Source organism: Homalodisca vitripennis, chromosome X, assembly GCF_021130785.1.
Source record: "Homalodisca vitripennis isolate AUS2020 chromosome X, UT_GWSS_2.1, whole genome shotgun sequence".
Lineage (NCBI taxonomy): Eukaryota > Metazoa > Arthropoda > Insecta > Hemiptera > Cicadellidae > Homalodisca > Homalodisca vitripennis.
This window is the reverse complement of record NC_060215.1, coordinates 96575596-96647684: the sequence shown is the minus strand read 5'-3', so window position 1 is coordinate 96647684 and position 72089 is coordinate 96575596. Positions and strand designations below refer to the sequence as shown.

The 72089-nt window shown below is 32.4% G+C and overlaps 1 protein-coding gene across 1 annotated transcript; it reads right to left on the bottom strand.

The window, feature by feature from the left end:
* Positions 1 to 35080: 35080 nt before the first annotated feature.
* Positions 35081 to 67341, bottom strand: LOC124369730. Its single transcript, XM_046827793.1, has 4 exons — positions 66010 to 67341; positions 63204 to 63432; positions 40954 to 40981; positions 35081 to 35375 (listed from the first exon to the last, which is right to left on the bottom strand). The coding sequence occupies exons 1-4, from the start codon at positions 66902 to 66904 to the stop codon at positions 35355 to 35357; spliced, it is 1173 nt and encodes a 390-aa protein (XP_046683749.1). The 5' UTR covers positions 66905 to 67341; the 3' UTR covers positions 35081 to 35354.
* Positions 67342 to 72089: the final 4748 nt, after the last annotated feature.

Here is a 72089-nt window from a genome sequence, read left to right as displayed (position 1 = left end):
TTACAACAGTAATGACTCAATAGATGAATGTAGAAATTAAACAAAATATCTTTAATACACTTTATATGGTAGTAAATATTATTTATTTTTCATTAATAGAATCTAGATTGCAATATGGTGTGATTTGTTGGGGAAGGACCCACAAGTACATAATTGAAAGATTAAGAGTAATACAAAACCACTTTGTAAGATTAATTCTAAGCAAACAAAAAAGGGAAAGGTCTTTTCCTCTATTTATTGATATGAAGGTTTTACCTATCCAGCATCTTTATGTTTTTAAAGCTTTGAGATTATTTTATTTGCGTAGCGGAAACACTGGGACAACAGATCTTTTATATTTGACCAGAAGCATTGATCGTAGAATGTTCAGAACGTTGAAAGTATCCAAGTCTTTATTTAAACATTCTTTTCAGTATATCGGTCCAAAATTATTCGATTTGTTACCGGAGGAAATAAAGAAAGTGCAAAACATAAATAATTTTTGCGTTCAAATTAAAAAACTCGTTGTTTTCTCAACCAGATGTTTCTCATTTTAAGGATTAATAATTGTAACAGGGAAGCTGTATAGCTGAAATATTTCATTTGTTACAACATATTTAAGTTTCTTCTATTAATATGGGGCGAGTTGTTTATTTTTCTGTTTAATTATCACTTTTAATTAAAAATTTTTCTTTTAAACATTGCGAGTATTACTTTTTTGTTCATTATAAGCATACAGTAAAATATTGTTGGATGAAGTACTACAGCTTTTCAAGTATATTTTGTCTTTAGTCTAAATGATTATGTTTTGTAGTTTTGTTAATTATAATTAGCAAGGTAAAAGTCAGCTGTGTCTGACAGACGCCACAAAGTGCGGCTCAACTGGTAGCAACGAAATACTTATGGACTCAAGAATTTTATTAGTTTTTATTTAGTACTATCACTGACCACAATACTTGTAAGAGTGGTCAGTGTTTTCCAGGGAAATTTTCATTTAGTTTGTTTTTGTGTATTTTAAATGCTGGAATAAATCATTATTCTCTCAAATAGGTGCAGACCAACACATCTAAACGCGTGTATGTGTCATTTGGCGGCAGTCTGCGACTGAATGAGATCTCAATTCAGCTCCACATCTCTCCGTGTGTAACAAGAGACAGCAATCATCTTGTAACTGCCTCATTTGGCACTCTTACTTTCTCTGCTTTTAGGAATCCAATTCTGAGATACTGAAGAATACTTTATCATTGACATATGAAGTAATAGTACATAAATGTTTTACACTGGCCTATAGCTAAATCATTCGTAGATTTTACTGATTATAAACTGACAAACCAGATTAGCCACCACACTCCCATTTAGGTTTATACTGTAAACTAGCGATTCACTGGATCTCTAATTCAAATTACATACTATAGATTTCTACAATAAAAACATGTAACTCAGCATATCAGAATTGGGGTAATATTTGTAGATTGTATAAACATATCTTACTGTAAAATATATTGAACTGATATTTTAACAAAATATGCCATATAACAAATAAAGCAAGACTCTGCGGAATGGCACAAAATTTTCACAATCTTGGTTCAATGCATGCATGAATTATAAATATAAGTATATATCAATATTTTCAAGTGTGATTTTCCTATTTATTGCTTTACCTTATCGACCTTGAAATATATACGAAATTTAATTTAAATACGAAGTATTTCTTATTCTAGTAATGATACTCTATCGTAATGTCCTACGCGCAACTTAAACAACCAAAAACAAAAGCTCAACGTCATTAAAAAACACTTAATCTATAAACTGTGATCTGCATATGGAACATCTTGTGTAAATGAATGTTTTCAAATATTATTGGATGTTTCCAATAGTCAACTGACTTAATAACAGTTAGTAAATATTTTTTATTAAATGTTAAATTTGTCAAATCCTCGCACAACATTTCATTTACGGTGTTTATGCCTTAAAACATACAATATTCCAACCTCTAATGTCAAGAAAGTTTGTAAATGTTAATAAAACAACTTGTACGTAAGTAAAAACCCAAGCACACACCTGAGGATCCATAGTGATGAGAGCAAGTACAAACCATGTCACCACTCCGGACACATCCACAGCCAACTAGTACGGTGATGTACTTTTTGTTATATTTAACATTATAGCTTACAGTTTTTTTGAAACCTGAAGAAGTGGATTGATTATAATCTTCGAAATGAAATCTTACATTTATATAATACTGCAGAGGGCAAATATAGTAAACCTTTTATTCTATTAAATCGTCCATTAAACCGTCCATCGTGATTTTAAAAAATACACTAAATTACAATACCACAAAATTTCTTTCTAAATGCTTTATAACTAAACTTACACGATAATATATACTTTCTCTGTATGGAATAATATATATATTAGCACAATACATGTTACAGGCAAAACGTGAAGTGTTTTACTTAAAAAACTGTATATTCAATTGTAGTGCATTGAAAAGTAATGCATATAGATACAAAAATAAACATGTTTTAAAATATACAAATTTTAGAAAACTAAATCTTGTTATACATGAGCACAGCTTCAAGATTTTCTATAAAATAAACATGTTAATCTAATTTTTTTACAGATTAGATTTTGAGAACGACAAATATAGACAGCAAATAAGCTTGGTGACTCTGTATATAAGCGGAATAAAAACCTGCAATGTCCATTGTAAATGGAATAATCAAAAGTTATTTAAATTTCAAACGCAATTACAAAAATGATAACGTAATTTACATTTATTTAAAAATTGTGTTTTATGTTCAAATGACCAACATTTAGAGCATGCGTTTTGAAACTTATAGTGTGAGTAAAATAGAATACGGTATTTCACTGTGTTTATTTTCATATTTACGAAACAGAATAAGCCCTTCGTTCTACAGTAAAATCATTTACACTAGTTTTTAAAATCACTTGCAGGTTAACAGGTTATTGCACTAAGCGGGTAAAAGAATCTAGTGTAGTGCTGCCTACTGAGTATTTTACTTTGTTCTAATTACAAAATATTCAGATTTTCTTTTAAATAACGCCCAAGTCTTAATAAATGCAATCAATTTCACTTATTTATAATATTGAGTTACAATGTGATTTTATGAAATGTTGTATCCTTCACTTCAGTTTTATTATAATGTATTATAAAGTGTGTGTCTTCTGTTTATTCTAATAAAATGTTATTTTTAGTTGTTAAGACATAGTACAAAACATATCATTGCAAGCCAGGCTGTTTGGCTGTAATACTTAATTATAGTGTAAATAATTATCAGTATGTTAGCCAAAAAACATACAGTGTAAGTCTCTCATGTCTAATGTCAGCTATCTACATAGGGAAATAGTAAATTCGTATATCCCTGTAGACCTATCTAAAAAATGGGACTATATCTAGTAATTAGGCCAAAAAGGCATGATGAGCTCCTTTATAAATATATTAAAAAGGTTAATAAGACCAGCCAAACATTACTGTGTTATATAAGTGAACAGGACTTGATAACTCTCATATAAAAAGAGGCATTAAGTCTTCTGATAGAAAAGTTTGATTTTTTTTAAACAAACCAATTTGTTTAACCTATTTATAACATTTATGTATAGCTAGTAATAACATAGCTTTTAATGACTTACGGATAATTTAAATTGGACATATGTTAACAACATGCATCCACCACATGTACAGATTGAAATATGTACTCTACAAAAGTTATGTTTCAGTTGCAATAGGCCTAGTCACTTGGCTAAACATTGTTTTAGGAAGTCAAAAAACTAGTTGGTAGGGAAGATATATTACGCACAAAATACAAAAACATATCTACAAGAACTATCTACTAAATACAAGAACATGTCGTTACAATTCCTACAAAGATTTATTGAAAATTCCCATACAAAAAAATCTAAAATTAATAAGTTTGTAAATGGTCATGCAGTAAGAGAAGTAAAACCCTTAAATTATATATATGAGATTGTAACAATACGCCTTTAGTTGAAACAAAAGTGGGCAAAATTTAATATCAAAATGCGTATTAGACACAGGTGTAATATAATAATAATAATATTAGATCTTAGTCCAGACTCCTGTCGTTTTAAATTCAATTGTAGTGAAAAATACCTATTGTTAGACAATAGATCCTAAACAAGAATTAAATAACATAGGTGTAAAAATAGGGTGCACTCGAGCTGAGGCTGAGATAAAAAACTAATAAGTGATTTTACAAATGTTTTTACTCCAAAACTAGGAGAGGCTCTGGATTTAGAAGTAAGGTTAACATTAAATGACCTCATATCTGTAAATATTAGGCCTTATTTTATGAGCCCTCCCACAGTAAAATAAGGCCAAGGGGAGGGCCCTCACCTTGGAGGCCAAGGGACGGGACCTCCACGTCCAATCCAACGATCTCCATACACTTCATTCAAATGTTGTCTAGCAATCAGGGAAAAGTGGGCCGGTGCTCCATCGTGTTGGAACTGTATTCTTTGTCTAGTTTCAATAGGAACATGTTCCAACAGCTCAGGTAAGATTTCCCTAAAAAAAAACTTCATAAGTAGGTCCGTTCAGTCTGTTTGGTATAATGTGTGGCCCAATCAAATATCCGTCTACTATTCCAGCCCAGATATTGACAGAAAATTTGTGCTGAAACTTACGTTGCATAATTTCATGAGGGTTCTCTTCAGCCCATAAATGGCTGTTTCGGCTATTAAATATGCCATCTCGAGTAAATGACGCTTCGTCAGCAAAGAGAACATACCTTAAAAAATCGGGTTTATCAACTAATTTGTGAAGGAACCAACGAGAGTAGTGTACCCTGAGAGGAAAATCTGCAGGTTCTAAGGCTTGCACTTTCTGATGTCTGTAACGGCACAAACGTTCTTCATTTAACACTTTCCACACGGAACTTTTGCATACATCCAAATTATGAGCAATAGCGCGAACGCTGGTGGAGGGGTTTTCTTCTACGAATAATAAAACCTCTTCTTCAAAATCAACAGTCCGTACGGATTTTACCCGTTCTACAACATTATTTTTCAAATGTCCAGTTTCCCTAAGACGAATATGAACGGCACTGAAGACGCTATAAACTGGGTGCAGCCTATCTGGAAAGCGCTCTCTGTACAATCTGCTAGCTAATCTGGCATTGCCTCCAGCAAGTCCGTACACAAAGTGAATATCAGCATACTCTTCAAAAGTAAAACGGTTCATATCGTACAAGAAACAAAGTAATAAAAGAAATTTAAATTAACAGGAAAAACTAACAGGAATTACAAAGAAGAACAGAACATTCAAACAGTGACAATCACGTTCAAAACATAGACTTGCTCAACAATGTCTTGATAGTTTGTTTATTATTTTTTCTTCATTTAAAACACCTGATTTGGTTGCTGATTGTTGGTCAGCTGTTTTCATGTAATATTATGCTATTGTTTTTTTAAGAGCATTGTGAATAGTTTGTTTCTTTTTTATTTGTGTGTGTGTAACACATTGATTACTGTAAATGGAACAAAAATTATAGTAATATTTTTTTTAGGTTATAATAATTGTTCAGTATTCTAATAAAGAACCTTAAAAAGTTTATTCGTAAAAATCCACTACATTGTTGTATGTACTTGCAATGCATGGATTTAACCTGTTTTTACGTTTGGTGCTGTAAGTCAGTTATTTTTTATTCAATCTTTATTCAAAAATTGTTGAATTGGTAATAAAATATGCTAAAAAAAGTTATACTGGTGAATTTGTTGTCAAAGTAGCCGTTTCAAAGCTAATACAATTTGAAAATTTTGAACGGCCGCCATTTTGAAATGCAATGAGATATTTGTTTTATTTTTTTTCACTGAAAAGGACCAACACTAGGTTAACATAACTATTAAGTTTGAATTCTTTATCTTAAATGGTTTTTGAGTAGTAATTTTTTTCCCAAAAAACACATACAGACAGACAGACGCTAAACGAAGTGAAATAGGGCACCTGTTATATTGCATTATTTGTTAGTTTTGGCCTGCTGAACAATGTGGCAAAGTTTGTTCGAATGGTTGCTGGACACCCTGTATATCGTGAGGCAGATCTCAAACCAAAAAACCGTAAACAAATTTATAATCGGTTAATCTATCGGTCTGCGGCATAAACGAAATATCCGTTAAATGTATGTAAATACTTAACGGAGGTTCATTGGAGGTTTACGGAATTCATCTTTAAATGACTGAAAAGATATGATACATAGCATTCTTGTTTTAATGTTTATTATTGACTGTAAATAATTTGAATACATAACAGGACTTAGAGCCATTTGGGTTTGTTACTGTAACAAACATAGAGCACTACATTTAGAAGATTGGAATCCTTTAAGTAAAGGGAAAAAAATGAAGGCACAAGGTTAATGATGCACAAAAACCTGGTGTTTAGGGATAATTAATTATATAATTTAATCCATAAGAGATTCACTGTATATTTAGAATCGACTTGGAACAGTAGTGGACGAGGGTTCCAGTCAGTGCAGAGTGTGGAAACTCTGGTGATAACATCCTGCTTTGCTACTGATTTTGTAATACTCTAAGTAGTTTCACACACAATGTATTTAAGATAGGAATCAAATATATCTTGCTGGGAACTAGGTGACGTAGTGCTATGGATGTATAAAGTATGTTTTACTCATAAAACATAATGTTTGTGATTCTAATGTATACACAGACCCAACTAGTATTGACCCCCACCTGGTGGGGCCAGGTCGAGACATGTCGGCTCACGCTCTCTTAAACTCGCTGTGCCCTTTGACCTATGACGTAGTGACCTGTTGTATTCAAGAATGTGCGTGTAAGTCCTATGTAGTCTCTCTTAACGTCATTTTTTTGGCTTAGCATTAACAAATCCTATCACTCGAGAAGTAAATAAATTTAATATATGTCTGCGTTAAGCGTTTTCAAAATGAAGATAACGACGTCATTCTTGCCGTAACTTTTTTAAAACTTTATTGCAATAATTATTTTAAAATACTCTTCTTTTGCTAAATTTCCTGTTCTACTCTTTCAATACGTTTATTGGAATATGTCGCCATGTACATACGATTGGAACACTTTTTTAGTAAATATAGTAAATATTTTATAAATATATATATATATATATATATATATATATATATATGCATATATATGCATTTGACTCGGAAATTACTGCTACTATATTAAATATCTCTGTTTCCCTAACCACTTGCACATTTTCGAAATTCTTGAATCTTGATATTCAGGAAAATCGATTAGAGGCTATTAAGAAAACACGTATTTATTGACGCAACTAAAATAATACTAAAAACTCCGTTTCCACTAAAAAAAATATAATTTGACTTATCTATAAGCTAATTTAAAATTACGTTTCGATAATTAAATACGCCTCATCAGCAAGTCAAACGTTTACAGAAGATGTAAAAAAATTGATTGACCCAAGAGAGCTAAAACCTCAAGTATTAAAATTTTGAAAGGCTAAGACATGTTTGAAGAATTTATGGAAAATCACTGGAAGGACCAAATTCTAAATTCCCCCCTCCGCCACAGATTGAAAATCAAGCACAGCTTCCAACATACGTTATACATTTTAAACATATGGTATCATCCTAAGTATTCTTTTAAAAGTTTTCAAAGTTGTCATAGTTTACAGAATTTGTGTATACAAATAGGTGAGCTTAGGATGAGAACTTCTACTATTATCTATAATGTTAGAAATGTTTCCATACCTCCGTGTCGATATCGCTTTCATAGCTCCAGGTCTGAGCAGCTTATGAGGGATTACTGCTGTAAAAGCTGCTCCAAATTTTGCCACTCATTGAGAACGACGTATGTGTAGCTAGACTATTTTAGTCAAAGAACTTTCCGTCATAAAATACAAGTAAAATAATCTATTTCAGTTTATTATAAATGGATCAATTTAAATGAATGTTCCAAAGAACGCTGTCTAAGTTATAGACAAAGCAGTGTACACGTAATTTTCATACCACATTTAACGAGTACAAGCAAATTATGAAAAATGTAAAGCAAAAGATGCACACAAGAATAATACAAGTATTTTGGGCATTTCCAATAGCTAAGAAGTTTATATAGCCAAAGCACTAAAAACGTGTCGTAATGTTGTATAATTCAAACGTTTGAAGCTAAAAGAAACCCATTAATGATAATAATAATAGATATTGTCAATTTGCACAGTAATATTTGACTAGTAGTTATGAGACACGTTATCTCTAGTGTGCTCTATACCTGATACTACTATATTGAAATCCACGTAAGAAATGCACAATTGGTCTCACGCAATTTCTCAGCAAAGAAAGAGTATAATCAACAACAAAACTATCCAAATAGTATGATACAACTCCTTTCACAGAACAATACAAAAACAGGGTTTTACTAATTATTTGATGAAAACTATGATAAAAAAACAACATGTATGGTTTTTTTTTTTTTTTTTTTTTTTTTTTTATAAAAATCTACTTTCTTTTGGTTAAATAAAAATGGGTCATTGCGTTAAAAGATTTACTCCAACCACACACCTCCTACTTGCTTGCACATTAGTGAGTTCACTGTGCGCACATTGCAGACACCTACCACTTTTGTCGTCTATTCTTTTAAGATACTAAAGGATCGATATCAAAAATGGCAGAAAAAGACACAGAATATTTTAAAATCCACAGTTGAAATATACGTTAAGATATTATTTGAACTAGAAGACCAACCAATGCTACTAATGAGAACATGCCGTTACAATTCCTACAAAGATTTATTGAAAATTCCCGTTCAACACGGAGGAATCCGAGGGATGTCACATAAATCTGTCAGTAATATTTAAGTTAATGGACAATTTAAGTCAAAAAGCAACTTTAAGTGTCACAATCCCTCTAAAAGTAAAGGTAATTTTACTTCAAATTCCCTTCAAAAATATTAACATTTTTATTTTTATTTTCGTGTGCATCTAACAGAAAATGAAAACATATTACGTTTTAACTTTATACTTGAGAATATAAGTAAACAAATTTAAAAGTGTACATTTAGTCCTTCATTCATATATCCGGGTCCGTATCCGTGGACCCTGAACCACAAAAGGTGGTGTGGTTGAACTGCTGACATTAAAGTAATTTATAGTATAGAACAAAATCAACATTTTTACATACATCTAAGATAATGGATAATGTTATATTATATCCATATATAAGAGGAAAAGATATTTAGAATGAAAAAGCAAGGGTAGGATGCAGAAGAATGTATGTTAGTTACTCAAGACAGTAGATTAGTGAATGTGTATTTCACAAGCAGGTATTCCTTCCATCGCAGAAACCTTCCTTGTAAAATAAAATATAATTTCAAGCACGTTACCATTTTTCAATCAATCTCGTGTGGAAATCATTCAATTATTAGTATCATAAATTATTTAAGGCCTATTGTACCAAATTTAAACAATATTAATTAGTAATAGTAGTAATTATTTTGGCATGTATATAATTATATACTTATGATGATGATTATAAAGTCTCTAAATATATTTCTTAAATATTATAACTGGATAAGTTTTTTGCAAAGCCACAACGGTAAAAATTAAGGATATTGGTGGACAAATTGAAGTGCACAGGTAATGTTGCTGATGAGAAACGTTCAGGGAGACCGTCCATAACCGAAGAAACTATGAGGCATATAGAGGATGCGCTCACACATAGCCCGTTGCATCTGCCAGGAGCCTGAGCAGGGACCTGGGCGTTCCACAACCAGTTTAGAAAACCCTAAAATACATAGCTTGAAGCTGAGGATTGTGGAGCCCGAGAGGCTATGTGTTTTGATCTGCTGCAGGCTTTGGAAAATGAGAATCTCATATAACACGTGTTATTCACGGTTGAAGTGATATTTCACATCTTTGGGCATGTGAATAGACCCTATTGTGAAATTTAGTCAAATGATCAAACCAAATGTCCCGCAAGAGAGGCAACAATACACTTCTAAAGTGAATGTGATTTTAGGAATCACTGGAAACACAAACCTCGATATATTGGATTGAAAATGTTTCTAGAGCCACGGTAAAGATGGACTCGCTCTCCAGACCTGACTCCCTTAGATTTCTTTGCTTGGCAGTTTGTCAAGCCTAAGTGTTCCAGGTGATATTCACCATATTGGCAATTTAGAACAATTAAAACAACTAATTATAGGATTTCGGTCTATGGAAGAGAGCTGGTAGATACATATAGTTTGCTAATAGTTATGTTACAAAAATTCGAGTTCAAATGACTTTTCTTATATAAATATGTAAAAGCCCTTTTAACCATGTACAATAATAATACAGTAGTTAGAATTATTTAGATCATGTGTTTATAATTACATAGTTCGATAGTTTCTTATAGTTTAGTTACGAATTAACTTATATATGTTAATACACTATTCGAATCTAGTCAAACATAACATAAGCATACTGTTACGTTTTGTATATTAATTTCAATAAAGCTCAAAACATTATCCCGAATGAAAGATGTACTCCCAGCACCTTTTATTTAAGATAACGTATCTTTTATACAGGATGATTGAAAAGTAAGTGCACCTCCTCTTTAACGTTTTTGTTATTTGAGATTATATAAAATATGTTTGCGGCAATCTTACTAGCTACAAAGGCCAACACTAATAATGATAGATTTCAAATTTTTGACCCTCACTGGACAGGGGGTGGGGGGCAACTACTAAAACTTTTCAAATAGCACTTATAGTCTTGTAACATATAATTTTAAAGGTCTCGGTTACTCAATAAAAATGGGCTTAAAGAATTGAAATCGGACCACTCTACATGAAATGGCAGCCCCAAACGAATAATGTTGGAAAATAATTTGCATCAATGGCATATCTTGCTGCAATCTTTCAGACGAAAGGCTATAAGTCACGAACAATAATTGCTTAACCACAGAGGGAACCCTCTTGAAGAAGATACTTTTTAACTCGTTTATTTTGTTTATACCTTTTACATTTAAAAGTTCATTAAAATTAAAATAAAACTATTAAAAGTTAAATTTTTAATCAAATGAATTATGAGTACTGGGTACTAAATATTTTTAGTAAATATTAAAGTAATTGAGAGAGGATGACTTCCATACCTCAAATTAAGTGTTTAAATTTCTCCACGTGGACCTCCATCCATAATACAGTCTTTGTTCAAACATGTTCCTGATATTTAGAAATGTCATTTCTAATTCTTCTGCATTCAGTCTCTGTTCGCTTTCTTAATAAATTGTTCAATATATTCTGGCTTTGATTTCAAATGGCCCCACAAAAAAGTATAGTGGGTTTAGGTCAGGTGACCGGGTCACTCAATATTTCCTGCTTCAGCTGTATTGGGTCAACTGGCTCTGGGTTCATCAGCAACACTTCCAGTTTGCTGAAACTTCAGAATTAATTTAGTGACTGCTGTCCAGCTAATAGTATGGCCAGGGTGTATTTCATTAAAAGTTTCTTTAGCACCGTTGTAAGTTCCTATTTGTCCATGGAGTAGGGCGAGTTCCACAGTTCTTCTATTGAAAAACCCATGTTTTAATTACCCTATAAACTCAATTACTTCAAGTGTTCACACTATTTACCATCGTTATAAACCAAGATTTCAATAAACCAGAATATCAATTAGTAACATTTGCTGAATAAAACCTCGAAAAACAACAAAACATTAAAAAAGATTGCTGTCAAACGAAGCGCAAACTTACGCTCAGCTGTCCAACAATGATCATCTATTTATAATATATTATCTCGATTCTGCCAACATACGCTCAGCTGTCCAACAATGATCATCTATTTATAATATCTTATCTCGATTCTGCCAACATACGCTCAGCTGTCCAACAATGATCATCTATTTATAATATCTTATCTCGATTCGTTCTAGAACGGGGTTACTGAATTACACATTAACACATTAAGTTTGGGGTGTTATCTTAATAATAACGTCATACTCTGAATTTAAAACTACAACTAAACTGAATAGGAACTCAGTATATGATAACTGAGTAAGTCAGACCTTTCAAGCGAAATGTTAGAAATTTGGGAAACCGATTGGATAAAATCATTGCATAAGTTAAGAATCAGATTAACAAGAGGGTATTAGTTGTACCCTCATTATTAGTGTAAACCTTTGCAGCTAGTAAGAGTGCCGCAAACAGATTTCACACATCTAACGTAATAAAAAAATTAAGGGGGGGGGACTACTTTTCAACAATTAATCTTTGGAGCAGCCTTTTCTTGTAGAGTGATCCGATTTCAATTCTTAAAGTTTATTTTTTATTGATTGAACATGTTACAAGACTATAATTACTATTTGAAAATGGTTAGTTGCCACCCACCCCCCTGTCCACTGAGGGTCAAAAATTTGAAATCTATCATTATTAGTGTAGCCCTTTGTAGCTAGAAAGAGTACCCCAAACAGATTGTATATATCTAAAATAACAAAAAAGTTAAGACGGGGTGCAACTTACTTTTCAATCGCCCTGTATATTGAAGTGACCTTGACGTAGAAAACTGTTTCAGTTCCTGTAAAAGGCCAATACTTATAATACAGCACTTTCTAAGATGATTTTCATTCTTATTATAAGATCTACGATTAAAAAAAGGACTAATCAAGTAGACATTTTTCATACTGGACATAAATGTAAACTTATAAAGTGTAAAAATCCAATGTGTGGAAATTTTCTACCCTCGTGTCTGAAACTGTAAACTGCTTCATCACATTGTGTATTTATAACACAAACTAGAGCTACTCAACACGATAGCTGTATGTAATAACTGGTGTCGCTACGTTACATAAACTGTTACCCCTGTTACATTAACAATCGTTATGTAACGAAAAGCTGTATTGCTATGGAGAACGAAACCCAATTAGAAATGGCATATTTTGAAACATAGCCTCAAGCTATTCATTGTTGTCACCACTGCTATAACCATTGATACGCAATTAAAATTGTTATTTGATAAGGAAGAAACTCTTCACCAAGAGGTCTAAATTTAAATAAATTATGTAATGCTGATTCGATGGCTCGACGATTAACTATAACAAGTCATGGAAAATTCGAGAATTTAGTTGCCACATCAGTAGTTAAATTTGGTATCTTAATCAAGTGTATCAATGTATTGACCACATTGCAGTTTTCCATAGACAACTTTGAAACTTCACATGTGTATTTCGGAGAAAGTTACCTAACTTAATTTTCAGATATACTGTCAATATCAACTGTGTTTCTGTAAATTTGAATAGGCAGTTGAATAAGGCCCATACAGATAAGTTAAAGCGTTGAAATGGCAATGTGAAGAACAAAAGTGCATACAATAGGACATGATTTAAAATTGCTGGATGAAGAGACCACTCTTCACTAACGGGTCTTAAAATGAACAATTATTATGCTAACGGTTTACTTGTGAATCTTTTGTAACCTTTTAGATAATGCATAGAAGTTAAACAACCAAACAATACGAAACAATTTGAGTTTTTAATGAACACTTAATAACCAACTTCACCATGATATTTTCGTTACTCTTCATTACTAAACGTAGTTATTGTAAATTGAACTGAAATCACTAATTATTGTAAACATAATGTCGACGTATTAATAATATACCTATACTCATGACATCTGAATTATCAGGCGATACAAACAAATAACTAAATAGACGATCTGTTTTACATTCAACATAAACTAGAACCGCTTTCCATATTTATTGAACTATTGCTACCCTAAGACAAGAGCATAAAGAGAGCATTCTATATGCAATGTGATGTTTTTCATTACTAATCATTAATGGAATAAATACTTTAAATCTTCCTTGATCAACTAACAGTATCGAAATACTGCAAAAGCGAAATCTTCGTTTGAAACACAAGTCCCTATTTTGGCTGATTGATACATACTTCTCAAAAAATTTAAAACTACATAATATTCTGATCCATAAAGCGGATCCTTAATTTCATATCCTACACTAATATTTTCTAAATGATTGATTTTCTAAAAACTTGCACACACATTCGCGAATTGGTAAATTTGTGGATAAATACTTGAAGTGGTTACAACTAAATATTTATTTTAAAACACTAAATAATAATTTTCAAGAATCTATTACTTGAAAGTTTTCACAATGTATGTATTTTATGTTTTATATTGTAACAAGTCATATGTACAACAGTTCTTTGGAATTATACTTGTTGATTTATCCAAAGACAGTACTAAATAGGCTTCAATAGGCTAAATGTTTATAACTTTGCTTACAGCTTTGGCGCGTCATCAAGACATGAAGCTTCTTTGATAAAAGTAAGAACACTGCACACTTTCACCTCCATCAGTGTACTCTATAACTCGATATGATATTTTATTCCTAAACCGGTCTCTGTTACCTTTCCAAAAGTTATAAATATTGAAGCACGGAATAATGTGGTATTTAAACAATAGGAATCTCAATCTAGTCCTCTTGTAACAATCTTAAAAGAAAACTCAAAATTAAAAACCATTTGAAATCCAAAAACATTAAAAAGAAAAATAATGGAGGATGTGTATTAAGATGAGAAATGCTTTAATAACATAGTGAACAATACTGGGACACTGTTGCTCTAAAATTAACTACATGTGATCCAGTCTGCGTAATTTTAATCTTTGATACCTCCTTTTACTGCTTCCCTATCAGATAAATCCACAAAGTAACTAAGGAGTTGTCTTAATATATTTTACTTATATGCAACTGGAAGGATTAAAATTTGTTTAGTAAAAATTTTAAGAAATACATTTATTAATTTAAACAATTAAAATATAAACATGATTACATTTTAGACTTGCTATCTAGAATTTGAGCAAAACAACAGCAAAGTTACGACGTAAAAATGTGACTGGTTCACAATAAACTGACATTAGGCGGTCTGAAACTTTCACAGAACAGACTGAAATATATTTCTCAGTTGTTATCAAACTTTGTATGGCCTCAACTATATTGACTTCTGTTCTCAATACAGACCAATGAGTGTGCTTAGTGATAATAACTTATTTTAAATATATGTAACTGATTGAAATGTAGCACTTATGCTACATTTCAATTAAAACATTCTTTTAATTACTACATTCAATTAAAACATCTCTTAAGATGTTTTAATAAACAACTCTCATTGTAACTATTTAATGTTTATTGAGATCATTCAAATTAAAATTAACAATGTTGATGTTATTGAATTTTCTAAATCTGTTTTCTATTACTTTTATTAATATCGAGTAACAGCAAACAGTAATTACATTTATTACAGTACATTACATTTTATACATTTAGTACATTTATTAATTTATTACCTCAAAATGCCTACAGTAAAACACAGTTTTGTATTGCTTTACTCAAAAAACAACAAAGAAACAAAAGTTTTGTGTGCTTTAATGCAGAATGCTTTCTGTTTTCTAAGCAGACGGATAAAGTATCTAGTTTTAGAAGTTTTTATTTTGTATGTATATCTTTATAAAGGTAAATGACATCTGATACTGTTATAGAGACATTTTGTTCAACAAAACGTACTTTTCCAAATCCTCTTATTCTTTTAAAATGTCGTTTGTGAAACTTTATACACATCATACTGAATATCGAGGCACATTATTGTTATATTGGAAACTTAGCCGATTTCAAGTCTTAAGCCCCTTTAAATGCCTGAACGAAGTCATCTAAACCAAGAGAACTATGAAAAATCTATCCTTCTCGATCCAAATCTTGCGTCATCAAGGAAAACCCTTTTTGGTACAATTTTGAGGATCACGAGTTACAGTCAACTTGAATACATTATAGAGAAACATATTATCACATACGGAAATATACTCTCGTATTAGTCGTGTAGTTGCAGTTGAAAAGTAATTTTGCAAAATACAGTTCACAATTTTTTTGTTAATTTTTCTTCCAGGTCATTTTTATTGCCTCGTTTTCTGGCACTGATATTAATAGTATTTATAGGCCTACGTTTGGTTTTGTGTTTCATGCTAAGAAAATATGACCGGATAAGTCGTAAAAGTTCACTTAGTATTTTGAAACACTTTTTTGCTCTCCCTTTTCGAATTAATAAAAACACGCGTCTTACTTAAGGTAAATTTCTCTATACTGTGTGCTTACATCATGAAAATTCGACTTTATCTTAGTTGCCCAGAGGTCAGTTTTAAACGCAGTGATATGTAGGTATAAAATACAAGCAATATTATGGTTTATACATAACATTACCGGGTGTCCAAAAAAAGTGGCTAGATGAATATGAATTGTTAACTATAACTTTATTTAGTTAAACCCAACGTCATCTACATCACGTCTGATCTATTTTCGTTTTTTCATATCAGTGGACGTGTTGCATCTTCCTTACATATATCTGCCGTTTTTTGCTGGTACGTAAGAACTGTGATAGACTTTGTTTTGATAAATGAAGTTTCATAGTTATAATTGTCACTGCGAGGACAGTTGCTCAATAATTGTACAGGACTTCCTACAATAAGTTATTGTAAAAAGCCCTGTCTTTTATCGTAAATATGTGCAAACTTGTAATAGGACAAAGCTCATCGTCGTCTTGGAGAATGTAGAGGTATGATTGTGTCTGTCATGTCTCTCTATCGTATGAGTATTACACTATAATGCATGTGAACCCCATGCGTTATTCAGTTTAGTTCGGTGGCTGTAAGTGCTAATTGGTACAACTAAAACTTATGTACGATAGATTTTCTTCTATTGGCTTGATTTTTTGTCTTAAGTGTAAGTACTTTAGATAAAGATCCTTATAAAAGAGAATTTATTGAAATTTCAAAAACTGCATATAAATTTTAAGTAAAAAACGACGTTGTTTAACTATTTTAATGCTACTAATACTTTGCTTATTTCATTCTTAAAGCTATTAGAGTTTTTAAGTATAATTTTTAAAATAAAAACAAACACTAATATCTCATGAACGTAGCCATATGCTTTTCGTTTGACCGTTATTTAGTCCCGTATTATTTCAGTTTTTTTATATACTTGTACATCAGAAACCTGCTAGAAAACTTTCCCTTTATTATGCAATTTTCTGAAATATTTCCTTATGAAATCATAACTGTCATCAGATATTGTCAAATTTGGTTAAGCTGGAAAAGATTTCTTACTTAAGAGTTACTTAAGATTCACTTAAGAGTATATTAGTAGAACATAACTAAACGTTTTGATTTTTTTATTAATTGTGAAAATACCAAATAATTATCACACACGAATTGTTATAGCTACTGTGAACCTATCTGAGCACATTATTAATTACCACACATTATTAATGATTATTTTCTTGATTTATGTTTAGTTTCCCCCGAATTGCAATAGCTCAGAATATCCAGAGAACCTAAACAAGTGTAGCGCTTCTGTAAAACAATACCCATGGTAAGCAAACGGCAATATAACAGGCAATATGAAGATGTCATTAAACTGTAACAGTTTGCACGAAGCGTAACAGATTGTGGCTATGAAGATTTCTCAAACAGTCAGCAGTTGGTTAATATGCGTTCAAGTGGGAGAAATACGATTATATTCCAATAATTTTAAATAATTACGTAAAAAGGTTAATACTTTATTTCTATGTTTTGTAAATTCAGTTTCTTTCATTTTTTAATTCAATTTAAATAGTTTTTGTTCTACGATCTATCACGATATTCACAGAATTAGAAATATACTTAAAATTTACAAACATTCGTCCAAAAAGGAATACAGCTAAAATTGTTTGCACTCAATTATCTAGTTAATCCATCTCAATTGTTAATTGAGTTAGTATCATGTTATTTTCATAGATAACAGTGTAAATTTTATACTAAAAAATGTAATCATGAATCCTTCATGAATCATTAACAATTATATAACTTACCTTGTCACATGCGGTAAGGACGTAATGTAATTCGTGGGATCGAATTTCGTCTTAGCGAGTATTGGTAAACATTTGTAGATCAAATATAAACAATAACCCAGAAACTAAAGGCGAGGGACAAATCTGATAATATCAGCTGCAGCTGCTGTCATCACCAATGTATTGTATAATTTACCTGGTTACATGCGGTGTGGGCGTGATATAATTCGTGGGATCGAATTTCTCCTTAGCGACTATCGGTTAATAATTGCATAGTAGTAGATTAAATGTAAACATTAACCCAGAAACTGAAGCCATGAAATAAATCCTATATTAACAGTTGCAGCTGTTGCCGTCATCAATCTATTAGTTAACTTACCTTGTCACATGGATTGGAAGGTAGCGGACTACTCAAAATAAGTTATACTAGTGTTTACGTGCCGCCGCAAGGTACAATATTCTGCACCTAATTCCTTGTAATATGTTAACTATTACTAGTTAGTACACACTGTATATAAAACGGACATGTTGTCAAAAAAGTTTTGAAATAATCAACTGTGACCTTAAATCCACTTATTGCCGTTACTTTCAAAATATTTAGTAGTTGAGGTTGTAAATCAAACTGCTATATTAATAGTGCTACTGGTCGAAAAGGTAAGCACGGGTTTTAGTCGACCTTTATAATACCAAACCGTAAATATTATTTTTATGTTTTGCTTTAAAATTTTATATTTTATTCTCAACTTGTGATACTGGGTTTAGCGTTAAAACGCCAACTATTATTCTGTCTATTATTTAAATGTATGATCAGTGTTCTTGGAACTTTTTTGTGATTCTCTTTTATTGTCGAACAATCAAATACGTGAAATAATTATCATAAAGATTGCCCTTTTTAATTATTATTGAATCGGAGCACAGGTTTATTGTTTCGGTCACTATAAGCAAAATCAGTTTTGTTAAAATAAATAATACTAACAAAGAGCACTAAAATAGAAACTTCATCATCGTAGTAGATTGTCATTATAATTTCTGCAAATCGTTGCTTAATCCAACAGTAAACCTTTCGTTATCTTTGCAAGCAGCAATAAACATACCTAGTCATCGTGATTCAGTTCTTCTAATGTCCTTTTTTTACAAATTCAATATGTGTTTATTACGTAGGTATTATATTGTAATATTATAAACAATGCAGAATTTTGTTGTATAATGTTTGCAACATTATATTGGTTAAAGAAAATACGAAGTCAACTTATGTGCATAACATTATTTTAGTTGTTATTAGGCTAATACCAACTCGTACATAATGCCAAATGCGTGCTAACTTTTACTTACTTGTAGAATAAATAATTACTGTTAATGGGTGTGAAGAGTGTGTGATTTATGTTGTTTCCTTATACAAAAGATAAATGATTTGTGGTGTACAGTGAAACCTCGATATTGAAAGTGAAATCAAAACTTCGGTATATGAAGGCTATTTAGGGCAGACTGCGACATATACTCGTAGAGGTTTACAATTGTTTTTCTGATATTCATGATATCAAGGTTAAATCAGCACTCGGCAGACTTTAATATAAAGAGGCCCAAAATTACTAAAGTAATAATGAAGGCGTGATTACACTATATTTTGTAGTCTAGGTGTCTCCGAAATCGAAACGAATTTTGACCTTCTTCGTCGCCAGCAAGGGTCAAGTCTGAGACAGTGTCAGATTGTAGATGCTGCACTAAGAGGAAGGTGAACTGGAACTAAACAACATTTACATCGATTCAACCCTTCCAACCGAACCATTGATAGGTAAATATCGTTAACTATAGTTTATACGTTGTTATATTCGAGAGTACTTTTCGTCTAAGTAATACTTGTACATTTCGCTTAACAAATATACACACACAGAAACGTTTAGTTTATTTTGATAGGTAAATATCGTTAACTATAGTTTATACGTTGTTATATTCGAGAGTACTTTTCGTCTAAGTAATACTTGTACATTTCGCTTAACAAATATACACACACAGAAACGTTTAGTTTATTTTGATAGGTAAATATCGTTAACTATAGTTTATACGTTGTTATATTCGAGAGTACTTTTCGTGTAAGTAATACTTGTACATTTCGCTTAACAAATATACACACACAGAAACGTTTAGTTTATTTTGATAGACCTAATTTTAAAAAGTTTAAAACCCAGTAGTCTATTTTTTGACCTGAAAAACAATAAACTCCTCAGCCGTTTCTAAGTAAGTAATAATTTTAATTTCCTAATACATATTTATTACTTAGTATTACAAAAATAAAATCTGCTTTGAGAGTGAACCGGGGCCTTAATAATAATATGATAACTATTATATCACTTACCAGCGTGTGTAAATATGTCAAACCTAGAACACTCAAACTACATAAAGAGGGAAAAGTTATATAGGTTAGTAACAAATATCATGACTGGTATTAAAAGCTAAGTGAAATAGCTTTTTCAAACAATTTATGATATTCCTTTAAATCCAAATACGTTTACTTTGACCAGAAATATTTGAATGAAAATCAAAGTAACCTCTGATTTAAGGTCAAAGCCGATGACGTGGTTCAATATTTTGTCGACGTGGGTTGAATGTATAGCGAAATATAAATAAATGCAAATAGAGACATCGCACAAACACTATGCAATATTTTTACTGGACTTGAGCATTTGTTGATATTACCTCTAATGTCTGAAGCTAGACTTTAAACGATAACCTAAAAAGTAAATAGTTTGTGTGTGTCTTTGTGTTTATATATATATTATATATAAGGGATATGGAACAGTTAGTACTAAGGAGGGGAGACGTTAGGGCTCTTAGGTGGATGTTTAGAATTAACCCTTTACTCGTAGCAGAGTTATCATTTAAGTAAGGAACCGATAGTAGTAAGGAGGGGAGACGTCAGGGCACTAAAGTGTATGTTTATAATTAACCAATTGCACGTAGTAGAGTTATCATCTAAGTAAGGAACAGATAGTACTCAGGGGGGGAGACGTCTGAGCTCTAATGTGGATGTTTAGAATTAACCCTTTACTCGTAGTAGGAACAGATAATAGTGTATATATATATATATATATATATATATATATATATATATATATATATATACGGTATGTCTACAAGTCATGTCACACTTTTGATTGTTTAAATCTAACCTAATATTTATTATTGGTCTATGAAACAGATTTAAATTAAAACAGTTGTTTAAAACGTTTTGTTTTAATTAGTTGAGTTACCGTTGTTGTCATCTAATAATATGTGGCTAACTTTTTTATTAAAGAAAATCATCATAGTAACTTTGCAAAAGAAATTTGAGTGTATTTTGTTAAAGTATACTTCTGCATTTCAGAGCAAAGTGAGTATCGTCGAGTGTTTCATGGGAACCCGTCTGACTGACGCAGCATTTTTCGATGGGATAAGAAGTTTAATGAAGCAGACAGCTTATTAGACAACAAATAGACAGGTACGATAAAATTATCAGATAAAAGCATCGTCGAGAGTATTCAAAACAGTTTTGTAAGAAGTCCAAACATGTATGTTTGGAAATGTGGTCATGAGTTGGATCTCCCTACGTCTACAGTTCAAGAATTTTCCAATAAAATACTTAAATTTAATAGTTAAAATCCTTACATATTGCATGCTTTGAAACCTGATGACAAATTAAAGAGATATGACTTTGCTGCTGTTATTCTGTATGAAAATGGACTGGATTAATAATTTAGAAACTACATTGGTTTTATTCACGAATCTACCTTCACATATTTAGAAATGTACATATTGAACATATAAAGAAAAAAAAACAGAGCTGCGATTTAATCAATTACCCCAGAAAACCTGAATACAATATTGGAGGAGATCAGTTGGACGTTTGCAGTGCGCTTCATTGTGCTCATGTCGAGCTCAGACGTACTGACGTTAAGCTGTTTAAAGTACTCTTTAACCCTACGTTAAGCTCATTCTTTTTCTGTATATAATTGTTTTAATAAAGTTATTTAAAAGTGTGACATGACTTTGTGTATACTGCATATATACGAATAAAACCTACAAATAGGTAACATTTTTATATCTTTGTATTTTCATACACAATTTCGTGAACACGTCACTTTCTACCTTGAAAACTAAATTCCATAATTGGATTGCTTGGTTGCGTATTTTAATAGTTACTTGGCTTAAAATTCTCTATTCTGTACTTGATTATTACAGAGAGGATGTCGTTACGCAGGTAATTTTACCAACTATTGTAATAGTAACCGGGCAAGAACACATTAGTCAGATTAATCGAACATTAGTACAGGGACTAAGTGACTAAACTACTCATTTATCTCACAACTTCCGCCATATATCAGTTGTCCTCGGGGACTGAAACCACTCCGCCCCAACGCTATACAACTCCAGAGTTCTTAGATCTCATGAATAAACAATAAATAAAATATCAAAGAAACTAAGGAATATGAACTTGTACCCTAAATATCCTCATTATATAATGTTTAATGTATATAATCTTTAAACAAACTAAAAATCTGGAGTATGTTAGTCTAACTTCCCTCATCCTCATACAATCTATTTCCCCCTTCCGCATATCCACAGTTACATTTCGTAACAGTTTTTCCAGAAGCGACCATTAACCTTCTCAGTAAATCGTAGTATTCACTAAAGTAAGGTATAATTCGCTATTCGGTAGTCCTACACAGAGAAGTCCAAAGGGCATAAATCCGGATGTAGGAGCAAATCTGATAATCCTCCACTATCAGCGGAGGATAGGCTACACTACTTTTAGTGTTGATAGGCCTTAGTTAACAGCTAGGCAGCCAGATATTTTTAGGTAACAGTCGAAACACAGCATGCTGTTTAAGTACGCTTTTTGTTATTTTTATAACCTATGAAGCAATTAAGACACACTCCTTAAGTTTTGTTGACAAAAATCTAAGTAGCCTACTCTTCAGAGAATAAACTGCCTTCAAAGATATGTGGCCCAATCACTCCCGCCCACATAAGTAGGCATACACTACTCCGTTGAAGTGACGATTCTCTTAGTGCTTTTTGTATTTTTACTGATCAAAAATGCCTAATGTGTGACCTGAAAATGCCTTCTTATGTAAAATGTACCTTATCAATCCATAGTATTTTTAAGGGCCAATATTTCCCGAGAGCCCTATTTACAAGACACCGGTAACAGTTAAACTCTCTCATAGAACTTCATAATCATCAGGTTCTTTTTATTGAATCAAAGTATAATGATAAGGATGAAGTAGAAACACTTTACAAAGAGATATACATACCAGATTCGCTTGTAGGCTATCATTGTTTTTAATAATAGAACTTTCTTCACTGATATTCAATGGTCATCAAGAACAGCAAAGTAAACTGGAAAACTCCCTCTTTTATTTTCTGTAAAGAACGTTGGTACTCGTAAATACTCGTAAATACCTGTTAACATGAAATGTTCTGTAAAGATATGGAGCGTGAGCGCCTTCCTAACACACAATCTGTAAAACATTTTCCGCATATTATGATTTTTATAAAAACATAATTCTTCCATTGCTTCGCAGTAACTTATCCTAATGTATCTTACTTCATACTTAGGAAGTGATCTTAGGACGTGTTTTAATCAGTTCTTTTCGACAAATTGTTCAGAAGAGTATATGATAAAATGCTAAATCTATTTCACAATATATTCAGTCCTCAATTTACTCCTGTGATTAATAATATTAATAATAAAATCATACACATTTTTAATAACGACATTTATAAAAATATTATACAAATACTTTAATTTATAATAATCAATTTGGTATTAAGCGATTGAAATTAATGCAGAGTTAATGTTATTACACCATAGTGGTTTAATTTATAACCCTGTTTTTTCACACTCATATCCTGATTACTATTTAAAACCCGTGAGTAAAAAAACATGTATACACCACTGAAAATCTAGTGTTTAGGGTAAAGTTGTACAAACATATGGCACCTCCTATACCATGTCAAAACATAATCCTACCAAAGAAATATATGCAAATTTTTATTTTCTTACGTGTTTTACAACTTCTTCAAATTTAAAATTAACACGACAATGTTTAGTGTTAAACTTAAATACTTATGAATAAACATTGTTGGGAAATGTATGTATATTCTGAATAAGTTATTACAATGAACGAAGTTAATGATGATTGAGATATTTCAATAATACTATGAGAAAATGTGGATTTTTGATCAATTAAAAAGAAACGTTTATCCCTATGAACGCGCTAAAAATATAATAAGTTCTGGTTTTATAAAAATGCTGAATTTAATCAAGAGCGTTATATATTTATCACTAGCCTCTCTACTTTAGTTGAAAATAAATTATTGCTGATCACTTCAATGGTATCCTGGTAAAGAAAAATACTGTCACTTTCCTAATTAAAAGCAATTAAATACAGTTATATCATAAACCTTGACGAGACAAACTTCTTTAATTCAATAGATTAAATACGCAGTTGACAATAGGTCTCCTTGTGCTAACTTACAATATTGTGATGCTCTACTATTTAGTTTATTCTATCTACTATTTGATTGAAATAATAACATTTGTGTGTTTGCGCAATATTACCGGTTACACAAAGATATTTTAAAATTATTTATAATTTCATAAAAATATATGAATATGCCTTCTGTAGCATGTATATCTACTTACAATTTTCATAAGATACTCATACTATGCTTATTGAATTGGCTTGCACAATAGTATATTTTGTTTTATATAAATAAGTCAATAATAAATTAAAAATAAGACCGCCAAGAGAATGTTTTGAGAATGTCAAAAAGAAAAGTATCACAAAAGTTCGTCTTCTGCATGTTTGGAATGTAATTTTAACTTGGCTATACCAGCAAAAAGTTTCCATTCACAAAATGTGTTATGAATTTCTTGCCTACATCTCTCTTTCTGAAATATGTATAAAATTACGTTTTATTAATATTAGGTTTACAACAATATACGTTCTTAGATTTTCCGTGGGTTTATGCAATTTATTGCAATATATAGAGCGGGAATTTGACTACAAATTGTGAAGGGAATAGGTTTACTAAAATTAACCTATTTTTCACTGAACTATATAAAGAACTATATATTATTCCAATAAACCTTTTATTAAAGTTATTGTGGTTTACAACATTTTCAGACGAACAATTTAATATATTTACCTTCTAAAACAATTTTTAACACACTGTAATTTTTAGACGATTAAAAATTTAATAGATTGAATATTTCATATTCTTGAACATTTCATGAGATTAAGGTTCGCAGTAACTTCAAAATATGTGATTATAAAGTGTCGTGTATTGTTAAGAAATGGGGAAAATCTGAGATTACTTTACGGAACACTTACGCCATTATGTATGCAGATGGACGAGACATAATCCTTCCGGCTTTTGTTATCCCTGGTTTGATCCTTGGCAGATTTTAATCCTTGCTTCCACAATATTGCCTGAATTATTCAGGTTAGTGGTGTACACTCGACATGCATAGTATGACAAAATACATTACTCGAATTTTGTTAGCTGATTCGGTTATTGTTAGCAATAAAGGTGTTCATTGTAATCAGAAGTTTCAGTGAAACCATAGACAAAACTAAACAATTTGTCTGAAGGTACAACTACGGGAAGAAAATAAGTGGACAGAACTTTCAAATAGCTTACTGAATGTTTTCTAGACACTGTAAACTGCCAATACAATGTGGAATACTGTTCAATAAGATATTCTGGTGTTCCAGACCAGAAAAAAATGAATAATTGTATTCAAAGTGTGAATATTTAACTGCGTATTTACTATGTTCATACAGCTACTTTAGACACTTTTTACTTCATAAAGTTAAACTGTTCAAGTGTTTTCTTTGTGTACTTCTTGGAAACGAGGAATCATGGAAATCCACTTTTAAAGAGAAAATATTTTAGCTTATCAGATAAGGTTGACTAACCTTAAATTCCCTCAATAAAATCTGTTGGATACGCAAAGAAAATATTAGTTAAAACAGAACAGTTGATTGACTGAATTTCCAGTAATTTCACATTGTTGATTTCATCGTCCATGCAAATTTCTCTGTTGCCAATATTTTTCTTGAGCCTCCGAAATTAAAAAACGCCGAAACATTTAAATTGTTCCTATGTATTTTAAATATTCAAATCGTTTACCTTTGTATTATATAATGTATTGATAACTGTTACCACCAGTTTATTGTTTGCGAAAAAGATTAAGATATGCTGTCACATATAAATATTACGAATAAAAGAATAAATACTCACTGTGATTTATTATACGATTCATTCACTCATACAAATATCTCATGGAGACTTTTAAAGTGTAGCGCACTCGACCGTAGACACGAGAAGTGTAGGTTTATCCGTCACTTAACATCACTAAGAGGCATATAATTGCGGTTTTGTTTTGTTATATCTTTAGCTGATGTGCAGAGTTTTACGTGTTAAATTGCTAAAGTTTCTATTAAGCCAACTGTTTAATTGTCTTTCTGATTTAAAATATTAATGGGAATAGTGAGTGGAGCTAATCTAACCTCGGCTCAGTGCAGCGTTTGAAATCTGACACTGCCACAGACTTGACTCCTGGTATCCGGAGTGCACATCAATCTGAAGGGATTTTAAATAATTCGGCGACGAAGGCGTTTATAATTCTTAACTCTTGCGACATCAGAGAATCATAGACTACAAAATCAACAGTAATCTAGATGAAGAGGTGTTCTTATTGTCTCATGAGATGCATAACTGAGTGCACAAAGATATTTTTGACATGATCTCAAAGCAAAACGTAGCAACCGAGTTTTCTGCACATAACGTAACTAGGGTGGAAAGGGTTGAATCAATGCAAATGTTGATTTTAGCTCTATTTCACCTTCCGATCAATACAACGTTTAAAATCTCATAGTGTCAGAAGATTGTGGGATCTACCCTTCCCACCATAGCTACGTTGTGTGTAAAAATATTAATTGCAGATTTAACATCGCTATTACTACTGAGTTAACTTACGGTTACCAGCTGTTAAAATTTATCTTCGGCGCACTGTTTAATTAAAATAAATATTTATTGAATTGATACAATTTACAATATTTCAAATAAAAAGTGAACATGTTCATCTACAATTTACATGTAATTTTATTCATCTTAAAACTCTGAAATATAAGTAAAATATATTCATTACAAATATCACTTCAAGAATTACCGCACATTAGTAAGTTTCAAAAAACCTTTAAAGTTTCAAAATAATTACATTTAAAATATAAATATATACAGTTGTGGTACTACAACCAATTTTAAAACTGTTGATAGAAAATTTATTCTAAGTAGGTTGGTGTATACGTATATAAAAATTCACATTCATTAAATACAAAACCCAATCATTAAATGTATTTAAACTATGTTTAAATCCTAAGTAAAACTATAAATAGGAAATCATAAAATAAATTACTCACACACAGATCCTACCCTTTTTAATTTAATTCATTAAAATTAGAAACGAAGAATTATAAATAACACTCAATTTAGCATACATTATAATATCTGGAAAAAAACTTTCAGTAGCTTCCATAAACCTATTCATACCACTGCACACACGTTCCATTCAACAATTCTATATAATACGTGCACAATGCACGAACACGATCTATTACACACCTTTTAAAACCAATTAATACTTTAATTTTTACTGCAAAGCCTTTAGCTCTGAAATGGCAACCTCATTTATGATAATATATTTTGGTGTACGATTATTCTACTATAACGTCAGTATCACGTGTATAAAACAATATAAACATGATGTAACATATTTCATGTTTTACATTTCTTCTCTCATTGCCTCAGAAACAATTGTTAAATTTTCCTCATATGTTTTATTTCTTTTATTTGTTGTGTGTTATTATTTGACACGTGTATGGTGCAAACAAAAACTTGATTCATTTTGTTAGTCCTCATCTATTACTAAAAAATAAACATAATATTAATGTTTTTCATGTATACAATTGACAGTGTAACATGATCGATTACATTTAAATATAGTTTTTAATAAAATCTTAGTTTTCTTAGATCTGCAAATAGATAACAATGTCACCTATTTTCTATACAATGTTCTTTGTGTAATGGATATGAGCAATCATTAATATTGACGTATTTCCTTCTTATAATCGCAATTTTAAAAATGATACAAAATATAATAAAACGCCAAAGCATCATCTCGAATTGAACCGTGTAATGAGTCAAATGGACGTGCACAATTTACGAAAAACTTTTAGAATCCAACAATTACTTACATTTTTTTACTGTAAATGTGTGCTCTAAAACACCATAATATTGTTTATTGTGTGATAAAATATCGCGAAATACGGTATAGTACAGAGCTGGTCGTATTGTATCACATTTAAGACCTTACTAATGTAGCATATATAATATTGTACATTTGGAACCATTTTGCTGCTGTTCATATAATCTTTAACGTATTAACTCTAATCATGTTTCTACCAACACGAATAATACCGTGTAATGTGCTAGGTTATATTATTAGATATACTTACGTTTACTTTGGTCATGATACCAAAATTATAACAATCACTTCTCATACTAGCACTATTTATTTCACACTGTATAGAATATTAAATTAACTACTAAAACATTAACTAATGTAAAAAAATAAGTCGGTTTACAAATTGCAAAAAATAATTTATTACATGGATTAGTATTTAAATATCCATCACAATGTTTCGTAATTCCGTCTACAGGTACAGTTTTACAATCATTATTTATATAGATCAATGTATAAGAAGTAAGATTAGAGAGTAGATAGAGAGAAAATCGAAAAAAAAACTTATATGTAGGTAATAAATACTGAATTAGGAATTATGTTTGTGTGTGATAACAAATAAAAATCCACAATTTATACTAATACAGAATTCTTATTCAGCATCCTTTATGTTCAGAACAATTTAACGATGTAAATCATTTATGCATTATTTTACTAATTGAAAAAAGCTATAAACATGAATAAGGTATCACGAAACCAATACTATTTCAAATGAACCAAAACTCGTGATAAATGATAAATAAAAGAAAATGTTGTTTACATGATGGCAAAACGGTCACAATGCTGCTGCCGTTCTGTGCCATTAACGTGGCAGTTCTGCCTCCCGGAATATAAATGTTTCAATTTACATTGCTTCTAGGATGTTGCTTTATTCCAATCGTAAAAAAGGCGCTTAGCACTGATTAACTTTTCCTGCAACCAGTGGGGTATTCGACCACAATGTCTTACATTATACAGGTTATTAGTTTATTACAATAATGTTTCATGGCATATGATTTAAAAATGCAATTGATAAAGGATTTAATTATTCCCAAAATATATCGTTGTAAAAGTAAAACCAATATACGAATAGTAACGGCAAACACAACAACAATGCTTGAAAAGCAACATAACCGGGAACAATGGTGAGTAAGGATATCAATAGGAAGGAATATTAGGATGTCCGCTGGTATACACAATATTGAGTTGTAGATACAATATTGCAGGGTCCCACCTGCAACTCTGATGGTTTTACAGTTCTCACACTTTAGTTAATACTGCTGCTTCTGATAATCATAATCAGGACTTCTCTGAGTAATCAAGACGTGAAAGGCAAAAATGTTAGTATATCATATGGAAGGTGTTTAGAAGTTGCAGATCTACAAGGCCGTGGGGCAAACTGGCTGTACTGCCTGCATGTGTTTAAACCAGGCTTCTAGGAATCTTCGCACTTTGAAATAACCAACCCTCTTGGAATCTCAACTATCTGGAATAACCATGCTCTGGGTCATGCCTGTAGGCGAATCTGCCCTCTAGCATCACCTACAGTCTGGTATTCTCCGGTTATTGCATTATCTCTAGAAGGCTTGAAATATCATAATGGACAAGAAAACGCCTTTACTGTGACTGAATAGGGTAATACCAAGCCTCAATCACTTCCCCCAATATATTTGCATTTCTCGTGACCATTTCTCGTCTTGAGAATTCCATGAATCACTATAAATATTCGTGTTGCTTGGGTAGTATCGATAATTTCACAAAATTTATTTCCTCCGCCAATTATTATATGTCACAACAGTTACTTTCAAACGCTTGATAACAAGTTTGTGCACGAATATTCGTTACTGAATACACACAACTTTCATTTGTTGGTGTACCAATTACTTAGCTTCGAAAACAATCATTTAAATATTAGTGACATTTGAATTACATAATATTTATATTTACGTAATAAATACAATAACTTTCAAAAGCTAAGTAAATAGTTGTAAATGACAGTTATAATAGTTGGAAAAGTATACATTTTAGAACGATATATGTTTTAAATTTAAATTATGCGTTTACAGTTTTATAAGACTTTAAATGTAAGATGGTTATTGTTCACTACTTTATTCTGGCCAATTACTTGTCTTTAAACAAGTAAACAAAAATAAAAACCATGCACAATACTCCTGTTTTCCTGTCTTCACAACGATCAGTAGTTGACTATTCGATCCTGTTTTAAGGAGTTTGTTTTTTCTGCAGTGCATTGTCTCAATGACCCATGAGTAAATTCCTTGTTCTTTCTTATTTAATTTTCAATCCAAACTAAGGGCGCTTTGTCTGCGAAATCCGTGAATAAATGTTAGAAATGAATCATTGAATCTACGATACTTTTTATTAAACGGGGTCAGTCTCATTTATGAAACAAGATATGAATTAAACTTGTAACAAGAAAAGAATAGATGAGTCTTAGAATTAAGAGCTGCACAAACCACGGTGAAACCACTAGAAACATTTAATGTACTTCACACCATTAACCTCAAGGATTGCAACGCTCTTAGTTCTGTTCAAAATAATATTGACTTTAGACGTTGGTGAAATCTTGGTCCCTCAGATACTGAGTACATCAATCAGTGAGTGAGTCAGTGAATTGTACATAAATTTTTCATTTTAAGGAGTTTTATAAAATACCCGTGTGTCTAAAATATTTATTTTTCGTCTTTCTGTATTTGTTATTACTTTAAAATTAACTATTCCCACATAGTTAAGTTTAAGCTTTGAAACATTTCATGATTATTTGAGTTTTCAGAGTTTTCAGTTTTCAAGAGACGAAATAATATAATACAATATATTAAATACACTGTTACTTATTCACTAGGGTAAACTAGATTTCTGGTTGAATAATCTCAAATCTCATTAAAATTCCTTACGTCAATATAGTTGCACAAGAATTAATAATAAATACTTATTAAATTCATACTGGTATTTATTTTTCATTGGTCTTAATAATAAACTTAAGAATCTTTTTTTAATACTACTTTCGTTCCGTCAGTGTTTGAAGAATTTGAAATAAAATATGAAACATCAGTAAGACGAATATCCGTACCAAAGTTAGCGTTGTAACATGATCACGCGAGGAGCTCTGGAATTGTAAATGAATAGCATATGAGAGCAAAAAGACGAAAATAAGTTTTTTGCACATATGAGGATGTTTATGTGTAATACTCTGTGTTCTTTTGGATCTAAGGAACAATATTGAACAATACACAACATACTTTCTGAAACACCTTATAATGAGCCGATTACAACATTACGTTCGTAGAATGAAACCTAAAACAAGCGACCCGGACTCTATGTATTCTCTTCTCGTTTCACCAGGTTGGTTCTGAAGTTAACGCCAATAAACAAAGAAGAATAAAATGGCCCTTAACCCCCGGTAATACCCTGCCGAATGTGTAGTGTCACCAGTAAGCCGAGCAAGGTGGGGAACGTGACAATTGTACCGATCTCTTCTCGTTTCATCAGGTTGGTTCTGAAGTTAACGCCAATAAACAAAGAAGAATAAAATGGCACTTAACCCCCGGTAATACCCTGCCGAATGTGTAGTGTCGCCAGTAAGCCGAGCAAGATGGGGAACGTGACAATTGTACCGATCTCTTCTCGTTTCACCAGGTTGGTTCTGAAGTTAACGCCAATAAACAAAGAAGAATAAAATGGCACTTAACCCCCGGTAATACCCTGCCGAATGTGTAGTGTCGCCAGTAAGCCGAGCAAGATGGGGAACGTGACAATTGTACCGATCTCTTCTTTTCACCAGGTTGGTTCTGAAGTTAACGCCAATAAACAAAGAAGAATAAAATGGCACTTAACCCCCGGTAATACCCTGCCGAATGTGTAGTGTCGCCAGTAAGCCGAGCAAGATGGGGAACGTGACAATTGTACCGATCTCTTCTTTTCACCAGGTTGGTTCTGAAGTTAACGCCAATAAACAAAGAAGAATAAAATGGCACTTAACCCCCGGTAATACCCTGCCGAATGTGCAGTGTCGCCAGTAAGCCGAGCAAGATGGGGAACGTGACAATTGTACCGATCTCTTCTTTTAGCTTTTATAAATAGAAACGCCACTGCATTGTCCGATTGCTGTGTATCTTGTGGTCAAATACAAACTACTTATTTATTTTACACCCCAAATAGTGTATAAATCGAATTTTACTTATAGAAAAAACTAATACTGATAATTATCGTAAACGACACGAAAATATATTATTTATTTTTTCTCTGTGATATTTCATATACCTGAGGTATAACAACATTGTTTTCAAACTCAAAGCTTACAATATTTTAAATGTTACGGAATGTCAAAATGTAACATTAGTTACGGAAACAAACTAGTTGGTGTAGCTAAATGTCTAAACATGTTACCTCTGGTCTATATTGTGTGACAATATATACGAGTGTTATTCATTTTGTAACAAATGTAAATTTACATTTTATTTAATTTTATGAGTTTGACAAACTAACTGATCCAAACCTAATACAATACTGTTTCCACACTAAGGTTTATATGGCAGTAATAAAAAACAATTATGTCTTAAAATTGATCACATCGTTCTATAAATAAATGTATCTCAATAGTCAAACAAGAAACATTAATGAGGAATTATATTAGTTATTTACGTACGAAGTACATATTAACGTGCTTGTTTTGACATTCGAAAATGTATTTGGAACTATTTTATATAATGAAATCTTTGTATTACAGCGTTTGAAAAGTCAAAGTTCTTGGGAAAATAGATTCTTTACTGATTTTTTACCTCTAACTTTTTATCTTTTTGGCATGTGAATCTGTTATAGTTGCAGTAAAAATGTGTTGGTATTAAGTTTTTTTTTTTCAAAAGAATGTTATAAATCTGTTACAACCAGTGCTATTTTAAAAATCACTGAAGATATACGTTCGGCAATGGACAAAAGGCTTGTTACTATTTTAACACTGTTTTTTTTCTAAGGCCTTCGACTTCGTTTACCACTCATTGCTTCTTTTAAAACTGTCTAAAATCGGATTCTCTGATGGCTGTGTGGAGCGGTTTGGTCGTATCTATCAGATCGTCGGCGGTGTGTTAGGTCCAACGACAAAAACTCATACAGGAAACCTGTTAATCGGAGGGGTGCTACAAGGCTCTGTCCTTGGCCCTCTTCTTTTTTCAATTTACAACAATGACTTAACAGCTATGATCAAACACTCATTTTTTTCACCAGTATGCCGACGATTTGAAAATTTACAGTCACTTTCCCGTTTCAAACTATCCAAATGTTGTTGCTGACATGAACACTGACATTGACGCTATTGCAATGTGGACCTTCAAACACGGACTGAAACTTAACGAAAGCAAGACTCAAACTATTCTCATTGGAACTTCTAGACTTCTGAGCAGTATCGACTTAAACAACTCTCCTACACTCATTTTGAACAGTCATCCTCTTTCATACAGTGACAAGGTCAAAAATCTGTACAAAACTAACTATTACAAAAAATATTAGTTGGGCCGATAATATTACTGAGACTTGTGGCAGGGTACTTGCTGGTATTCATAGACTTAAGCAATTTGCTATTTATTTACCCTTGTATTTGAAAGTAATGCTAGTGAACATCATAATTTTCTTCCATTTCAATTTCTGTAGCTTACTTATAAATAACATGACGGTTGAGCTTTCGGACAGATTACAACATGCTCAAAATTATTGTGTTCGCTTTATCTTCAACCTTAGACGATGTAATACCCTTCATCAATCAGTTATATCTGCTAAAATTGAATCTACTCCGTCAGTTCCACACTCTTAGCATGTTACATTCTATTCTGTATAACGATTATTCCCCTTCTTATTTTATTTCTGAAACAAGCAATTGGAATACTCGACGTGGATCCACTTTGTTGTCTATTCCTTTTCATAGATCTTTTATTTACAGTAAACCATTCACGGTCTCTGCTTGTCGACTCTGGATAAACCCCCCGGATCATATCAGAAGTATTCGTAGTCGGGAGCGGTTTCGGTGGGTCTTTAAGGACCATCTGATTTGGACCTCGTCAGGTTGACGATTTCGTGGCATAGGGTATGGGACATTGGCTTTGTATGAATAGTGATGGGTGAATGTCTGTAATTTCCTTCCAATTTTTATTTTATTTATTTATTATTAATTTAATGAAGAACCTTCTTTTCATTTTATTATTTTATATAAATATAGATTATCATTTTTTAATGTAAAAAGGTAATGTATACTATACAGTGGCTCTGTTTTACAATAAAAGTATCGCTTATAAATTTATGGTTAGGTGTAAGAGAGGACTTAATAGCCCTAACCTCACCAATTGAATATATTTTTCTTTTTGTTCAATAAAGACATTTTTATTTCATAAGAAAACTAATCAACATAAAACTTTACTATGATAGAAATCATTCAAATTTAGTTAAATTAAAATAAATTACACCTATTTTATTTCACAGTTGTGTACTAATTTAATATTTAGCTTAAAAACGATTCAGGGTATGAACTGTTGCCCGTATGTTTTGTTACAAAGTCTTTTGCTGGTGTTATCATGCATTATAAAACGTATTCATAGTTTTAAATGGTAGGAAAATATAATAGTTTGAATTTGAACAACAGGATGTTAGGAATGATAGGAATTTAATAAACCTACCATAAACATCATCTGGGTGTATTTTCTGTCAAAATAAAAAAGTGCATAAGTTTTGTTTGAAACTAAATTTGATAATACAAAGTAACATAATAATCATGCCGTGGAAGTACGAAAACTATATTAATTTCTTTTGATCCTTCAAACGTATAAAAACTTTTATCACCTAGACGACATCTTGATAAGGGTCAACATTTTAGAAGGGCTAAAAGAAGGTCAAGGAAATAAGAAGTAACATAGTCGTAAGCATCTTGAAATATTTATTTAATCATTACTACAATATACATTGGGCACACTGTTATGTACAGTGGAGTTTCTCATGATAAGTGTTATGGTGTTGATCCGATTCTTCAATCATCCTAGTAGCAGTCCGACTGATGCACGGTAGGGACTGACCTTGTCGGACGCTGCGGGTTGTATTCCTGACGTCACTCCCGCAAGATCATCTCACAGTCCAGTTCACCCACACCGCCCAGATCCACGCCCGGAGTTATCAATGTTGAACACTACCTGGTCATCTATATCGTCTGTGTCCCTAAAACAAATACGAGCAATTAACGTAACAGATCAGTCTGCACAGAAAAGCGCATGTGTGAAAAACTAAACTAGTTTTATCAATATCGTCGTGAAACATTACTGATTGTATTTGATAGAGAATTTTATGAACAAATATCTGAACTAAGTTATGTTAGTGACCACGGCCCTGAGTATGTGCCATCTGATGACCCTATCAAGTGAACTTGATATGATAATTTATTTCTTAGCCTAATATTGATGACTCGATAATACTAAAGTGGTAATGTTATTTTAGCAAATATTAATACAGCTTCTACTAAATAAAAGTGTTTTCTTCAAACTTTTCTCAGAAATATGCTTATGTATGCTTTCCATTGTACCTATGGAATGTTACAATTCATGCTAAGGAAACAAATTAAAATATTGCTATGACAAGCTATTATAATATTGAGGTTTTAGTACGTTCTATTTTTGTAATATGTTTCTAAGCCAGTTTAATTATAGTTATTCTCATGCATCAATAAGAAAGAACACGATAAAGTAAGCTGTATCAAGAGGCAGATTGCAGTTACTGTTTTCAACATTATATTTCAACAAACGTAACAACCCGAAAATCCTTCAAAAACGTACTAAGTTGACGAACTTGTATCATGTCTCAAATTTACTCGTACTAAATCTAGAAGGGAGCCGAGTTACCAAAGTATTGACAAATATATGTCAAAGCTGAAATGTAGATCGGCACTGGAGTAGTATATCTCTTTAAAACCCATTAAAATGAGAAAAAAATTTGGAAAATGTGTGATGCAAATACCGGCTTTTTATTATGTTTTTTTACGTTTACTCTGGGAAAGAAACAGCAAATATAACTGGAACTTTTACGTGGGAGAGAGCTACACATGAAGTAAAAATATGGAGACATCCGTAAATGGAAGGACGGATGAGACATTAGGTATAAAGGGTGAGTTTGAGAATAGATGCCAACTCACCGATGTTGATCTTGGTTCTTGCCTCGCTTCATCCTAGGGGGGGAACTTCCACCTCGGCCAGGCCTCCAGGGCTGCACTGGGATCCACGGAAGAACAAGTCACTTTCACTACGAATCTTCACTGGCATCGGGGTAGGAACAAGTCGAGAGAGGAACGATCACGAGGTACCAGCTACTGCAATCGGACCATGTCACCTCCGACGGGAGCGACATAGAAACCCGGGGCGACACTTCAACTACCGCGAGAACGAAGGGGTGAGCGACCGCTAACGGACCATGTCTCCAGAACGGCTTCTACGGTACAACTGAATGTTCGGGCGTCTAAAGAAACACTACTGGACGGTAGACAGATGGGAACACGCTATATTTCCACCAATGAGAAACGGCGGATAATCGCACGATAGATACAGCGGTCACTTGGATAAACTCACCAGTATTGATTGTGGCATAGGAATGCGCTACACTATTTTAAAGATAACAAGGAGTCCTCTGCTGAATATTAAAAACTAAAACCTACTCTATTGGATATATTTTAAATATCAAACACAGACATTAAGTGAGAGATTTGAATAAAAGTTTTTATGTACAATTCGAGGTGATAAGAATATCCTCAGTCTTTTTTTACACCTGTAAATTTATTTACCATTTCTAATTATCATTCAATCGGTACTTGCAGTAAAAATACATGCCATTTTCTTATCCGTCTTTATAGTAAGACTAAATCTGAATACAGTGGATCCAGAGTAGTGGTCAAAAGATGAGTGTTCCAAGCCCTGAGTGTACTGTATTTTATATTCAAGCATAAGTGTTTAATTGAGTGTTTAATGAAGTGTTTAACTTTCAGAAAAAGGTTAAAATTTACGATTTTGACAAGAGATTTTGGAAGTGGAGGTAAAAGAACTGTTATAAATACAGGTTTCTTATATTTCCTAAATTATAGCATCCAAAATCAACACTCATCTTTTTCATGGCTGAGCAGCTACTGTTTGAAGGAGGAATAGTGCATTGATAAAAAGAAGAATGAGCTGCGGAATACCTGAAAACCAGTCAAGATGATGTTTAATACTTACAGGGTGGAAAAAAGTATGGAAACGCTTTCACTAATTTTGTATGGCTTCACTTATACAAATTAAATTTTGTACATCACCACTTGTATTAAGAACCTAGTTTTTGAGACCAGTGGGGACATTTTATCTTTTCAGGGGGACGGCCCGTGAGGAGTCGGACGAAAATCTTAAATGTAAGCATAGGCCGAGTTTCACCATAAAGGCCAGGTATCAAATTAAAGGTCTAGTAAAGAGAAACTCATTACCGCAAACCGCACTTAAAAAGGTTGACCCTATCCAGAGTACGGGCCGTTTGAATTTCATAAGTAACGTTTGATTAATTATTATTTCTCCGCAATTTCACAGTCTCAAGTAAACTGTTCTGACTGAAAATGACACTTTATGGAACACAATTATCCAAAAGAATTAAATTAAAAATTATCTATGTATTACAAAAAATAACCATACCTTTTAAATGAGGTGCTCAAACTGCTCTCCGAACACTTGTTGGTAATGAAAACCTACTGCAGTCACATTTTGAAGCATCTCGGGTGTAATTCTTCTTGCTTCTTCTAATAAACGATTTGTCAGCTCCTCAATGTTGGCTGTTTAGTTTTATACACATTATCTTTTAAGAAGCCCCACAAAAAGAAATCTAGTGGATTAAGATCCGGTGACCTAGCCGGCCACTCAACGGTACCCCTGCGACCAATCCAACGGTTAGGAAACACTTCATCTAACAGATTGCGCACCCGCAAATAGTAATGGGGCGGTGCTCCATCTTGCTGAAACCATACTGCATTAAAATTTGGCCCAAGAAGAGCACGCACTGCTGGCAAAATGTTATTTGTCAACATATTGAAATAAATTTCGCCTGTTAGATTTCCATCTATCACAAACGGATAGATTTCCATCTATCCTAAAATGTTATTGTTTATTATTCCAGCCCACATATTCACTTTCTGAGGCCTTTGTGTGTGGCCTTCTATCATCCAGTGTGGATTATGGTCGGCCCAGTAACGGCAATTATGCCTATTAACTTGTCCATTAACAAAGAATGTAGCTTCATCTGAAAACAATATCGAACTTAAAAAATTTTGAATTTCGTCACACTTTCTCATCATTATTTCGCAAATTTCAGTCCTTCGATCAAAATCATCCTCTGCAAGTTCTTGGGTTAGGGTTACTTTAAAAGGGTGATACTTGTTTTTGTGTAAAACATTCAACACTGAGGTATGGCTCATATCAAGATCTTCTGCAGCCACTCTGGCCGAGGTGCTGGAATTTTCAACAAATGTTTGGAGTACATCCAAAGATTTTTGTTCATTTGTTGCCGATTTAGGCCTGCCACTTCTTTCGCGATCTTTGACTGTTCTAGTTTCTTCAAATCTTTTTACTGTCTTAAAGACTGTTGACTTACTAATTGGGGGTCTATCAAGAAAAGTGTCATTAAACAAATTCGCTGTTTCTTCATAGGGACGAACTAGATATCCATACCCACGCATCATAAGCAGCGTGATTCTCTCAAACTCACTAAGTGACATTGCTTTTAAAACTAGTAGAATAAAATGTAAACACTTAAGTAAAAAAATTTATAACTATCGCAGTACCTTCTAGTGAAGACTTTCAACTTTATCTTACGTGGACGAAATTATAACGTAGACTAAAAACCAAGCTGATATTAAAAATACAAAACTGTGTAGTTTTGCTGTGACAGTACTGTTTGTAATGCCTAAACCAGTTTATGTTTGCCTGAGATAAAAGAGCTGGAGGGACTGGACCTTGACCTCATGTTGATAAGGAGTTACGGTGGTATTATTGAATACTCTCAGTTTCTTGAAGACAAGACAGGAAAACCCCTATTTACTGTTATCCAACAAATGTAGAGGTAAAAAAAATAATTTGTTGTTGGAAATTGTTTTTCATTTACATAACCGACATAAAACATACTACTGAAAGTAAATTAGTTACTTCACAAGACAAAATTACTAAATTTCTTTGTCATGAAATTCATACGGCCCGTACTCTGGATAGGGTCAACCTTTTTAAGTGAGGTTTGCGGTAATGAGTTTCTCTTTACTAGACCTTTAATTTGATACCAAACTCGGCCTATGCTTACATTTAAGATTTTCGTCCGACTCCTCACGGGCCGTCCCCCTGAAAAGATAAAATGTCCCCACTGGTCTCAAAAACTAGGTTCTTAATACAAGTGGTGATGTACAAAATTTAATTTGTATAAGTGAAGCCATACAAAATTAGTGAAAGCGTTTCCATACTTTTTTTCCACCCTGTATAATGTAGCTATTGGGGAAGAATTGATTCCATGCAGTTATTGAGTTAAGCTCCATGTCACCTTCGGCCTAGTGCAGTGTCTGATCTGACACTGGTACACAAAAGGTGGGTGACGAAATAAAATATACTAATTGATGTATGCCGTTTCGAAGGGTACTTAGTTTTGTTTCATAGACTCAGCTTAGACAGAAGATTTTTCCTTATTTTCCTCATTCTACTTATGTGTGCCAAACCACAAATGTGAATAAAACTCGTTTTTCTTTTTATTTTACTACTTAATTATTGGCAATATTGCATAGATTAGAGAGCAAAATAAAGATAATATAAAATTAGTAGTGAAAGGGTTAATTCGAGAGTTTTGGGACTTATATTTTTATTTACACAACGAATCAACATGATATTGGCCAAGTTTGAGTGAATGCTCGATGTGATATTTCTAAAATTTGGCAATACTGCTTCTTTAGAATTTTTACAGATTTTATGACAAATTTACAATAATAAAATCAGTAACTGTCTTGTCTTGTTTATCGTAACATGAGTCAACATTAACTCAAATTCTAAAACCGGTTACCTGTTTTAATGTAGCAGGTGTTCAAACTGTTCACCTTCGGCTGTTTGACAGTGTGCTAGACGTGTGTAAAAACTTGAGACATGATAGGGGTTTGTATTTGAAAATGTCTAGTTGCCCCCTTTACTCAATTGTAAATTTGCCATAAAATCTGTTAAAATAAACGTAGAGACCTCTAGTTTGCATTATTGGATTTCTTTTTTTATTCCCTTTAAAATGAAGGGTCACATGATAGGGGTTTGTATTTGAAAATGTTTATTTGTCCCCTTTACCCCCTTTAGAAAAGGGGGCAAAATTTTCAACAACTTGAAAAATTAAAAACATATGTTATAATAGGTAGGGTCAAGGTTTCACATAGATATCTCGGGCCGTTTAAATTATATCCAGGTGTGCCAGGACATAAAACTCACTCTGTATATAAAATATGTACTATTAGCCTTCACATCTTTTTATAGATCACGATCGCGCCTCCAGTTCAATATTTGAAATCAAATTAATACTAAAAAGGCTCTAGACCATCATCATAAACCAAACAGCTTGTTGTACCATCCAGATTCAGTTCCTGCACTGAGATTAATTCTTTATTTTATTATTAAATCAAAATTTAAGAAATTTAATAAATGGTTCTTAGCTACTAAATGGTTGAAAGCTTCTTAGCTACTATTATCTAGAAAATGATAACTAGGCTGTGTTTATAAATACTTACAAAATATCTCCTCTGCGACCGCTTTGATCTGAAAAGTATCAATTTCGTTTAATTTATTATATTCATTCTAGATTTGGAATTGTACTAAATTAAGGTTTTGAGGGGTTTTTAAATCATGCAAGCTGAAGATATATTCGCACCTTGTATAATTTAGACTTTAGATTATTGGGTGCAATCGATTTTAAAATTTTTAAAATCGACTGTAACCAGTGTTCAATCACCGAAAACACTAACAAAAATATATATGGATAGTTGTGTAAAGTGAACCAAACGTGTTTAGTGGTAATTTGGGGCTTAATTTGTTTTCCTGGAGTAAAGTAAGCTATCGCTATAAACACAATAGTATAGTCTATTGCAGAAAATAGTTGTGGAAGAATATAAACCACTGTTTTAAATTTACACGCATACCACAGTGGTAATAGTGTAAATATGTTCATCAACATCTATCTATGATATTAGTGTATGGTTTTTTCTCCGTGCATTTTCCTTAATGATTTCACTGTGTAATAGCCACTATACTAGCACGTCTTTCTGTTTATGGACTACTGATTTTATATAAAAGAATAAAGGTACTTGAAAAGGTACGAATTGGGCATATTGGTGCAAAATAATTATCTTTGTAATAACGATTTGTTACAGTCAATAAGGTTTTGTATTATCAGGAAAATGAAGCCTTTACTGTATAATTTCCAACTTGGAAGTGAGATGAAAACATTAAGTCAACTTAACGGCTACTCGACGAGTAACCACCCATTTTAATAATAATCACGAACCATCTAGTAAATAAAAAAGTCAAATTTAAGGTTCCATGTGTTGAGCCGGGGCTCAGTTTGAACGTTTTTGTGTGTTTTCTTTTTCCCACCTCGGCCACTCTTGTCAGTCGGTGGGGGAGTCACTCCGTCAAGTATTGATTTTCTGCCTGGTTGGACTGACTGGTCGAGGTCAGGTGGTTGACCTTGACTAGACTACTGACCAGCTGTTCACCGGCACCGGCTACTGTTCGGAGACACGTTCGGCAGAAGCTTACTGTGTTTCTGGCTGTTCTCTGCTCTTCCCGCTTCCCCATGGCTGGCTAACTCCACTACTTTCGGCAGGTAATTGTCTTTTTCACTCTCCTTACTTTGTTTTGTTGGCGGGTTTTTCTCTCCTACCCAGACACATATTTTCGTAGTTTAGTATAAGTAGTTTTTATATTATTTTGTAACTTGTGTTCCTCGTGTACGTTTTTCGTGTCGGTAAGTGTTCTATCCTGTCTTTCGTACGTTCTAAATTGTTATTTTATTATCTATGCCGGTTAAGTTTATTATATTTTTGCGCCGTGCTTTCTAATCGATCCGTTCGGCGAACGGAAATTATTTATTTAGTAATCACCTTGTTTTTATTTAGTGTAAGCGAGACGGTACAGACTGCAAATTTCGTTACCTCGTGTTTTGTGTTGCTTGCAAAATTGGGTGGCAACATTAATGATTTTCATTTTATTGGTTAATTAATTAATTGCCTTATAGTAGCGTGAACGGATTATAATTTAATTATTGATATTTGGGAAATAATGTTATGTTATTATTTGTAAATTATATAATTATTATTAGGCCTACCTTACAATTAATATTTAATAATAGAATGTAAATTATTATAATGTTATAATAGAATGATTAAAATCCAGTGAATTATTGTTACAAGTAAATGTTATCACGCTGAATAATTTAGTATGGCTGTTCTAGGCTATAAGTAAATGTTTATATATTTGAAAATTTGTTTTGTACATAATATTTAATATTGTCACCAAGTAGTGTATTTTATAATACTTGGTGTCTTGAGTTATTTTTAGGAAATAGTCTTTGATACTTAAAAGGTACTGTTAGTTACAGATGGTTATTATTAGTTGTTAAATATAAATATTTTATATACACTGTGTGGCAAACATAATTAAGTTTTTATTATTTCTCAGGTTGCAATAACATTTTTCTAAATATCTACTGGTTATGTTGGGATTCAATAGGGTCCCCGTGAGTGCCGTCAACGGAATAGTGCGGCGAGTCTGCCCAATGGTAACAACACTGAAACAAACATTGAATGCCCGCGCCCTGCCAGCGCTTCTGTACCGGCATCCAACCGGAGTGTATGTGCTCCTATTCATTTCATCTGGAACAAGGTTGGATCCAAAATGTTTTTTTACTTTTCTTATACTGAACTTGCGAGGATTGGGGTGTATGGAGCGCTGCCAGATATTATGTCTGGAGGAGGGCTAGTATGTAACTAGTAATTAACTAGTTAACTAGTATGTATTTAATTCAGTGACATGATCTGAAGGGGAGGATTTCATCTTTAATTCGGATTCTTGGAGGCAACTAAGCCCCCGCCTCCTTCGAAAATCGGCTTTAAGTTTTTTTTTTAATTTTCGGCTACCAACTTGAAACCAAATTATTTTTTAAAAATAGTGGGCCTAGAAATTCTACAACCTTTTCCCTCCCCTCAGTTCATAAAAATTACCAGTTAAAATTTTATATTCACTACTGCCGTACCTGATATATGTTATTTATAGACCAAATTTCTATTTATTGTGTTATTATTATTATATTATTTATTTATTATGTTATTGTCATTATTGGAATTATATTTATTGTTGTTATTTAGTTTTTAAGTTACGCGGTGCACCGTGGTGCTGCAGTTAACCGTATTTTGTATAAAAATGTTCGCCACCTTCTTTAATTATAAATCATGTTCTCGAAATCTTGTCTCTCTTTGTCTCTCTTCCCACTAGTGGCATGTGATATATTTTTTTTTAATTTGCTCCGAGTTTGGGAGGGGCGCGCTTCCGATACCTCCGGTCTGTTTTCGCTACTCGGGACAGTATTCTATTCTATTTTACATCAACTGAGTGCCTACGGATGATATTATTATGATGTCAGGTGCACGCGGTGTATTAATGAACATGAATCACATGACGTAATTGACCGACGCGAATTGCCCACTTGAAATAATTGACTCAATAACTTTTACTAGAAAGATATTTCTGGACTTACATCTTAGATGATGAATCAGGTGACGAATACGGAAAATCGTGTAGATAAATAAAGCTCATAATCAATTACCTCACTCTTTACCGCAATGACCGTAACAATGTCCGGCGTTATAAACATAAATATTAGAGCATGGAATTTAAAGTAAACTCGGTGTAACTTAATATTTGTTTAACCTGAAAAGCTATAACAACAACTAAAATACTAGGTAAATTCAGATACGATTTCTATTATTGTTGGTGGGTTATCGAGTATGATAATACTCGAAAAAAAATTTTATCGAACATAATTTATTGAACAATTCGTGTGTCATTCCCAGAGAAGTGTGTTATGCACTTTATTTACAGTATATTGTCTTTATGAAACACAGGAGTTACAATTGTGATCCTAACTGGACATGAAGCTTTTATAAAGTACAATAGTCAAGACTCAACCACTTCAACAGGTAACAAGTTCTATAAATATACCTTCATAAATATTGTATCATAATAATAATAATACAACATTCCAATAATTTACCTGAAAAAGCTATATTAAAATTAATAAGAACTCATCGTAAATCAAGAAATAGATGATAAATCAGGCAAAATTTAAATTAAATATAAAAGTTTAAACTTTAGAAAACCGTATTAAAAGTTACGGCGATTCAATTGCATTTTACTGTATTCAAACTTTTACCTGAACATTCTAAACTTACTGCAATTTGGATATATATGTACAAACATGATGCTACAAGTAATATACAAGTAACTATTATTGCTATAATAGCTGTATAACAATAGTATTTTCTAGAAAAATATAAGTAATGAGTGTTTGACTTGTACATTTTAAACAAATTAAAAAATATTATTTTAAACTAACTTGCATGTCTAAAAGGATATTGCGGAGTTACACAGAGAAAATCATGAAAACTAGCACAAGCCCTTGTAGAATCCCCATTTTGAGTGATCGGAACTGATGATTGCACTTATTTAAAGGCAGTGACAATGGTTTATTTTTTTCGCTTGATATCACGCAATTCAGCACTGATTCAAGTAATATGTCTAATTAAGTAAGTAAAAGACGCAAATTGGATCAAGGATTCTTTAAATAATAAACTAGAGCCAGCATTACGGGCCAATTTAGCCAAATTCGACATTATTAAAAAGAACAATGAACCATTACTGTACATTATTCAATTGGTCACTTTCATGCAAAGGTCAGTTGCATGAAAGTATCACAATTCTGCAAGCAGTCGCCCAATTCATTTGTGACAATTACTGATTCGTACAGAAAAAGCCAAATCGGCAATTCTCTCAACCACAATTTATGTTTCACTCGATCTTCCTCCCTGTTGCTATCGATATTAAAATTGCAATTTTATAAATTAAATGGGGTTAAGTTGATTAATTGATTGGCGTCACGATCATAGTAAACTAGTTTAAAGAGAAACATAAATTTCAAATCATATTTAAAACTAACAAAATAACTGTGGTTTTGAAAAATAAAAATATGTTTAACACAAAAATATACAGTTAATTTTAATTTAATCACGAACAAAGTATTTACCCTTATATCAGATGTTAGGACTAAACTCGGCACAGACCTTCATGCCTACCGGGCTAGGAGTTGACTGATTGACCCTGTTTCGTTATAAAGCGCTTGTTTGGGACGGAGGGACGTTGAGACAACGATCAGTTGAGTAAACGCCCTAGAATGTCTTATTTGAGGTTAGATGCATTATAGGGTCTTTGCGTCAACGACCCATTAATGCATATATCTCAACTTATTCTGAAACTAGGTTGTTGATTCTACGAACCTTTTTCTACTTTTCAACTTTTAATTTATATTTGGGCCGTTGATACAAAGATCCGTAGTGTAAACGGCCCAATTTAATGAATTATATAAAAAATGTCGAAAAAGAGTCGTTGTGTCAACGAACCCATTTGTAGTTCTATCCTTATATTCTGTATATGGGTCGTTGTAACAAAGAACCTTTTGATTGAACTTTTAGTTTTCTTAGTAAATCGGGTCGTTGTCACAACGCTTCGTACAGTAAAGACCCTCTGTTATTTGTTATTTTTTTCAGAAAGGGTCGTTGAGTCAACGATTAGTAGTGTAAAAGACCCAACACTAATATTGCAAATATAAAAATAGGGTCGTTGAGACAACGATTCGTAGAGTAAAAGAGCTGCCCCCCGCGTTACCACGTCGACAGCTGTTAAGGTGTTAAATATAGATTAATATTTATATTTTTATGAAGATGTGTGTACTATCTGGTACTACTCAACGGGAACTGGGTGAATGAAACTACTTTTAGTATATAATAACGGCCGTGGGAATAACACACTGGACCGGAGTATCGAGGTTACGGTTCATGAGGTATTTAGAGGTGGTGGTAGGACAAGGAGGGGGGAGCGTCATCCCTTGGCCAATAGGATTTATTCATACGATATCCATTGCCAACATATTACATACACTAGTAGATAAGAATATAAGGTTCCTAGACCACTTTCGGAGCCAACAGTAAATCAAGGGAAAAATACTGTTTAAAGGACAATAAACGAATCTGTAAATCACGAATAAAAAATAACAGAATCTATAGCTGTTTGCTTTTACTTTCTTGAGCTGTCTATCAATCTATTTGAAATGTCTGCTACGAATAAAAATCTTCTACTCTACAAAATTGATAGTAACACAGTCTTTATCTTTAATAGTCTTCTTTCCAGTAACAACCAAGTGTAATTTATCATGTTTATTCAATTCTTTAATCTTTTTTTCATCCAAAACAGTCAAAACCTGTTCGGTAAGTGTACTTTATAATCTTCCAACTCGGCAATTATTGTAAACCCGAATTTATCTTTCATTTTCTCCAGATTCAAAATTTTGTATTTCTTATTTTCTTCTAATTCATTCTACTTCTTATATTCTTTGAACTTTAAATCACCAACCTCATTTAATTCCTTTAGTAGCTCCATTTATATAAGAAAAATTTTAACTACCGATTTTTTCTAAATTCCAATTTTATAGTGAATTTTCGAGAAATATCGTTCAAATTATCAACTTTTTAAGGTACATACAAACTGGTACTAGTACAAATTGGTAGTTTTTTGAAAAATCCTGAAAAATCTACCGAATGATCTCTAATTATTGCGAAGTTTTAGCTTAAAAGTTGATAATTTGAAAGATATTTCTCGAAAATTCACTATAAAATAGGAATTTAGAAAAAATCGGTAGTTAAAATTTTTTTTATACAAATCTTTGTGATTTTCATGTAAATTTGTTGGATATTCTAGATCAACTTCAAGAATATAGCCATAATCTTCGTCGCCAGTGAGTTCCAAAATTGTTTCTTTCCATTGTTCTTTTGTATATGTTTTCGGGTTCATCCACTTGATTTCGTTATATGGTAAATTTTGCATAAGCCCGTAACCATAAAGGTTATTGGCATCGACGTACAACAGATAGTTTTCAGGCTTTGATTCATCAAAATCTTTCAAATATTTGTTATTTGCTTTAACATATCGTTTAATACATTGAGAAATGCCTCCGCGAATACCTTTTTCAATCATCAAATACATGTTATAATCGTTAATTAGCTGAAGCTCAATTTTCGTTAATTTTAACATAGCATCCCATGCGAGGCTTGGAGCAGTCAGATAATGTGCTGGATCAAGTTTGTAACAATTTAGACAAATGTTTCTGAAGTTTTCAAAAATATCAGCAAGCAATAAAACATCTTGGATGTTATAGAGATCTGAGTAATTACCAAGATTTTTATCCTTTAATTTATTCCAAACAGCTAAATAATGTTGAAAATCTTTCTCAGATATGCTCTCATCTGTTAAAAGTGAATAGAAATCTTGAATTTTTAGCTCTTCTGTGTAATCAAGTTTTTCAATACTATTGATAAATTCATAGGGAAATATTCCTTTTCCAGATAGAATTTTAAAAATCTCGTTGTCGTCATTTGGCTGTCTTTTTAGAATTTCATTCAATATTCTTCCATCCTGTATAAAATGATTTGTATGTTTAAAATCTTCTGTCTTTAGATTTTTAGCTAACTTTTCTATAGATGAGGCCATAAATCTGAACGTATCTACGAAAGAAAACTTAATGTATTTTCTAGGTTTATTACCTTCGAATTCATATCCATATCCAGAATTTACAGAATAATTTATATATCGTTCATCGGTGTTTGCAATCAAATCAACGTTTCCATATTGTTTAGCCAATTCTTTTATGTACAAATGAGTATCGTAATTTGACATATTGTGACAGAAAACTGGAATATTTTGAGGAAATTTTAGATTCAAGTTACAAGATAAATGAGCTGAACCTCTAAATTTACCTGTTAAATGACAATGATCTCGTACTTTTTTTCTTGTTTGATTGTCAAAACCCTCACATTCACAAATATGACAAAGACTAGAATTTTGGTACGCTAATTCTTCTTCTTCGGTCAATTTCATAGGTTTTTTGTTCTTAGAATTATATTTTGTAGCTATGTATTTTGATATTTTATTGAGGTCTTCAAACAATTTTGTAGGAACATTTGGCAAATCGTCTTCATTTTTTGCTCTATAACATATCGGTTTATACTTGCGATTGGTCACATTCGACACTAAATATAGAGTAAAACCATAAGGAATATGCTTCTGAATCTTGGTTGTAGTCGATTTTTGCGGATTGTTTTTGCATGTTGGAATCTTCTCTAATATGCTTTCAAAATCCATATAAATAACGTAAGGATGAGAAAATTTCTTTTGATAATTAGTAAATGTTGTTGTTTGACCTGGAAATGGCATAATTGGTTTACAAACTTCATGTTGCTTGCAAATTTCTAAATGATCAGCTAAAGCACTATATTTGTAGAAATGACTCAAACATCTTCTACAAAGAAATTTTTTATTTTTACATTTAGATAATTGAGAGAAAACGAGTTTATTTAAATCCGTGATCAAAACATAATGAGATTTGTCTTCTTGTTTAACATACAATAAATCGATTTCTAACTCGGCATTATAAACTTCGGAAATTTGTAATGGAACAATGTTGAGTTTTTCGTCATAAGTATAGATATTTATAGACATTTTTGGATATTTGTACTTGGAATTGGAGCTGCGTTTCTCAAATAATTGTATATCTTTTAAAGACATTGGATACTCAAAGCCCGAAAATATCTCGTCATTTACAAATCTCTCGTATTGCTTTGCTCTGTCTACATGAGTTTCTGGTTTTTCAATAGCACATCGGATAGAATAAATAAAACAGAAATCATCTTTATTTTTGATATTCACACAAGCCTTTCTATCTTTGATTATCTTTGGTAAATCGATATATGATCCTGCGTTCATCATTTCGTGTTTATTAATGCTCAAAACTAGTTGTTTGCAGCTTTTAATTGTCCATCCAGAACCTCTATTTGGATGATTTGTCTGTTGTCGATGTGTTAATTTATTAAATTGCTTAGTAATAAAGTCGTTTACATCAAAGATCTCGTCTGCTTTTATAGTAAAGTACATTGGGCAAGTTTGTGGTTCACCGTTTACTAAAGTTCTTTCGTATTCACATTCCAAAGAGATATAACCTTTCATATTTTTAACATTCTCTTGAAATTTTTCTATTAAACTTTTAATTTCTGGCCTCATAATTGATAGATATTTGTAAATTGACATGGAATTATCGTTTAAATTTGTTAAAATGTATTGCTTGAAAAGACCGTGTATAGAGGATAAAACTTCAACATCTATAATATTTTCAGGTTTTTCGTTAAGAGTTTTATCAATTTCTTCGATCATTTCAGACTAAGTTTTATCGTTTGTTTCTATGGACAATTTTTCAGCGATTGATTGAATTTTTTCATCTTTAAATAGATTGAGATCTTTTTTATCTTCCTTAAAGTTTTTCTTTAATTCTCGTAGTTTTTATATATTGTACATCTTTTCATGATCGACAATTTGATTTTCTTTAGCCCAATTCCTCAAATAATTCAGTTCACTTTCGTAAAGTTGTTTGTTTTTTAAATGGATTTTTGAGCTATAATGTCGATCACAGTTATGTTTTAGGATTTCTTTCTTACAAAACGGACATGTTACTTTTTCACCCTTCATTTATATAAAAAAAATTTTAACTACCGATTTTTTCTAAATTCCAATTTTATAGTGAATTTTCGAGAAATATCGTTCAAATTATCAACTTTGTAAGGTACATACAAACTGGTACTAGTACAAACTGGTAGTTTTTTGAAAAATCCTGAAAAATCTACCGAATGATCTCTAATTATTGCGAAGTTTTAGCTTAAAAGTTGATAATTTGAACGATATTTCTCGAAAATTCACTATAAAATTGGAATTTAGAAAAAATCGGTAGTTAAGATTTTTTTATATAAATGAAGGGTGAAAAAGTAACATGTCCGTTTTGTAAGAAAGAAATCCTAAAACATAACTATGATCGACATTATAGCTCAAAAATCCATTTAAAAAACAAACAACTTTACGAAAGTGAACTGAATTATTTGAGGAATTGGGCTAAAGAAAATCAAATTGTCGATCATGAAAAGATGTACAATATATAAAAACTACGAGAATTAAAGAAAAACTTTAAGGAAGATAAAAAAGATCTCAATCTATTTAAAGATGAAAAAATTCAATCAATCGCTGAAAAATTGTCCATAGAAACAAACGATAAAACTTAGTCTGAAATGATCGAAGAAATTGATAAAACTCTTAACGAAAAACCTGAAAATATTATAGATGTTGAAGTTTTATCCTCTATACACGGTCTTTTCAAGCAATACATTTTAACAAATTTAAACGATAATTCCATGTCAATTTACAAATATCTATCAATTATGAGGCCAGAAATTAAAAGTTTAATAGAAAAATTTCAAGAGAATGTTAAAAATATGAAAGGTTATATCTCTTTGGAATGTGAATACGAAAGAACTTTAGTAAACGGTGAACCACAAACTTGCCCAATGTACTTTACTATAAAAGCAGACGAGATCTTTGATGTAAACGACTTTATTACTAAGCAATTTAATAAATTAACACATCGACAACAGACAAATCATCCAAATAGAGGTTCTGGATGGACAATTAAAAGCTGCAAACAACTAGTTTTGAGCATTAATAAACACGAAATGATGAACGCAGGATCATATATCGATTTACCAAAGATAATCAAAGATAGAAAGGCTTGTGTGAATATCAAAAATAAAGATGATTTCTGTTTTATTTATTCTATCCGATGTGCTATTGAAAAACCAGAAACTCATGTAGACAGAGCAAAGCAATACGAGAGATTTGTAAATGACGAGATATTTTCGGGCTTTGAGTATCCAATGTCTTTAAAAGATATACAATTATTTGAGAAACGCAGCTCCAATTCCAAGTACAAATATCCAAAAATGTCTATAAATATCTATACTTATGACGAAAAACTCAACATTGTTCCATTACAAATTTCCGAAGTTTATAATGCCGAGTTAGAAATCGATTTATTGTATGTTAAACAAGAAGACAAATCTCATTATGTTTTGATCACGGATTTAAATAAACTCGTTTTCTCTCAATTATCTAAATGTAAAAATAAAAAATTTCTTTGTAGAAGATGTTTGAGTCATTTCTACAAATATAGTGCTTTAGCTGATCATTTAGAAATTTGCAAGCAACATGAAGTTTGTAAACCAATTATGCCATTTCCAGGTCAAACAACAACATTTACTAATTATCAAAAGAAATTTTCTCATCCTTACGTTATTTATATGGATTTTGAAAGCATATTAGAGAAGATTCCAACATGCAAAAACAATCCGCAAAAATCGACTACAACCAAGATTCAGAAGCATATTCCTTATGGTTTTACTCTATATTTAGTGTCGAATGTGACCAATCGCAAGTATAAACCGATATGTTATAGAGCAAAAAATGAAGACGATTTGCCAAATGTTCCTACAAAATTGTTTGAAGACCTCAATAAAATATCAAAATACATAGCTACAAAATATAATTCTAAGAACAAAAAACCTATGAAATTGACCGAAGAAGAAGAATTAGCGTACCAAAATTCTAGTCTTTGTCATATTTGTGAATGTGAGGGTTTTGACAATCAAACAAGAAAAAAAGTACGAGATCATTGTCATTTAACAGGTAAATTTAGAGGTTCAGCTCATTTATCTTGTAACTTGAATCTAAAATTTCCTCAAAATATTCCAGTTTTCTGTCACAATATGTCAAATTACGATACTCATTTGTACATAAAAGAATTGGCTAAACAATATGGAAACGTTGATTTGATTGCAAACACCGATGAACGATATATAAATTATTCTGTAAATTCTGGATATGGATATGAATTCGAAGGTAATAAACCTAGAAAATACATTAAGTTTTCTTTCGTAGATACGTTCAGATTTATGGCCTCATCTATAGAAAAGTTAGCTAAAAATCTAAAGACAGAAGATTTTAAACATACAAATCATTTTATACAGGATGGAAGAATATTGAATGAAATTCTAAAAAGACAGCCAAATGACGACAACGAGATTTTTAAAATTCTATCTGGAAAAGGAATATTTCCCTATGAATTTATCAATAGTATTGAAAAACTTGATTACACAGAAGAGCTAAAAATTCAAGATTTCTATTCACTTTTAACAGATGAGAGCATATCTGAGAAAGATTTTCAACATTATTTAGCTGTTTGGAATAAATTAAAGGATAAAAATCTTGGTAATTACTCAGATCTCTATAACATCCAAGATGTTTTATTGCTTGCTGATATTTTTGAAAACTTCAGAAACATTTGTCTAAATTGTTACAAACTTGATCCAGCACATTATCTGACTGCTCCAAGCCTCGCATGGGATGCTATGTTAAAATTAACGAAAATTGAGCTTCAGCTAATTAACGATTATAACATGTATTTGATGATTGAAAAAGGTATTCGCGGAGGCATTTCTCAATGTATTAAACGATATGTTAAAGCAAATAACAAATATTTGAAAGATTTTGATGAATCAAAGCCTGAAAACTATCTGTTGTACGTCGATGCCAATAACCTTTATGGTTACGGGCTTATGCAAAATTTACCATATAACGAAATCAAGTGGATGAACCCGAAAACATATACAAAAGAACAATGGAAAGAAACAATTTTGGAACTCACTGGCGACGAAGATTATGGCTATATTCTTGAAGTTGATCTAGAATATCCAACAAATTTACATGAAAATCACAAAGATTTGCCTCTTGCTCCTGAACATTTTAAAAACAAGTTGTGCACAACTTTATTAGATAAAACTGAATACGTTGTTCATTCGAGAAATTTGATATTCTATCTAGAACAAGGTATGATTTTGAAACATGTGAATAGAGTTATTGCATTCGATCAGAAGCCTTTTATGAAAGATTACATTGATTTTAATACTAATATGAGGACCAAAGCTACAAGTGACTTTGAGAAAGATTTTTACAAGCTTATGAACAACTCAGTTTTTGGAAAAAGTATGGAAAATGTGCGAAATAGATGTGATATCAAACTAGGAAATGAAGAATTTTCAATGAAACAGGCCAAGAAAACAAACTTCAAATGCTTTAATATCTTTGACGACAACTGTATAGCGAGTCACATGTATAAACAAAAGGTTAAATTTAACAAACCGATCTACATAGGATTTTCAGTTCTTGACCTATCAAAATTGCTAATGTACGAGTTTTATTACGATAAATTAAAGAAGTTTGACCCAGATTTGAATCTTTGTTACATGGATACAGACAGTTATTTTCTAGAATTGAAACGAGATCCTTTTAAAATTATTAAAGAAAATATAGAGGACTTTGATACGAGCGATTATCCAAAAGATCACGAATGTTTCACTACTAAAAATAAGAAAGTTATTGGTAAATTCAAAGACGAGCTAAATGGTGCAATCTTAGAAGAATTTTGTGGATTGAGATCGAAAATGTATTCGTACAAATATCTAGACAAAAATCCAGTTAGGTGTAAAGGAATTAAGAGAAGTGTTGTAAATAAAACAATAAATATCGAAAACTTGAAAAGATGTTTGTTCGAAGATAAAGAGGAATTTAGAGAGATGACTGTAATAAAAAGCTATAAACATGAGTTGTACACAATTACCATAAACAAGCTGGCACTGAGCGCTAAAGAGGATAAAAGAATTGTCCTAGAAAATAAGATCGAAACAGTACCGTATGGCTATAAAAATGAAGCAAAATGTGGTATACTAGACGAACTAAATAAACTTGGAAACTTTGATATGTAAATGGAAGATGATTTAATTCACTGTCACAAATGTAAGAAAAAAACGAAAAATATCGATGCTAAGATTGTTCAAACTCAAAACGGATTGTATAGAATTGCTGCAAAATGTTCAAAATGTAAGACAAATAAGAGTAAGTTTATAAAGAATCCAAATGAAATACCAGTTAAAAAAGAATTAAAAGATAAAAAAGAAATTGAGATTGAAGCTAAAGAAATTCATGCACCAGTACGAAAGAAATTTAAAAAGAGAAAAATTATAACTTTAGGAATTGACGATTTATGGGCAGCAGATTTAGTTATAATGTCTAACTATTCAGATCAAAATGATGGATTCAAGTATATATTAAATGTTATTGATACTTTCTCAAAATATGCTTGGTCAAGAGCTATCAAAAGAAAAAACGGCAAGGATGTTTCAAAAGCTTTCGAAGATATAGTAAAAGATGCTATAAAGATCGGGCATAAACCTCCGAATCTTCTTCATACAGATAAGGGTTTAGAGTTTAAAAATAAAGAATTTAACGATGTTTTGAGGAAATATAACATTAAGATTTATCATACTGAAAACGAAGAGAAATCAAGTATTGTAGAGAGATATAACAGAACTCAAAACGAAAGGATGAAAGTTATTTTTGAGATTAATAAAAACTTTAAATGGATCTATATTCTTCAAAAAATAGTCACAAATTATAATGATACGGTTCACAGTACGATTAAAATGAAGCCCAAAGACGTAGATAAGGATGCAGAAAAGGAGTTATTAGAGACCGTTTTAAAGTATGTTCCACCTGAAATTCACACAAAAACTAAATTTAAAATTAATGATCATGTAAGAATTGTTAGTAAAAAACAAACATTTTCGAACAAATATAAGAACAATTGGTCAAGAGAAATCTTTGTGATTTATCAAATTAATAACACAGATCCTGTAACTTATAGTATAAAAGATTTAAACAACGAAGAAATAACTGGAAGTTTTTACGAATATGAATTGAGAAAGTCAAAGCTATAATTTTTTCTATATAAATGGAGGCTCAAAAGAAATGTTCAATGTGCAAGGAAATAAAAGGTTTTGAAGAATTTTATAAAAATAGAACTAAAAAAGACGGATTTGGACATTATTGTAAAGATTGTCATAATAAATATCAAAAAGAATTATACGATAAAATAGAAAAATTAACTCTAGAGGAGAAAGAATGTTACTTTTGTAAAGAAGTTAAGAATGTTTCTGAATTTAACAAGTGGCATTATAGTAGAGATAAAAAACAAGCATATTGTAAAGATTGTACTATAAGAATTCAACGAGAAAGTCGAAAAAAAGAGACTCATTGCGAATGTGGACGAATTATTCAATGGTTACCTAGTTATGCTAAACATTTACAGACAAAATATCATAATTCGAGAGTTTAATAAAATTTAGTAACATTTTCATTCCTTTTTCAATCTTAAATAAATTGTTGTTTTACTCTCATTTTTCAATAAATTTCCATCAGAGTCTTGAACAGTTAAGGCGATTTTTTGAATTCTTGTAATATTTGTTCTAATTGGAATATAATCGATTTCATTCGGTTTTTCACTGATTTTTGATCCATAAGCAACATTTGGAAAAAAAGTGTACAAAATTTCAGATTCTTTGTGTAAATGTTCGGTATGATTTTCAAAACTAGGTTCAACGAGATTACAATGTACTTCAATTACATCGAACGGTCTAAATTTTGGCGTTTTATTTCCTAAATATACCTGATTTGGCTCAATAGTTTCTTGAACAAACCCTAATTAATCTACTATAATTGCTGAAAACATTATTCTTACTGGTGATTTTATTTGAATTTTATTAGAGAGATAATTTTTTTGCATTTCAAAACTTGTTTTCGTCAAAGTTTAAAGATTTATCTGATTGTTTGAATGTTTTCAGATAATTTTTAAGGGAATTTTTTATTTGATCGAAGGTATAATACTTCGATACCTTCCTTTGTTGAAGGATATATCCTTGATATCCTTTGTTTAAACCATAATATTTTGTTATGTTCTTCTCACTAAATCCTATACAATAAGGAGAACTTTCACTAATATTTATTACAAAATTGTCAGAATAAAAACCGCTTAAACCGATAAAATAATTTGATTCTTCCTCTAAATGAATAGGATGTTCTAAGTTTAAAACTAATTTAGAGCTTTCTGAAGTCAACTTGAACAGCTTCATTTTCGCTATTTAAATGGAGAAATTTTTAAAGCAAAAAGATCAGATAAAACTTCAAACGTTTGAAGAAAATAAGAAAGATCAACCAATCAGATTGTTAATTGTTGGTTCAAGTGGATGTGGAAAAACAACTTTATTATTGAATTTTATCTACAATAGGTTGATTCCTTATTCCAATTTGTATGTTTTTAGTAAATCTTTAGAACAAGACGCCTATAAAAAATTACAAGAAAGATTTGAAAATATTGAGGAGAACTTAAGCAAAGAAATATCACATTTTTATAATGCTTCCGAGGACATAGTTCCGTTAAGCGAATGTAAACCCAATTCGTTAATCGTTTTTGATGATTGTATTTTGGAAAATCAGGACGTTATTAAGGAATATTTCGTAATGTCTCGTCACAAAAACATATCTTGTATCTATCTTTCCCAATGCTTTTCAAAGGTTGATAAACAAGTTATTAGAAATAATTTGAATATGTTGTGTGTTTTTAAGCAAGATGATCACTATTCGAGAAATATTTACAACAATTATGTGGGATCTGATATGAGTTTTAACCACTTTAATGAATTATGTGATAAAATTTGGAAAGAAGACTATGGATTTTTAACTATTAATCTAACTTTGAAGCCTAAAAATGGTAAATATATGAATAAATTTTCTAATATAAATGCTGCTCAGTGGTCTGACAAATCTACTTGATAAAATATTTGTTACAATTATTTTTACATTATCTTTACTTTTTATTTACATTATGAAAACAAATGAAAAACGGTAAATCTGTTCACGTTTTACGTTCCACGTTCACGTTTTTACGTTCCACGTTCACGTTTTTACGTTCCACGTTCACGTTTTACGTTCCACGTTCACGTTTTACGTTCCACGTTCACGTTTTTACGGTCCACGTTTTTACGTTCCACGTTCACGTTTTTACGTTCCACGTTCACGTTTTACGTTCCACGTTCACGTTTTACGTTCCACGTTCACGTTTTTACGGTCCACGTTTTTACGTTCCACGTTTTCACGTTCCACGTTCACGTTTTTACGTTCCACGTTCACGTTTTTACGTTCCACGTTCACGTTTTTACGTTCCACGTTCACGTTTTACGTTCCACGTTCACGTTTCAAAATTTTTCTAATTAAATGGTGAACGTAACTTCTGAAGAAGCGAAAAAACTTGATCAAATCGAAAAGAAATTAATCAAAGAATTTAAAGAACAGATTCGAATTGATGAAAAAGAACAAGAATTTATTCAAAAAATCAATCAACCTGTAACTTCTGCAATTAAAAATGTTGAGGGCAAAATTGAAAATGTTTTAAGTGATAATCAAAATTTGATGAATTTGGTTCCAGTTGTACGACAATTTGCCGATATTTCAATTCCAGAATCTGAAGTGGAAGAGTTTGAATTGCCAAAATTACCATCTTCAACACCATTTAGACCTCGAATCATTGAAGACTCTACCATAGTTGAACCAATAAGTCCTGGAACAACGGATATAATAATTGGTGAAATTGGTAAAAAATTTCTTCCTAGAGCAAAGGATGATAAATTTGGTTTGTATTTGGACAGAAAAAAGAAAAGTTTTATGATTGGAAATTTACCCGTTAATTTTGAACATAATGATATCATTATTAATGAAAAAACATATGAAGGAACTCAAGGTTTATGGAGATTATTAACAGACTATGACGCTCCAAAAGATAATTTATATTCTGAAGAAGATTTGAAAAAGTATACAGAAATTTTATGGGAATCTGACTCAATTTACAAAAATAATGATCCATCTACTAAGAAGCCTAAGTCAAGTAGAGGTAAAAAATATATGAACTTAATTAAACCAATTTGGGAAAAAAGAATCGAAGGATCAGGTGTGAGAAAATACAGTGATAATAAGATTGAATACAGATATATCAACGATTTGACAAAACTCGATGGAATTATTAATTATATTTATGCTCAAGAGAAGGCTGGAAATAACAATTTTTTGAATGAAAAGAAAGCAATTAAAGATTTTATTTCGAACAAACTTGACGAAATGATTGAAAAACCTGATGGAATTAAATATTTAAAACGAATTTTGCCGGCAATAAGTTCATCTATGATTGAGGGTAGTGGACTTTTGAATGATTTTATCAACAATTTACCTTTTGAATTACACGTACCAACTTATCAGTATCTGGGGCCTGGCACAAAACTCGAAAAAAGACTAAAAAGAGGAGATCCTGGTATAAATAAATTAGATCAAGCTGCTATGGAACACGATATTTTTTATGCAAAACATAGAGACGATAAAGTTTTGCAAGATAAGGCAATGGATAGATTTTTATCAAAAGATGCTAGTTTAGGTGAAAGATTTGTTGCGCTTCCAACAGCTGGAGCAATGTTTTTGAAGAGAAAACTAGGAATGGGAATCGAAGAGAACTTGAAATTTTAACTATATAAATGGAGGTGAACGTAAATTTCAGCAAAAATCAGAAAGAAAAAATAAAATCCGCTTTTAAGAAAAAAATACCCGTTAGTATTCAATTTAAAATAGATCAACTAAAAAATGGCGAAGATAAGATATTTTTAACAAATAGACAATACAATAAACTCGAAAAACATAAGAAAAACAATAAAGGAACCAGAATAGAATTTTCTTATAATCAGTTGAAAGAACTTAAAAATGGTGGACTTTTGAAAGATTTATTAGATTTTGGAGAAGACATTCCTATCGTTAAAAATGTCGTTCCTTATGTTAGAAAAGCCGCTCCAATTGTAAAAAAAGATGTAATTCCTATTGTGAGAAATATTTTAAATTGGTTGGATAAAGAGTTGGAAGATGTTACAGGATCTGGATTAGATGAAAAAACTTTGAATTACGTGAAATCAAACATTAAAAAAAATTTGAAATAAAACCATTAACATTTGGAGAATTGGAAGAAATCTGCAAAAATATTAAACATTTTAGAGGAATATTCATGAGAGATACATTACCTGAAAAAGTTAAGAAATATGAATGTGGAATTGTTAATTTAGACTCGATTATGGGAACTGGAACTCATTGGATTTGCTATTATAAAACTGATAAGAATGCATTTTATTTTGATTCGTATGGAAGAATTGAGGACAAACCGCCGATAGAATTGATCCAATATTTGAAAAAATCAAACGTCTACTACAACGATTCTCAAATTCAAGACTATAAAGACCCCCCAATTTGTGGTCATTTATGTGTTTTTGTTTTGAATGAACTGACTGATGGTAAAGATTTTAAAGACGTTGTCAACAAATTATTGCTTAATAAATATGGATTCGCAAAATATTTTTGATGTGTTTGGAATACAAATTAGAACTGAAAATATTCGAAATAATGTCAATTTTGATAGTTTGAGAAATGAGTTTGATAACAAGTTAGAAAATTTATTACAAAACCTTCCAGATTCAAATATATTTGCTGTCGAGATTGAAGATTTTAGAGCAGAATATGATAACAAACTTGCAAATTTCATGAGTTCAAATGAAGTTGCTGATAAAATAAAAACATTGGAAAAAGAAGTTGATGATGGTGTAAAAAAATTATTTACCAATTTAATGTCTCATATCAAAAAAGCTGATAAAATTACTGAAGCGATCAAAGTTGAAAAGAATTATGTTAGTTTGGCTAATAAAAAAAGAATTGTCGGTGTTCGACCTGGTATTGACAAACATGATGTTGTTGTTAAAGAACAAATTTTAAAACCTCTAAAATTATCAGAAAACATCGATATTGTTGATTTACATGATCCGAATGTTAAAAATGCCTTAGATTTTAAAGGAAAAATAATTAGCAGTGTTAGTAAAGGAATTAATCCATTTGATGTTGTTGTAATGATTCAAATTAGAAGATCCTATTAAAATGTTTAATGAACTAAAACAAAATTTTGAGAATCATAAACAGCATGTTAAAGATTTTACAACAGAAGTCTATGAAAAACTTGATGAAAGAAGTAAAAGATCAGTAGACAATGTTGGTGAAATTAATGAAAAACTGACTAAATTTAAAGAGTCTTTTGATAAGTTTAGTTTAGATGCTACGAAAACTTTTGAGAATATTGGTCATAAATTTGTTGAATACAATGATTCTTATGCTGACAAATTTCAAAAAATAGAAGAAAAACTTAATAAGTGGGAGGAAGATCTTACTGAAATAGGTATTCGCGTAGGGTTTTATACCTGATAAAATTTCCTTATATAAATGACGCTCATATATTGTGTGAGGTGTAAGGCAAAAACTGAAACAAATGATATAAAATACTATGCAAACATCAATGGAGTTAAAACAGTTTCTGGAAAATGTGCTGAATGTAACGCTAAAAAGAGCCAATTTATAAAAACTTGAAATTTTTTCTTAATAAATAGAGATGGCGGGACATTACAGTGCTTTCGATCTTTTTATAATGCAACACGAAAGAGATTTGAAAAAAGAACATTGGGATGATATTTCTCAAAAATATGAATTATCCGAAGATATGATGCGATTGTACATTAATAAGTTAAATTGGTATAACATTGCAAAATATCAAAATCTGTCCCCAGAGTTCATTCAAGAAAATATACATTATCAATTAAAAGATCATATGTCTGTTCTTTGCCTCTATCAACACTTGAGTATAAAGTTTTTGGATGAAAATAAAGATACAGTTGATTGGAATAATATTATAGATAGCGGTTACTATCCTGTGCAGATTTTATTGAAATATGTGGCCGAAATTGTAAAATTTAAGGAAGAGAATCCTGAATATGACGAAGTAGATAATTAAAAATGACTAAAATTTATATCTTTTCTTATAAAAACGTACATTAGATCGATGAAAAATTATATCTTTCTTATACATGATGTTTAAAATTTCTAAATTTTCTCTTATTAAATGGCGGACTACAGAAAGTATGCTAGTGATATTGAAAGGGCGGAGTTTAAAAATTTCTATCCAATTAGTAAACAACATTTGAATGAACCGAATAAAAGAACTGAGTTTAATATTGATTTTGGAGATAACTTTTGCTCGTCTAACTTCCAGTTTTATATTTCTGGAACTTTAACAAAACAAGATGGTCAAGCATATCTTGGAACTGATAATGTTAGATTAATCGATATTTTTATACCGTTTTTATTTTCTAAGATTGAAGTAAGAAAACACAATAAATTGATAGAAGAAGTCGAAAACTGTGGCCAATTAAGCACTATTAAAGGAACCATTTGTTATTCCAAAAGTGATGTATTTTCAAACAGTTTTGAATCAACTTTTAAATTTGGACAATTTGAAGCGGTCGGTGATTTAGCACATTTCGGCTTAGGATTCTTTGAAAATGTAAATTTTCCAATCTATAAAGGTGGATTTTACATTAGTTTCATAAGAGCTGAAGACGATGATGTGATTCTGAAGACTGCAACTGGAAATGTTATGCCTGTTGATGGCAAAATTACAATTAACGAGTTTTTCATTAGAGTTCCGATGATTTATTACAAAACCACGAGTAAAATTCAGTTGATTGATGAAATTACAAAATCTCAAAACATTATGTTTAATTTTCTAGATTGGCAATGTATTGAGCAAAAAGGTATTTCCGGAACAGCTTATTCGTTCGATATCACAAATATTTATAGAAATATCTTCAATCCTAAGTTTGTTATTATAGGTTTTCAAACAGATAGACAGAATAATCAAGAGAAAAATCCTTCAAAGTTTGATAGTTTGAATGTAAAAAATATCAGAGTAAAATTGAACGGTTCTTATTATCCAGATGAATTACAAAATTTAAACATTTCAGGAGGTCTTTTCAGAATCATGTATCAGATGTATCAAGATTTTAAGAAAGTTTACTACAAAAATATGGAAATGTATTATAATCCTAAAGAATTTTTAGCGAATAGACCTATTTATGTCATTGATACAACAAAGAGTTTGACAAATATTTCTGCTTCAAAGAACGATATAATTATCAATATGGATTTTCAAAATGCTGTTACAAACGCGATTTGTTATGTTGTTGTTGTTTCTGAGAAATTTTTATCATATGATGTGATTAAGAACGATATTAGAGAAATTCAGTAAAATTTTAGATTTCTTGATTTTTCATTCCATTTCAGAGATTTTTTATTAAGATTTTAATATATTTACCACACAATTTCCGTTTATTCGAAACAGATATGAGAACATTGGCAATAGATTTTTCATTAAGATTTTAATATATTTACAACAGAATTTTCGTTGATTTGAAGCAGATATGAGATCAATAGATTGATTCGAAGCAGAAGTTTCCAATAGACACCTTAAGAAAGTAGAAGCAAACAGCTATAGATTCGGTTAATTTTTCATTCGTGATTTACAGATTCGTTTATTGTCCTTTAAACAGTATTTTCCATTGATTTACTGTTGGCTCCGAAAGTGGTCTAGGAACCTTATATTCTTATCTACTTACACTGTAAGAATAGATATAGTCCTGCACTATATAATATACCACAGATATCACATCCCTCCCTTCTTAATTAGACACACAATTTTGTTACATTAAAAAACAATTACATAAATTGAACATAAATTCTTAAGCACATAACCTGTAATACCATTTTTTTAATACAAAATGAGAAGAATATTGTTATATCAACTATTGGAATAATTATATTAATAATAAAATATTGGAATAAAACACATTATAAATTCATTATCCGTAATACACTTCTAAACTACTATTACAAATCTAGCCTTGTAATTGGCTTTCGCTCTCGTTGAGGATACCTGCGAACAGGAGTGGAACGAGCAAGTGGTGAACGCTGAGTAATAGGACTGGTGTAGGTAGTGTGAGTATGAGAAGCGTTGGGTGACATAGCTGTACTGGGGCGGACAGAAATAGAATGCCGCGGCGCATCAGCTGTGCGGTTACTGCCTACTGGATTGTCGTCTGCACAGTCAGAGCGCGCTGTCTGCTGGCTCTCAGCTGTTATTACCTCAGCTGTTTGATCTGTCACTGGAGCAGTGTCGACTGCTATCAGCTGGTCAACATGACGCTTGTAAACAATACCAGACGCTAACCTCACTAAATACATTGTTGCACCTAGTTGTTTTACTACACATCCTTCTACCCATCGCTCTTGAGATCTACTGTAATCTCTTACTAACACAGTTTGGTTAATTGGTAAAATACGTGTTTTACTACCTCTAGCATAGAACTTTTGTTTACCTTGTTTTTCTTCAACAACCTTAGATAAATCAGGTCTTAAAATGTCTAATCGGGTTCTAAGTGGTCTACCAAACATTAACATTGCTGGTGATTCATTTGTAGTCATATGAATTGAATTTCTATAGTCAAATAATATCCTACTTAAAGCTACTTGAATATTTACATTTTCTCTGAAAGCACATTTCAGTTTAGACTTGGCATAAGCCACTGAGTTTTCTGCTTGGCCGTTACTTCTAGGGTAAAACGGGGCACTAGTTGTATGTTTGATACCATTGTGTTTGAGGAAATTGTTAAACTCAATTGAACTGTACGGTGGACCGTTGTCACTATGCAAAGTGACTGGTATTCCGAACCTTGAAAACAACTCACGAAAATGACTAATAGTCTGACTAGCGGAAGTTGAACTTGTCTCAAAAACTTCCAACCATTTTGTGTACGCATCTATGACAATTAAATACAATTTATTCTTACAATAGAAATGATCTGCGTGTATTCTCTCGAATGGTTTACTAGGATAGTGCCAATGGTGTAACTCACTTTTACTTGGATTCGGTCTTTCAAGAAGACAGGATGAACAACTGTTAGCAAGATTTTCAATATCTTTATCCAGATTTGGATACCACAGATAAGCTCTAGCTACTGCTTTCATTTTTGTTATACCGAGATGAGAAGCATGGAGCTCGTTTAAAACATAATTACGTAAACTATTTGGAAATATTACTTTGTAACCCCACTGCTTGATTTAACGTACGTGAAGCATAGCTTACCAGTCTTTCCTGTCCATTGCTATCTAAAATACTTAATACAGCACCTATACCGTATGCACTAGCATCGGTCGTTAGTAGCCTATTACTGGAGCTTGCGGATCATAGTGTGCTAACACTGGAGCTGTACACAATAGCTCTTTGATTTGCTTAAAGGATTTTACACATTCTTTATCAAAGGAAAACTCTACATCTTTTCTTAACAGATTGTACAATGGTCTTAGAACTGTTGATATATTTGGTACAAACTTGCCATAGTAGTTGACTAACCCTACAAAGGATTTTACTTCTGTTACATTCTTAGGTTCTGGAGCCTCTACAATAGCTTTTATTTTGGCTTCCGAGGTGTTTAGTCCGGTTTTGTCAATTGTAAATCCGAGGAACTCTATTTTAGAAGCAAAGAATTTACACTTGTCTTGTTTTACTGTAAAACCGACCCTTCGAAGTCGTTCACAAACTTCTCTTCGTCTACTAAAATGAGTCTCATCATTTGGACCGGAAATGATGATATCGTCCAAAAAACACTTCACACCTTGTAAGCCTTGTAAAGTTTGCTCTATTACTTTTTCAAAAATTCCTACTGCACTAGCTATTCCATAAGGAAGTCTTTTATAGGCAAACAACCCCTTGTGAGTTGAAATTGTACATAATTTCTGTGAAAACTCATCTAGTCTCAATTGCATATATGCTTGACTCAAATCGATTTTGCTGAACAATTCACCCTTTTGCATTTCTGCGAAAAGATCCTCTACTCTAGGTATTGGATAACGATCTATCTCTAGCTGAGAATTTAAATAACGAAAGTCGCCACAAATGCTAATGCTGCCATCTTTCTTTGGTACTGGAACTATAGGAGATCCATACTCTGAACTACTTACAGGCATCAAAACATCAGCGTTTACTAGACGCTCTAACTCTTGCTCTACCTTAGCTTTTAATGTGAAAGGCAATGGTCTAGGACTAGTATATTTGGGTTTACTATTTTCCTTCAGCACCAGTCTAATTAGATCACGATTACACTGACCTAACTCTTTAGAGAACACTTCTGGATACTCTGAAACTAACTTCTTTACTAAGTTATTATATTTTACATCATCGTCATTTTTAGCTAAAAATAACTCTTCTTTATTCTTGAAAGAAATTACAACCCCTAACTCCTTGATCCAATCTCTTCCCATGAGTGGATGTGCACCATTTTTAATTACAAATAAACTCAGGACTTTATTTTGACTTTCATACTTAACATTTACTTCTAACCTACCTATTGGAAGTATGGGTACATTAGTGTAAGAACTAAGCTTTACATCAGTAGGTAACAAGTTAAGGAACTTTAGATTCTCGTGATAAAAGGATTCACTGATTACGCTTACAGAAGCACCTGTATCAATTTCAAAAGATACTACTTTATTTTCAACAGTTACTTTAGTTTTTAAGGGATCAACCCTACTAGAGACTTTGGCTAATTCAAACAAATTACCAATACACTCTACTACATCTGTTTCATCCTCATTATTGTCTAGTACACTTTCGACAAAATTATGTTTACCCTTATTGAAATTACCCTTATTGCTGTAATAAGAATAATTGTTGCCTGCCTTACCCCTAGCCTGAGATCGGCATACCTTCTTTAAATGATTTGTTTTGCCGCATTTATGGCAAACACAACCGTAATATTTACACTGCTTACTGAAGTGACCTACGGCGCCACAACAGTTACACTTCACTACAATAGTGCTGCTGGACTGATGTGCGTGTGTGGTACTCGGCGTGGCGTGGTGACGCGAAGCGTTGGTGTGGTGGCGCGAAGCGTTGTCTCTCCCGCTCGGCGCTGACTCACGTCCGTTGTAGTGACGCCTAGCCGATGACGTTGCTAGCCGATGGACGCTGCGAACGGAGACGGCTGGCGTGTCATGGCTGCCTGACGCCAACGTTGCCGCGCTTTTCTCTGCCATCTCAATCTGCGATGTCAGTTGAACAGCCTTGTCGAAGGTCAAATTAGCTTCTGACAAAAGTCTTTGTTTAGTAGATTCTGAACGGATTCCACAAATAAGACGATCTCTCAAATAGTCATTTAGACTAGCACCGAACTCACAGTATTTAGATAAGTTTTTTAATTGAGCAATGTACTGATCTATACTTTCACCGTCATGTTGGTTACGTAAACTGAACTTATATCTTTCACATACAAAAGATGGAGTCGGATATAAATGGTCCTTAATTAGCTTCACTAAATCATCGTACGATTTTGTAGAAGGCTTATCGGGTGTACACAAATCCCGTAATAGCTTGAACGTTTTTACTCCTACCACTGTCAGCAAGGTACTCACTTTCTTAGAATGATCGATATCATTACAACTTAAAAATAGTTCAAACCTCTCTATGTACGAGTCCCACGTTTCTTCATTAGAGTCGAACTCACTCACGCTACCAATAATTCCCGTCATTTTTCTTGGTGCAATGTCACTGAATAACGAACTAATATCGAATTCGTACATTCACTTCCCTTCCTCCTAGGCTGAAGCACTCACTTTGTTTACTGACGCCATTGAGATGCATGCGGTCGCTAACCCGACCGACGCTTACACGGTGCAGATCGCAATTGTAACATTAACTGCCGAACTGACCACTAAACACTCCGATTGTCTCGTCGCCACTTTGTACTATCTTGTACTACTCAACGGGAACTGGGTGAATGAAACTACTTTTAGTATATAATAACGGCCGTGGGAATAACACACTGGACCGGAGTATCGAGGTTACGGTTCATGACTGAGGTATTTAGAGGTGGTGGTAGGACAAGGAGGGGGGAGCGTCATCCCTTGGCCAATAGGATTTATTCATACGATATCCATTGCCAACATATTACATACACTGTAAGAATAGATATAGTCCTGCACTATATAATATAGCCTACCACAGATATCACAATGTGTACCATATACATGAAATTTTAAGTGTTTTAACCAATATAAACAATTTCTTTTATAAACAAATTGACCAGTTTTCAGTTAAATTTAACAAAGGTAGTAAATTAAAATATACAATATCAGCTAAATATTAAGAGCAAGCTGAGCGTATTCTTTTCAGTAGCCTAGAATTTAATACTTGTATTCGTTGACTTGATCTACAGTATATGACCGCAATACATACTCGTACACTCCTCATGGCCACTGCAGGTGTGTACAATTTTCAAGAGAAGATGCTGAGTAGTTAATTTGTAGAAGTAATGTTTGTCCTAGCCCGACCCTTCAAACAACAGGGCTGTGTTATCTATCAGTGCTGTTAGTTGTACTAATATTTACTGTAAGTCGACTTTGGTCAAACCGGTTCAGTAATCACAGTATCAATCAACTCCTCCTCTACATTGGAGTAGGCTATACATTGTATCAGTCCTATCTTCAAACAGCAGGGCTGTATCATCTGTGTAGTTTTACTAATATTTACTGTAAGCCGACTGATCAAACCAGTTCAGTAATCAATCAGCTCCTGATATACAGTGGAGTAATGATTGTTCCAGCCCGACCCTTCGTACAGCAGGGCTGTGTTATCTATTAGTGTTTCACTAATATTTACTCTAAGCCGTCTGTGATCAAACCAGTAATCACGTATCAATCAACTCCTGCTCTACATTGGAGTAGGCTATACATTGTATCAGTCTTACTCTTCAAACAGTAGGGCTGTGTTATCTGTGAAGTTAGTTTTACTAATATTTACTGTAAGTCGACTTTAGTCAAACCAGTTCAGTAATCGCAGTATCAATCAGCCCTTGCTCTATAGTGGAGTAAACTATGTCCTAGTCTCATACTTGAAACCTAATATTACCACCATCCGGTTGGAAAACACAGGGTTTTAAAAGTAACAGGATTTTTGGATATTTTCCATCGTTCTGTATGGCTAGGTATAGGAAAAGATCATAATTATATAATTGGGTCTTCACGGAGAGATCCGAGATAATTTTAAAAGATCAAAATTATTTAATATTTTAATAAATTTACAACGATTATGTTGGTAGGTATTTGTTATTAATTTCCAAAGTAACTACTGATCAAGCTATATAAATTGTTGTGCTATTAAAAGGTATTACCTTGCACATATATACGGTAGAGTTCGAAAGCAATTTAATCAAACCTACCACATTTGCGACATTAACAAACAATTGCATCAACTTGCAAACGCGTCAGTCGAATAAAATTTAGTCGTTTAAACGGCCAATCCAAATTATCGACTAATGCAACTAACGAGAAATTGGTTGAATAACCTAACGACTACTTTTTGTTTGAATACAATTCGACAGGTGTATTGACTGATTATAGCTAAACATGAACACCCAATAGAAGTTGAGACTTGTCTCCTTCCATACTATTGTTTATTCTTCATCGTCAGTCGTCACTTGTTATTGCAATGCAACCTACGCACTGCAAATACTTCATGTTTTTCGCACTGAATAGCATATACATGGTTATTAATAACAGTTCTAATTAATAAATTTATGTTGGGTTAGGAAATATTTAGATTAACATATCTAATTTTGAAAATATAATTCACTTTTCCTGTAAATAAAATTTGACTTTATACTTAAGTTATTAGGTTATTTTGCCCTCACCCTTATTAACAATAGGAGGTTGGTAGTCCTGACTCAAGCATGCCGTACAGGAAAAATTGGTGCTCCTCGTTAAAATTTATATTTGAACAGTTTTAATTAGTGCTCTGTGGTGGTGTTGTATTTAAAAACATTTTTTGGACTGTCGGAATGCAACATTTCATCATCATCACATCAGCGGCTGGGGGGAGTGAGTAGCTGAATGTTGAAGCGGCGTGACTAACATTTCACGTGCAGGCAGCGTCTGAAGCCACAGCGCACGCTTCGGTCGCGCAGCTCTGTGCGTCCGACAGCCAGCAGAACCAACATAACCCGGCCGGCTTGTAATGTCCCGCGACTAACCTGTGTCAGCGTCTGGTCGTGGCCACCCAGTTCCAGTACTGCCCACCGTCAGGTTTGCTGTTTGCGCCTTCAGTTTTGGTGACGCAACTACGCTATAGCCCTGCGAGTACATTGCCTTCTTAAAACTCACGGCTCTTCGTTCCTGTACCTGGATCGACCATACTCGTTATTGGACTGCTATATTTTGTATTATAATTAGTTGTCCATTGTTAATTAAACTATCAATATTAAGATAGGTTCTTTTAATATATTACCACTGTGTCATATTGATAATTTTCAGGGAATATTATGGATGTCCTGATGAAAATGCCAAGTGTGGACTTAATTGTAAATAATACAAAAAAATCTCGATGACGAAATGGAAATGGTAGTTCTGTCATTATTGTCTGAACTAAACTGTATATCTGTAAATTTTGCCGATGTTAACCTCTCTAAGATATTGTCTGCACTAGGTGCATTAATTAAGGCTTATGATGAAATAGCTGATAATCGTAACTCACTAAAGTCTATTAACAATGAACTAAATTGTGAAGTAGCTTTCTTGAAGGCCAAACTGGACTCCGAAAAAGAGTCTAGAATAAATGATTTAAATGATTCTTTCAAGACCCTTGATATCTCTCAAGCTGAGATTGAAGTATTGCAGGGTGCTGTACACAGCTTGAACGACAAGTTGAAACTTTCCCAGCTGAAATCAAAAAATTTGGAAGCTGAAAAATTTGTCACTGTCTGAGCGAATTGATGACCTCGATTCGCAGGGTGAGCGCTCTCAAAACAAAAACTGATGAACTGACTAGTTGTAGAGATGGTTTGGTTAACAGTTTGAACAATCTCAGAAGTAAATCGAATGACTGGGACAAAAGGCGTTGGCTGGATGATGGTAACTTAAAATATTTTATCGATGCTTGTGACAAAAGTCTTTTGAATAGAGATGATATTTTAATAATTGACCCTCAGTAAACACATCTTTTGAAACTATCCTGCATGGAAGATACTGAGTCTCTCCTTGCACAGTTGTCAGTTAATGCAAGAACATATATTTTTGCTTGTATTAGTGATAGTACCAAAGGTTTGACCGACGACAGTGCTTCACACTGGAGTCTACTGCTGGTTGATAACGTCAATAAGTTGTCATTTCATTTTGATTCATCTAAATGTCTAAACCAGGTGCATGCAAAGACTGTCTGTCAAACTGGGTGTCTGTGAGTCCAAGTTCGTTGAAATGCCTTGTGCTCAACAGCGTAATGACTTTGAATGTGGGATCAACCTCATTGTAAATCTTAAGTTTATCCTTAATTTTTACGTAATACCTAAAGTTGCAATGCGTTTCTATGAATGGTACTGTCAATGCTTTGTATCAAAGCCTATTATTGTAACAAGTAGTTCCAAGCCATCTACAGATATAGAAAACAACCACTGCCTCTTCCCCTGAGCACACTCAGACACCCTTTCCTTCTACACATTGTAGTCAAGCAACAGAATCGAACAAAAGTGGAGAGTTTGATACCTAAACTCACTCTATTTCGATCTGAGTGTGGTCGGTGGGAAAATTCAGAAACCTAAAAAGTCTAAAAGAAGTCCAAAAAAGAGCTCCAAGCTTCAAAATTTGACAGAGTTAGCTGGAGGAGTGGACACTTTATAACTCTTATTCTGCACTCCAATGCGAGGAAACACTGTGCCATAACAAAAATAGCATGAATTCCGATGAGTCAAAAAGTAACTCATACTTTTTTCTAAGACTATTCGGAATAATTTGTTTTGTCTAAAATCAAAAACGGTACTATGGTCCCCAAGGATTTGACGAAGGTGTTGCCATCCAGGAAATCTGTTAATGCTGTTAATCCTAAAAAAGACTCTACGACAATCCTACAGTGTATGTCTACCAGTGAACTTGATAAGCATGTAAAATCTAGTCATAGGTGCTCATTTTAAGTGACTCTCATGGACGCACGTTGGTCACAGTCTAAACGCTGCCACTAATGATGAGTACGTAGTAAACGGCTATGATAAAGCCAGGGGGGGAAAACTTGAAGATGTAATTGATGGCAGCACCCATGTCGTTAAAACCTTGACGAATAATGACTATGCTGTTAGTAATGGCTGGAACTAATAACATCCCGACTGCTGTGATAACCTGTTAGACTCTTTCGAATATCTTATGAATTAATCTTAGTCATACAAATGCAGTAATATTGGGCATACCTAAACGATATAATAATACAAGTGTGAATCCCCCTCATTTCCGAAACAAATAGAAAAGCTTAAACTTTAGTGGACTCACATAGACATGCAACTTTTATATCTCTTGAAGGTGTTCCGAGGCGCTGTTACGCGGGGCGCGGGCTACACTTTAATATGGCAGGGAAACGCTTAATCGTGGACCTCGTTTTGGGTGGGTGCGCTCGGGCCTGGGGGGCGGTAAGTCGCGGAGCTCTTTTATCTACCAAACCTGTTGTTCATAAAAGAAACCATTTAAATTCGTCCTCAAACAGTATGGACAAACGATTCATGACTAGAACATGGTATAATTCCAACTTAAAACGAGATGGAAAGTTGCGGGTGTCTGGTGCCTCAAAACCCTTCTATAGCGGGGTCGTCGAGCAGTAATGATCTTAAGCCAAATTTATCAAAACCTAGATCGAGCTGCTATCCGGTGGTGAGAAGTGGAGTCTGGACCCATTCATCAGTACAAAATAATTTTTTATGGAAGAGCTGGGGCCGAGAGCTGAATACCTAACGGG

Coding starts and splice junctions, on each gene's coding strand:
- LOC124369730 (XM_046827793.1), bottom strand. CDS start 66,904: ATGTACGAATTCGATATTAGTTCGTTATTCAGTGACATTGCACCAAGA. Junction 40,982..63,203: donor CGTTCCACTCCTGTTCGCAG/GTATCCTCAACG, acceptor GATACTTTTCAG/ATCAAAGCGGTCGCAGAGGA. Junction 35,376..40,953: donor GGTCGCAGAGGAGATATTTT/GTAAGTATTTAT, acceptor TATTTGTTTTAG/GGACACAGACGATATAGATG.